The sequence below is a fragment of the Diospyros lotus genome, chromosome 2 (genome assembly GCF_014633365.1).
Source record: "Diospyros lotus cultivar Yz01 chromosome 2, ASM1463336v1, whole genome shotgun sequence".
Classification (NCBI taxonomy): Eukaryota; Viridiplantae; Streptophyta; class Magnoliopsida; order Ericales; family Ebenaceae; genus Diospyros; species Diospyros lotus.
The window spans coordinates 37,700,658-37,772,746 of NC_068339.1; the positions used below are offsets into that span (position 1 = coordinate 37,700,658).

The 72,089-nt window shown below is 38.1% G+C and overlaps 3 protein-coding genes across 6 annotated transcripts; 2 read left to right on the forward strand and 1 right to left on the reverse strand.

Annotated features, from left to right (window-relative positions):
* The first annotated feature begins 9,170 nt into the window (after positions 1 to 9,170).
* LOC127795692 (uncharacterized) lies at positions 9,171 to 20,605 on the forward strand. Of its 4 annotated transcripts, XM_052327530.1 has the most exons (6): positions 9,171 to 9,386; positions 9,476 to 9,522; positions 13,297 to 13,382; positions 14,551 to 14,737; positions 16,034 to 16,191; positions 20,133 to 20,605. In XM_052327530.1, exons 4-6 carry the CDS (start codon positions 14,566 to 14,568, stop codon positions 20,238 to 20,240), a joined length of 438 nt encoding a protein of 145 aa, XP_052183490.1. In that variant the 5' UTR covers positions 9,171 to 9,386; positions 9,476 to 9,522; positions 13,297 to 13,382; positions 14,551 to 14,565; the 3' UTR covers positions 20,241 to 20,605. The 4 variants fall into 4 exon arrangements, with proteins under 4 accessions (XP_052183490.1, XP_052183489.1, XP_052183491.1 ...); XM_052327529.1 differs by lacking the exon at positions 13,297 to 13,382 and having other exon boundaries at positions 9,172 to 9,386; XM_052327531.1 differs by lacking the exon at positions 13,297 to 13,382 and having other exon boundaries at positions 9,172 to 9,386; positions 9,480 to 9,522.
* Positions 20,606 to 23,428: 2,823 nt separating this feature from the next.
* LOC127794498 (uncharacterized) lies at positions 23,429 to 35,094 on the forward strand. The gene is made up of 4 exons (XM_052325649.1): positions 23,429 to 23,822; positions 25,794 to 26,165; positions 26,304 to 30,760; positions 34,671 to 35,094. Exons 1-3 carry the CDS (start codon positions 23,736 to 23,738, stop codon positions 30,711 to 30,713), a joined length of 4,869 nt encoding a protein of 1,622 aa, XP_052181609.1. The 5' UTR covers positions 23,429 to 23,735; the 3' UTR covers positions 30,714 to 30,760; positions 34,671 to 35,094.
* Positions 35,095 to 49,147: 14,053 nt separating this feature from the next.
* LOC127795703 (stress-response A/B barrel domain-containing protein HS1) lies at positions 49,148 to 64,185 on the reverse strand. Its single transcript, XM_052327556.1, has 2 exons — positions 63,883 to 64,185; positions 49,148 to 49,613 (listed from the first exon to the last, which is right to left on the reverse strand). Exons 1-2 carry the CDS (start codon positions 64,032 to 64,034, stop codon positions 49,424 to 49,426), a joined length of 342 nt encoding a protein of 113 aa, XP_052183516.1. The 5' UTR covers positions 64,035 to 64,185; the 3' UTR covers positions 49,148 to 49,423.
* Positions 64,186 to 72,089: the final 7,904 nt, after the last annotated feature.

Consider the following 72,089-nt stretch of genomic DNA (forward strand, 5'->3'; position numbering starts at 1 on the left):
CCTCGATATATACTAACTTCTCTGGGCTCTCGGGGTATTACATTCTCCCTCCCTTGAGCACATGACGTCCTCGTCATGCGACCTTACAACCGGTCCCAGATCTCCCCCCGATGCATGGCCGATGTGGGATTCGCCTAAGGTGCCTACACGCACCCCCCCATTGGGACTCAGCGTCCTCGCTGAGGTTTGCCCCACCACCGCACTCAGAGGCTCGGGGGTCGGCTCTGATACCACCTGTAACATCCCGCTCGAGCGATAAGAAGATCCGAAACAACTTACCCTGATGGATCTACACGAACTTCCCAGGGGGGTCACCCATCCTTGGATTACCCCAGGTCAAGCACGCTTAACTTGGGAGTTCTTTGCCAACATTCAGCCCAAAAGGTATCCAGTTGGTGTTGTTTCTTTTCTTACACTATCATCGATATATACCAACTTCTCTGGGCTCTCGGGGTATTACATTCTCCCTCCCTTAAGCACATGACGTCCCCGTCATGCAACCTTACAACCGGTCCCAGATCTCCCCCCTTGCATGGCCGATGTGGGATTTACCTAAGGTGCATACACGCATCCCCCATAGGGGCCTACACACACCCCCATCGGGACTCAGCCTCCTCGCTGAGGTTTGCCCCACCACCACGCTCAGAGGCTCGGGGGTCGGCTCTGATACCACATGTAACATCCCGATCAAGCGATAGGAAGGACCGAAACAATTTACCTTGATGGGCCTACGCGAACTTCCCAGGGGGTCACCCATCCCTGGATTACCCCAGGTTAAGCACGCTTAACTTGGGAGTTCTTTGCCAACATTCAGCCCAAAAGGTATCCAGCTGGTGTTGTTTCCTTTCTTACACTATCCTCGATATATACTAACTTCTCTGGGCTCTCGGGGTATTATATGGAGGGAGTACCCCGGACCCTAGACAGCCAAGGAAAATGGTATAGTATCCACAAGTGATTCGAATTATGATTTTTAGTGATGAAAGAAGTGGGATCGGGAACAATTTTCGGTATAACTGTCGACTAGACTGAGAAAATCGAATCAACGTAGGAGACAGTTGAAAAATCAACGGAGCGTGTATAGAACAACCCTTAAGTGATTTCGAGTTGAAACAAATGTATTTAAGGTCAAAACGGTCAATCAGGCCTAAGTGCAATTTTCTAAATTTGCCCGAGTGAGGTCAAAACGGTAATTTTTCAGAAATTTCAAGGGTAAAATGGATAATACAAATCTTGTGGGCCTTAATAGTAGTATTGGATAGTTCAGGGGTGCACGAAAAAGGCCAAAATGAGATTTGATGAAATCAGGGGTGAAAATGCAATTTAGTAAAAATTGGGGAGTGTGAACGCGAAGGAGAATTCGGCCGCTGCAAATCGCCGCACGTGGAGGTCGAATTCGGCGATGGGACGACCGAGGGAGGTTAAGGGGAGGCTGTATCCAGCGCTAAGAGGCTTAGGGACCAAGCTATGGCCGGTGATTAACTGGAAGAAGGTCGGATTTTGGGTATAAAATGAACCGAGGGTTTTGATGTTTTTGGCAACAAATCGGGCGTGATTTTGAATGTTTTTGAGTGAGTGATTAAGGGGCTTTGAATCCTTGTGTCAAGGAGAAGAGATTGAGAGCATTTGGAAGCATTTTGGGTAAGTTTTATGGTCGATTGAAGCTTGGCCGAAGTCAGGTGGCGGACCGCCATTGGCCGTTTAGGGCCTTTTCCAGTGGCCTTTCGGCCTGAGAATGGTGCCATCTAGATCAACTTGCAAAGGTCTTCAAGGGGGTGCCCTTATTTCGGTCATCGGAGAAGTCGGCGGCGGCCGGATCTAAGGAAGAAGACGATGGCGCGTGGTTACACACGCCAGCTTTCACACGCAGACATGCGCCAGGCGCGTGAGGGCGTGTGTGATAGGGGTATTAGGGTATTTTTCTTCAGTTATTTTTATTTAATTATTTTAGGATTTATTGTGTTGGAATATTTGAAAAAAATGTTTGAAGAGATAATTATTTTGGAATCATCGAGGGAAAAATTGGGAGAAAATAGAGGAAATTATGAAAAAATTGAGGAAAATGGATTTCAATGCTTCCTTAATTAAATATGGTGTTTAGGAAGTGTGGTGGCTCGAGGTTGAGTGTAAGTTTAAGTGATTGCGATTTAGCACGCAAATCGAGGTGTTACACAATGATCGAGACATTCCGAATGCGTTCGAGGTGAGTGGTCTGACTCTAGTTTTACCCTTGTTTTGGAAATGTCTTGGTGTGAGTGTAGCAAGTTCAGGTGAGCGGTCTTACCAGAACTTGGGATGCTATGCTTATGCATTTTATTCATGTATATATGGCATCATTTGCATATTGATCATGTGGTATATTGCATAAACTGTTTTTACTTATAAAAGAGTCGGTGCATGGCGTGTGATTTTCATATCATCTGGGCAATGGTTTTTCGTGTCATTGTTGGGTCCATATGGGACGGGATGGGGTCTTTTTGAGAATGGGACAAGATTAATCCAAGTGAACGAGTGACACGGTAGGGCACTCGAGAGATTAAGTATGTCGCGGCAAGATCAACCCCAACGGTGTGTGGAATGAATTTTCCACCGGAGGTTGAGTATGTCAGGGAGATTTCTCAAGTTATACGTGTTGCATGTTGTTGTTGTCTATGTATGCCATGCTCGTATGTCTTTCATGCATTATGTAAACTGTTCATGCCATCACTTAAATGTTTTATCATCTAATCTAGGTTATGCCCCTGGAACATTCAAACGTTTCAGTTAGGGACTGCTGCGAGGGCGAGGACGTGGCCAGTTGAGACCTACGATGTTTAGCTTGCTAGTTATTGTATCACTTTGAAAGCTTTAGTATGTATTCTGGTTATGTATGAACAGTTGAATGATAATGTTGTTATCATTTGGTAGTTTTGTAATAAGTGTTTCGGTGTAGAAACACCTTGTACAAACTCGTGGTAGGCTACGGTATTTTGATATTAATGTATCCGCTGCATTATAATATGTCTCCTTTAGTTGTTAAGATTATTGATTTTGTTAGTTAAACGGGCAAGATTGGGGTTCTCGAAATTCATTGTCTGCATGTGGAGATTGTTCTTGAAATCACCGCGCGTGATGAATTTGAATTTTTTCTTTCTAAAAATACCCTTATAATGACACGCCCGACGAGGCGGGGTGTTACAACTAAGATCTCTCTCTTCCTTCTATAATCCCTTGCCTTTGGAAGAAGTGCTCTCCTTAAGCTCCCAAAATTCTATCCATATTCTTCTTCTCAATTTTTTGTACTTACATGTTAGAAATTAGAAGAAAACTTTAATTTTCAAACCTTATATACCCCTTACTGTTTACCTAGTTGCCTTTACTTGAGGGCCTATTTATCCGTTTCATGGGGTTTTTTAGTTTATAAAGATTAAGTGACATCTTGCAAATTTGCCCATTTTTCTTTTGGTTTTCTCCCCTTACTTTCCTAATTTTTCTAGGCTTTGTTAGTTGGTTAATTAGGATAAACATCAGTCTTAATCCCCTAATCACCTCTTATTTTAGTTGGTTTTCATTTTCTCCTTTTTTCCCTTTCAGATTTTGCCCAAACTTTTTAGAAATAAATATTAAAAGACTTTATAGTCTCGTATTCTTGGTTGTTTTCTAATTTTTTATCAATTTAACCAAATCATGAATCATAATAATTTATCAATTTTAACCCTTAAAATTGTTTCATTGATTGGTTATCGATGCCCAAAAATCATGTAATAAAATCTCCAAGATCATAGCTCAAAATGTAGCTTTAATTCAAACTTTTTTTTTATCAATTTAACCAAATCATGAATCATAATAATTGATCAATTTTAACCATTAAAATTGTTTTATTGATTGGTTATCGATGCCCAAAAATCATGTAATAAAATCTTCAAGACCATAGCTCAAAATGTAGCTTTAATTCAGACTATTAGTAAAAATTTTCACTAGTTTAGTTGACCAATCTGTCTAGTTTAGCTGACTAAACTAGTTCACTGTGCAGAGATGAATACTTATGCCTTAGTTTTGTCAACCAAATTGATCCATTTGGTTGACCAAACTAGTCCAGCCAATTCTTTTCCTCTCAATTTAGTCAATCAAGGTTGCTAAGTTTTCATATTTGGTCAACTAAAGATGCCTCTCATGGTATTTTTTTCCCCTTCTTTCATATTTATTTGCTTTCTTGATCTCTTAACCATCTTTTATACCTAATTTAAGCATAAATTTCCCATATGATTGTCTGGTTTAAATCCCTACCAAGTCTATCTGGCTTGATTGCGTCTTGTTCAAATAGGCTCCAATGTTCAATTTGTTTCAGGATTTAATTAATTTGAGCGACAAAAACTGTCATTACAAAAAAGGGTGACTCATCAAGAGCAAGGGACTCAACAAGTAAATGAAAACATATAATGTCCAATAGGAGGGAAGATCTAGAAAACATGTGGGTCACAAAACATGTTTAGTTTTATAATAATATATAATACAAATACCAAGTATGATAGTTAATGTAGTAATATCTATCTGCATAAGTAAACTGAAAAAAACAAAACACGAAGTCAGTTTATTAAGTTTAAAAAAAAAAAAAGTGATATCAAAATAAAATTAATTACTAAATATTTCAAGGCATGTTAAGTTAAAAATTATTTATATAATTAAAGACGTTCAATTATATTAAATGATTTATACAAGTGTTCTTTATTTTTCTATGTTTGTTATTGAAAGAAAATTGAAAACTTAAATAAATTAAAAGAAATTTGTGAAGTTTTATCTCTTACAAAAATTATTTGTAACATCCTGATATTTCGGGAACAAATAATAATTACTAATTTTGGTATTTGAAGTGATTTATGATTTATTATAATTTTGTAGATTTGAATAATTTAATGGGAGAATTAATTATTGTGTTCGGGGTGATTATTAAATATTTGTGTATTTAAGAAAAAATATTAATTTATTTGTTTTAAAAGAAATTGGCAGGTAGTTGTTGAAAAATTTAGGGTATAAGAGTTATTACTAAGTGGGATGTGTAAGCTAATTCTCGAAAATTGTGGGTGTTAAGTGTAAATTTCATAAATGGGTTGTGGCTTCTTTAAAATTAATTGTGTGCATATAATGGTTAAGGGGGAAGTCGGAGGTCGGAGGTTCAAGCTAGAGGCTGTTTGTGTACGTTGGATGAATTTTACTGGAATTTTCCATCCAATGGCGCTCTAAAACTTCACCATTTCATGTGAGGCGTGGGGCAACAGCTGACTGCCATGTGGCCACGTGCAACCGCCCTATTTTTTGCCTTTTTAAGCCCGAATTTAGTGTGCAATTAACCAAATTGAACAACAAACTAAATAAGGAAATAAGGAGAGAGGAAGACACGCATAGAGGCTAGGCTAGGCTAGGAAATGGGAAAATTTGAAGAAAAAATCGGTTTAATCGAAATTTAAATAGTTAGGTAAGTGGGGGAAAATATATTAGAGATTCTTAACGGTTGGAATTTAATTTAGAATGCGATTTTAGTAATTTTCTAGTAAATTATATTATTTTCCAACGTGTGACCAAAACTATTGGTATATTCCGAGAAAAGGCAAATTCTATCCTTCTAATCTTGTTGTGACAAGCTCTTTACTTCCTTTACAAATTTCCTTCAATTTACAAATTCCATTTACTCCCTTAATTCGATTCGATTTTGAGTATTATTTATTTGAGCTATGGATTTCTTTAGTGTAATTTAAATTAAATTAAATAAGAGACTTCTGAGATTTTATTTGGTAAATGCTTACGGGGTATTATATCGCCCTTATTTCCTTGGGAATGATACCAAACCAATTTGGGACTAGGTTCCTAGAAGGTTGGTGGGATTTTGTTGTGGTTATGGATTTTCGCAGGTGTAAGTCGTGGTAATGCGGTGCAAGAGCTGTTGACTAACGAGGTAAAGTGTCGACCGTTTGGTGACATTGGAGAGAAGCATCAACCGAGCTGAGGCTGGTTGTCGACTGGTTGCCTTAGTTACTGATTGTCAACCGGTGCCTGATCACTATTGATTAGCTTTGCCGTTGTGTGACATACTGCATGGCATTGTAGTGCATGGGATTGGGCTTGCATCATTAGGGGAACATAAGTTATGTGTGCTTGGACACGTAAATCCTAGATTGATTAGGTGCACAAGCATTGCATTGGATGTGTTTTCTTATATGGGCGAAGCATGGCCTGATGCCTAACTTATAGGGGCCAATCTATCACGTTGATGCTTACTACGTTATTACATTTATTATTTGTTGTATTGCAAAGCTCCGTTATAATGTGGTATGGAGTTAACCCTCAATAGCTATAAATGGAGCTGGGCTCCGGGTAGCTACGACTCGAAAACTCTGGCATGTGGATTATGTTGTGAGGGCATTGCATGGTTTCGTTATGATGTGGTACGGAGTTGGTCCTCTATAGCTATGAGTAGAGCTGGGTTCTGGGTAGCTATGACTCGAGAACTTTGGCATGTAGATCACGTTGTGAGGGCCTCGGGCTCATGTGGATTATGCCAGCTAATTTGTGGCTACAACAGGTTTGTATGCTAAGACTTGAGTGCCATGTTGTGCATTTTTTATGTAGGCCCCAAGGACCAATATGTGCATTGGTATATATTTATGTTGAGGATTGGATAATTTGGTGCATGGCACGATGTGACATTATCAGTTGTAGCATTGCATTCTGTGAGGCATATTCTAGGTAAGTGATTTATTCCCAGTCTTATAATTATTTTTCCTATTATACTTGCTGAGACTTGTGGCTTACTTTGTTTTGTCATCATTCTAGGTGTGGAAGATAATATTGAGGATGGATCATTTGGCGTGTCGGTCTTAGGTGGTTATGTATACAGGGCAATCCAAACCAAAAAATCTCTAAGAGTGAGTTATAATTAAGGGCTCAGATGTTGTGATTTGTTAGATTTAACTGGGTGATGTTATGTTGTGTATGAGAAATCCTCTAAAATGTGTATTTTTAATTAGTTTGCTTTTGTTGTTGTATAATTGTGGATTAAAATTTCAATCCATGTATTTAAGTTATATTAGTGTTTGTAAATAAAAATTAAGGAAATTTTAGGACATCACATTATTTGAAAAATATAAAATAAAATAAAATGCTAATAAATAAAATTTAAATTAATAATCATCTCAGTTTTACCATTAGTTACATTAACGTTATTAAATTAGTATGCTCTTTTAGTTTTTATTTTTGTTTTTGAAATAACTTTTTTATTAAATTAAATTAAAGTTATTAAATGATAGAAAATGTTCAAAAAAATTATAAATTCAAAAATATTTAAATTTGTAAATAATTTCAAAGACTTCAAATTTCAAGAAATTTATAAACTCTTATAAATTCAAAAATTATTTAAAAGACTTCAAATCAATAAATAAAATGGGTTTCGTTCATTGTCTTTATATATCTTAATATTGTTATAATAATTTCAAAATCACATTGATTCACATTAAAATCACTAAAATGAATTCTTTTTCTATTATCTTATTTTTATTATAATATAATATATTTTTGTTGTGCTAGAGTAAAATTAAAAGAATTTTAAAGTTTTATGAATTATTGTTGTTAAAATATAATAATAAATTTATAGTTGCAAGATCATATTTGTCTTTAACTTATAATTTCCAGGAAACCTATAAAATAGAAGACAATCAGGAGAGCAAGATGTGTTTTCTTGCAAATCTTTTGTTACTTATAATAGTTTTAGTAAAAAAATAGAAAAATATTTAAATAACTTGTATAGGAGTTCTTACGTACCTCGATTGGAGGGATAATTCTTTATTTATAGAGATTAAGACTGACAAGTTAATGAGCATTCGCATGTTCTGGGACTTTTTGTCTTTGATATTTAAGCAAATATCTTTGAGATGAACTAATGCATTCTCGATGAGTTATAATCTAAAGGGTCTCCTAAAAATTGTATCTCTAAAGCCCGAGATAGGCACTTGGGAAGATCTCTCAGGGACTATTATGTTAGGAAAGTCTCCAAGACTACTCTCTTTAGGTTTCTTTCTCTTAGAGGTGTCTTAGGTTTGGGTCTAATTCATTTTCTTGAACACAATAACAAATATAATTAAATTTATTTAAATAAAAAAAACACTACTATTATTTTATAAGTCTTTGAACTAAGATAAAACACTAACAAATTGTTAGAAATATAAAACATTTTACTAACTACCTATTATGATTTTAAAAATTTGACTATAATTTAAAAATAATTAATTTATTAAAAATAGTATTTGAAATTATATGTTAAAATTATAAAAAATTAATATAATTTTCTATAAAAAAATAATTTATACATTTAAGCCTACACATTGTGTGAGCTTACTATCTAGTTTAATATATATATATATATATATATGTATATGTGAATATAAAATTAAACATTGTGTGAGCATAAATCAGATTGTTGGATTACTTATTTATTTATTATTCTTAATTAAAATAAAATTAAAGATGATTCTCACTAGAATTTACAATAATAAACTTCACTTAAGAAGAGTGTTCAAATTTATTATTGCTTGGCAACTATTATAAATTTAGTCAAATTTCTTATGAGAATTTTTTTTTGCAAAAGTGACTAACAAATAATATTTTCAAAATAAAGCGCAAGCTGTTATATAATTATCTAATTTTTTAAATTAAATTATAAAAATATGAAGAAAAATAAGACTAACTAACGAGTTTCTCTAACGAAAGCAAATGAATTTTGAACGATTTGAATTATTGGTCACATACACAATCACGGGACAAAAAATGTGTAAAATCCACAGCCTAAATGCCCTTTATTGATGTCAATGTGCAGAGAGAGATTTTTGTTTTATCTCTTTAAAATATTGGGAGTGATAAAAAAAAAAAGAAAATAAAAGAAAAGAATGGTAACTGCTCAGCAGTTAGTTTTGGCTCTGTGAGTTCTTTATGGGTAGGTCGGGTCTGATTAGAATCCAAATCCAGATTTAGATCTAATTTCTTACATAAATGACACTAACAATCAGGGGCGGATCTAACCCCTGGGCAGATCCACCCCTGATTTGAAGCCCAACCATTTTTTTTTAAATGGATTTTTTGACCTAAAAAAATAATCCAAGCCCACCCCCAATCAGGGCCCAACCCCAAATCTATTGCCGCCCCCCCGGGGAAACCCTTCCAAACAACCCCTTCTGCAAACCCTTCTCCCTCTCTCGCGCTCTCGCTCGCTCGCCCTCGCTGCCTCTCTCTCTCTCTCTCTCTCTCTCTCTCTCTCGCTCTCGCTCGGTAGCTGGGGAGGTCGCATCTGTGGCTCTCTTGCTCTGGCTGGGTCGCTCGCCTCTCTGCATTGCCATTGGGGCACTTTGGTTCAATCTTTTGAGGTTTGGTTCAATCTTTGGTGTTGTGTTCGGGTTCAATACCAGTGGAAAAAAATCTTTTGGTTCAATCTTTGGTGTTGTGTTCTTGGCAGGCAGGCAGTGGGCATCCCTTCATACTCTAGAGACTAAGAGACTAGAGGTAAGTTAATTTATTTGATTATGTTATATTTAATGTGTATTTCTGTTTTGTTTTGGCTAATTTAACACCTATGATGGGTTTAGGAATTAAGACTTTAGGGTTTAACAACTGCATTTGGCTTTTTGCTAATTGTTATTTGACTACTGCATTTAGTTAGGAATTGCCCTGGCTGGGATTTCTTAATTGTGATTGAATATTTGAATTGTCCTGGCTGAGATTGTTAATTGTGATTGAATATTTGAATTTCCCTGGCTTGGGATTTTGTTAGCTGTGATATACGGGTCTATTTATTGTGTCATTTTATAAGGGATTTGTATTGCACATTTTTTTGTATTTTGTTGTTTTTTGCTTTCTCCTTTTAAGTTAATGAATTATATTAAATATGCATGTAAAGCTCGTTAAACTCTCATTTTGTCTTTTTGTTTTTCTCCTATTGGTGAAGCTTAAGGTTGGAAATTTTTTTTGAAGCCCCCCCAAGTAAAAAATCCTAGCTCCACCCTTGCTAACAATGATTAACTACCTTGTTTGTATTTCTAACTTCACTACACTTACGTCATAATGTAGTAACATGCATAACAATTATACTTAAGGGATCCTAATAATATATCGAATGTGGTTAAGGGTGTGCAAATAGTCGGTTTAGTTATCGAACTGATCGAAATCCAATAACCAAAAAAATCGAATTGCTATAAAATATTGAACTGACCCAATCAAACAAATAAAAAAACTGAACTAACTGAAAACCGAAAAAATCGAACAAAAATTGTAAAAACCAAACTGACTGAATAAACCAAACAAACTCAAAAAAAGGAACAAATCAAAATAATTTTCAGCCTTATTGTTGCTGCCGGCCACTAAGTCAGCCGATGATTCTAATGATCGGAATTGGTCATTGAATTTCCCCAATCGTGGCGGTTCATATATCAAAAAATAAATTTGATCCAACGGTTGATTTTCTGTAGATCTAAAATTAATTTTATTGTCAAAACTTGCGTTTCTAAAAAAAGGTCACTAGACACTATACACGGTGGATTTCGACGATCGGAACTGATCATTAGATTAACGTTGGCTTAGCGATTCACATACCCAAAAATTAAAAGGATATAATGATCGGATTTAGTAGATCTAGGTTTTAATGTCTATAATACCTACCTTATTCATGTGTGTATGTACTAGAAAACTAAGAAGGTCACTGGAAACCTTACTGAATGGGTCGAATCCCATATGCCGTAAATCGCTAAAGGAAACAAAGGCGGCGTTTGAGGCAATGGTGGTTGTCGAGGTGGCATCAATGGGAAAGCATGGTGGTGTGACTTGTTCGATGAAGTCAGCGGCTTGTAGTGGGAGGAAATAGTCGAATGGAGAAAGAAATGTTAGTAGCGATAGGAATAGGACTTGCCGCGGTCGGTGTCGGAGGTAGAAAAGAAGGGTCAGTTGTTAGGAACTCGGGATTAGTTGGAGACGATGAAGGGAGATGAAGAGGAAGAGGAAGGCGGGAAGGTTAAAGGATCGGTTCGGTTCTTCCATTGTTCGGTTCTTCTTCTTTTATTTTGGGCCAAAAATGACGTCATTTTGTAACTTTGGTCAGTTCGGTTATTTCAGTTATTTTCAACACAAAAACTGAAGTGAAACCGATTAATCGAAATTTCTAAAAAGAAAAACGAATTGAACCAAATTTTATCAAAAACCAAACCGAACTGACAATTTCGGTCGGTTCGGTTATTTCGGTTAAACCAAAATTTTGCACATCCTTAAAGGTGGCTAAGTAATTTTCAAATAAATTAGGTAAATACAATAGTATAGGTAGGCTTGGTTAAGGATGTAATTGAACTTAAAGAGTTTCATTAGTCAAGATGTGTTGGGCTTTTGTTAAGACAAATGTGGGCTAAAAAAATTATAAATCATGGGCTTAAATAATTTTAATAAATAGTAAGTTAAGGTTGGGCTTTTGCGCCCAAAAATTGTATTTACAAATATGGGCTCACGATCCAAAATGTTCATTTCAAGGAACAAGGCCCAAGTAGATGCAATTATTCAACTAATCTTTTTCCTTCATAAATATATATATATATATAAAGTAACTAAAATAAAATAACACAATAACCAAATTTCTACATTCAAATAATTATAATATTAGAATGTGGTAAGGCTATATCTATAACGAAACACCCTGTTACACCTATACCCAAATTGTTTAGAACACCTATAGCCAAACACCTTAACACAAGGGTTAAGGTTTTAAACTAGTGTGTTTGTGTTTGTACGTGTATTAGGCCATCTCCAATGCATTTTCCTATCCCAATCCCTATTATATTATAAACAATTCACTCCCTATTTTGATTTTGTCTCGAAAACTATGCGTGCTCCAACCACACTCCCTATTCTTTTCTATATTTCACTCCGTATTTTATTTAGTTATTAATAAACTTTTATTCTATTTATTTTACCTTATTTATAATTTTCACTACTATAAAAATTAATAATTCTCACTACATATAATCAATAATCAAATACACGTATATACAAAATTATTAATCAAATACACAAAATAATTAGATACATACATACACATAATCAATACTCAAATATACAAAATAATCAAATACACGTATATACAAAATAATCAAATATACAAAATAATCAAATAAATAAAACATTTTGGAAAAAATCATAAGCCTTTTTGTTGGAGGATGATGAATAGCAAGCCGATTTGCTCGTCAATAGCCAAGTCGCTCAAGCACCCGCCACCAATTGTTCACCACATCACCGCCATTGGCTTTCGTCGATCATTATTCTATAGGTTGCTGCCATCGCTTCCGTCAATTGTTTAGCACATCTTCTCCGGATCTACTCTCATTGCGTCTGCAACTTCTGCCGACGGTCAATTTCATCTTCACCAAGCCAAATCGGCCATCTTGCAGTGTTGATAGCCGTTGTTGTGGGGAGAGATGGTGAATGTGGCTGGGCAGATTTGAATCGCCACATGAGGTGATGGTTTTGAGCTTCACCAATTTTTTGGTGATGGCGAGCAGTGTTGGAGGCAAGGATTTGGGTTTGGATCGCTACATTTGGCTTGGTGATCAGAAATGGCAATCTCGTTGGAGATGGCCTCAGTGTATTTCTTTCAAATTTATTGCTATCATTACTATAGGAACTACTGTAATACTCCTTGGATATTGTTACCCACAAGTTGCTTTGTTAAAACAAAGAGGTCGTCATAACAATAAAGGTTGTGGCATAAAACTAAAGGAAAATTGTGTAATGTAACACGGAAAAGTATTATATAATTTATAAAGGGAGTATAATATACTTTGAATGATAAGTATTATACTGTACGAGTACATTATAATTACTCAACTATTCTCGGGTCTTGTTTGGATTGAAGTGGGGTAAGACTGAAAACATGAAAAGTGTTTGATAAGTTGATCAAATTGACTTAAGTTTTAATCATAATTATTTAGTAAATCACATAAATCAAGTGGAGTGGAGTTTTGATTATAATTATTTTAGTCATCTAATAGGCCTAAACTAAGTTAAGTTAAATTGAATTAAAATTTAACAAAAACACTAATACCCTATTTAGTAATGAACTATACTCAACGGCCCTAAACTCAAACTGAAACAGTGAAACCCCAAAACCCCTAATTGTATACCCTCCTTTTTGTCTCTCTCTGCTCTCCAGTAACCTAACTCTATTCTTTCGATTTCTCTCCCTCTCTCTGAATCTCGCACTGGTTCTGTCAACCGAATGCCGCTGCTGCCATCCCTTTCAAGTGTCTTCGACGCCTCTCCCATTTTGTATCCTAAGGCATCTTTCTCATTTCAGTCCTCTCGTCTCGATCTTGCATGGACATGGTCAGGTATGATACATCAATGCATTTGATTTGAGATTCTGATTCTGAGCATGATTGTATGATACAACATAAATTGATACTATGATTTAGGTTTTTAATCCTTAGGTTCTTTTGAACGTCTACTCACAAAATTTGAGGCCATACTTGTGATGTTCGTTGGTGAATGTCAAAACGTTTGTGCTGTTCGGCCAAAAGGCGAGTAACCTAATGTGATGTTTGTTTGGTGATGGCAGAGAATGAATTAAGAAAAAAAAAAACCAAATATGTTTTGAGACAGTATCTGCATTAGCACACAAAGATAGGCAATCCACAGGACAGAGTTAAATGTGTTCTGTCTCCACAAAGTTGTTTTACTTTTGCAGTGAATATTAAGAATTTTGAGCATGTTCGAAAAATAAACCTGTTTTTATTGTTGTTGATGTTACTGCTGTTGTTAAGCATGTTTAAAAATATGCTAGTTTTGACGTTATTGCTGTTTGTTTTTAACAAGCGACCTAGTTGGCATGAAGTAATTTGGTAAGCTTTGTATAGGTTGTTGAAGAGGGTCTTTAGATGGTAATTTTCTGAAATAGCTCTCTTTGCATTTCCACATGATGTTATGGAGCATTACTTTTCTGTATTGTCCTATTAGTAAACTCTGCAAGTTAGTTACATTGGTTTTTACCCCTATTTTCCAGCATAGTGTCAAGAGACTAATGATTTTCTAAATGTTGTTCTGCGACCTATATTTTCAACACTAATTCTAGACAAAAGTTCATCTGCTAAACCTAGGACCTAACATGTTTGATTTTGCAGTATACCTATACCATAAAGGATATGCCACGTAATGTTGTTTACTTAATCAGGGAATGAGTTGAACGGTCACTCCTTTTCCAAATGCCTGTAGCCCAAAAAAGCAAGGGAACTGAATCTAGAGAAGTAAGAGAATCACGGGTCCTTCCTATGCCCCCCCCCCCCCCCCCCGCAACCCCCAAAAAAAAGAAGCAAGCCTTAGCAAGGCATGTTGACCGAGGCTAAGTGATAAAGAAAACCTTCTAATCCTTTTGGTAGTGAAAACCTTATATTTTTATATTACTTCTACTTTATTTTGGGATGACATGTCATTTGATCTTTAAATTCTCTATTTCCAATTTGTTCTTTTTCACAAGTTTCATTAACAATTTGTATTACACAGAAACCATTCATTGTGATGTTCCTTTCAAGAGTTTTTGGAAGGACACTCCTTGCTGCAGCCAAGTCAGAAACTTCTGCCGCTGCCGCTGCCACTGCCGCTTCTTCTACTGCTAGGACAGGTTACAACCCTCTTGAAGAGTTTTTTGAGGCAGATAGAAGCCCGGATGATGACAAACCAGTTGTATATGGTAGACCCTTTCCCCTTATTACTAATTTTTCTCTGCTTATGAGTATTATATAAGTTTTTTGCACATATTCAGGTAATATGATTTCAATTCTCTGAATTCAAGAACAACAATAATAATCACAAGCCTTAATAACATTAGATGGGGTCAATTGTCCAAAGAAGCCCTCAAAAAAGAAAGTTCTCTACTTCTTAATCATCATCATCATCATCATCACAAGCCTTAATCTCGTTATTGGAGTTGGCTCTGTGAATTCTAGATCTCAATTTGTGTCTATAATCATGTTGAAGGATGTGATGATAGTTGTGTAGGTGGATGCAACTCTACTTTTTTATTTGGGCTACAACTCTGATGAGGAGGAATACACTCAGGTCGGAAGGAGTAATACTCTATCCCCACAGGCAGAGTTAAAGTGCTCTATTTCCTACGAGAAAAAATCAACGGGACAACATACTGATTAATTAAATGGCTACTCCTATTCAGTTTTTAAGCAGGATTGGAAGTTTGAAGGTGCTGCCATTGTTTCATATTCCAAAAGGTATAATAATTCAAAGGTTATCGGTGGCACTCATGAAAGATTCAATCAAAAAAACGAAATAAAGGAGACAATTAGTCTCAAGCCAAGACAAAAGGAAAAAAGAAAAAAGAAAAAATAATAAGTGATGTAAAATAGGATATAACTAACTTAGGAAGCCTTTGTTGTGGTTGACTACATGCAAAAACCCAACATTGTGCTATTCTCAAATGCATTATTATAATGAATTTTATGTTTCTTTTTATAATGTGGAAACAAGTGATTATATTTGAGTGCTTTGTATTGTTTCAAAACAAGTTTCATGTTGTTCTCCAAGGGAATGGAAACATTTCAGCAGTTTTGCTGCAAAAAAGCAAATTTTATTCCTTGCTTTAAGGCAGTTTTCTTCAATACATTAGTCCTTATAAAATAATTCATTGGCTCTTTCTATAAATGTATTATTGACAAAATATCAAAAATATATAGAAGGACAACAGTTATTGAAATTTAAATACTAATTCTGTTTGAGTTATCCATTTAAATATTATTAATTATATAAGAATAATTTTATATCCTAAAATCTTATTCCATTTTACTACAAATATAGAAAACATTCTGATTTATGCTTTTGGTATGTCTTCTCAAAATTCATGCATATTGTTATTACTCACACATGCTTCAGATTGCTTTTACGATGTGAGAACACTGTCCTAAAACTTTTTTGAACATATTTTTAGGGTGTGATTCTGTCTATGCACATAGCATTTATGCTTTATTTATTTCAGGACGAAGTTGGAAGGCTTCTGAGCTCCGTCTTAAATCATGGGACGATCTCCATAAGCTGTGGTATGTTCTATTGAAGGAAAAGAACATGCTGATGACTCAACGCCAGATGCTTTATGCACAGAACCTGAAGTTTTCTAATCCAGAGCGTATCCCCAAGGTATAACTCTCTTTTGTTGTTACCTTTTGGTACAGTCATTACAATTTTTTTTCATATCCTCAATACATTAAAATTTCTTGTGATTCACTGGTTATTGAATTGATTGACCTTATGATTTTCCTCCCAATGTCCTTCTGTGTGTTGTTATTCTGGCTTTCGTTAATTTTGTGAAATTGTCACCTAGAAACGGGTAGGAACTTTAACAACATATTAACAGATTAGAATTACTTACTGTTGCATGCAAATAATTCCTGATTTTCTTTGCTTTTATACAGGAGATCAATTCTAAAAGCTTTTTACACAGAAAATACTAAGAAATCTAATTTTAGTAAAAATACATTAATTGAGTATATAAATCCTATTTCTTCCAGCTCTGTTGGATGCATTTGTTTGATGTTTTTCAAACCTCTGTTACCATTATTATCATCCTCTGTTCTGTCTGTGCTTGCTTTTCTCTTTTTGAGAAGTGAGCCATCTCCTTGTAGTTCTTTTTTTTATTGTCTAATTATATTTGGTGCCTTTTTATTTTTAAATTGAATAAAGATAAAGATATTGGTTGAAGAACAAAATTCCGAAGTATGCTCAATGTCATGAGCTTGAGGGCATTCCTAAATAAACTCTATACTATAGATGCATTAGACAGTGTACTTAGCGGTTACCACTTTAGATGCTTGTATCTCCTATTTGGTTACGCCTAACAAACCGAGCGTGATAGCCTATAAAAGGCATTGTAAAGAGGATGGGAACTATCAATGAAGTATTTGGTTCTCTTTCTCTCTTCTTTCAAATTCTCCCTCCAATTCTTCCTAATCTACGACTTTCCAGAATTATCCAAGTCTTTGATCCGAGGCTTAACATTATGGTATCAGAGTCAGCGATCCCCAGTGACGCAACCGTAACTGAGACAAGGTGAATTGTGATTGGAAGTGCGGTCAGTGTGATCTAATCGAGCGATGGCGGAAGGGACGAGGCTCAAGCAATTGGAGTCTAAGATGGAAGCACTAGAGTTTGGGATGACGCAGACACATGAGGCTATCACCCAAAGTAGGGAAGATGTAGCTGCAATTAAAGGAGGAATGTGGGAGGAATTGACAGCCTTTCGAGAGAATATGCAACGAGAGTTGGAAAGATGTAGAGAGGCTATGGACCAGTATGGCTAGAGGATCAACTACATGTTCAACATGATGTCGTCCCTATCACAATTCCGACTGTCATCGGAAGTTCCTCTACGCAATAGCTAATTCGGATTTGGCTGGTCCAGGCATATTGCCAAGGCCTCAAGGAGGATTGGATATCGAGGAGTTGCAAGATATGGGGCTGGGTGTCCAGGTAAGAGATCTAAACCCCCGAGTCAGTAATCACACCCTAATGCCAAGGTTAGTGATACCATGGTTTGACGGATCCAGACCAAGGTGGTGGATCTGACGGTGTGAGCATTTCTTTCAATTCTACAATGTGACTGAAACTCAGAGAATTACCTTGGCAACTGCCTATCTCAATGATACGGTTGACTCATGGTTCCAAGGATGGTTTAGATCTAGAGGAATCACGATGGATTGATTTTGCGGAGGAATTGTGTAAGAGGTTTGGAGAGAAGACATGGTGAACGTGATAGAAGAATTCAATAAACTCAAGCAACATGGGACTGTCATGGAGTATTTAGAGAAGCTTGAAGAGTAAGGAGCCTTGATGTGGAATGCTCAACCAACCCTCACTAAGCAATACTTTGTGTCCAGCTTTCTTAGTGGACGTAAGGACGAGTTGAGATCAATGGTTAAGATGATGTTGCCTGCTACTGTTAGGCAAGCAACAGAGAAGGCCAGGCTATAGGAATTAACTTTGGAAGCTATTTATAGGAAGAACAAGGTCCAAACCTGGATGGTTCCCCAGGTTAGCCTACCCATTGGTGGAAATTCTAAGTCTATGGGAACAGGGATGGCTTCAGGCCTGCCAAAAGGGAACCAACAGGCCTTGATAGTTAGGAATCCAACTATGGAGTAGGGGAGGCAGCTTGGGTTGTGTTACAAGTGTGGGGATCGTTACACCATCAATGCCGAAGACAACTGTTGAACATGGAAGGGGCCGATGAAGAGATGGAAGCAGAGGATGAGGAAGAGGTTAGTGGGGAGGTTGTAGAGGAAACCCCTGAGGAGGACCATGGAGATGAGGGAGGGGGGAGAAATCTCATTTCATGCACTCAAGGAGGGACTTGTAGGAAAAATCATTAAAGTGAAGGGACAAGTACGGAAGAGGAAGATCATGGTGCTGATTGATAGTGGCAGTACTCAACTTCTTGAATGAAGCAACTGCCATTGAATTGGGATGCAAACTCACGGCCACTACCCCTCTATCAGTAACAATGGCTAACGGAAGTAAGATGCATAGCCACTATAAGGAAGTGGGGTTCAAATGGATGATGCAAGGGCAGGAATTCTCTATTGACCTGAGAATTTTGGAGTGATGTGGTCCTCGGGGTGGATTGGATGAGGACAGTGAGCCCCCTGACCTTTGACTTCAACAAATTGGAAGTCACCTTGGACGTTGAAGGAAGGAAACTAACATTGAGTGGCAGCTTGGAAGCAGGCGAGTGTAAAGTGATCACTGGCAAAAGGCTTCAGAAACTCATATCTAAAGGGAAGGGACAGATATCGCAAATGTTTTCCATCCAAGCTATGGGGGTGGATGAGGAAGAACAGGGGAACCGTACTGCCAATGACCTCTTTGAAAAGGTAACATACCCCACTGCTCTACACTCCTTACTTTTTGAATTCAAAGATTTGTTTGCTGAACCCCAAAGGCTGCCCCCAAACAGACCCTTTGACCATTCAATCCTTTGAAACCCAAGTCAGAACCAGTTAACATTCATGCCTACTGTTACCCACCTATCCAGAAGGCTGAAATTGAGAAACAAGTAAAAAGCAATGCTTAACGATTCCGTAATTCAGCCTAGCCAGAGCCCTTTTGCATCCCCCGTGCTTCTTGTTAAAAAGGACTGCTCCTAGCATTTTTGTATAGACTACAGGCAACTTAATGACCCCACCATGAAAAACAAATTCCCTATCCCCTTGATTGAGGACCTGCTAGATGAACTAAAAGGGGCTGCCATTTTTTCTAAGCTAAACCTATGTGTAGGGTACCACTAAATTAGGATGAACCCTGCAGATATCCCAAAAACAGCTTTCAGAACCCACCAGAGCTTATATGAGTTCAAGTTGATGCCCTTTGGGCTCACCAATGCTCCAGCCACTTTCTAGGCCTGATGAACCACTTGTTTGCCCCTTTACCTATGGAAATTCGTACTTGTTTTCTTTGATGACATCTTGGTCTATAGCTTTGATTTGAAACAACACTTGTCCCACCTTAAGACTACCTTTGAAATCCTTAAAACCAACCAGCTATATGTGAAACTTTCAAAGTGTACCTTTGCAAAGAAAGAGATGGAATATTTAGGGCGTATAATCTCGGGTTAGGGAGTCAGCATAGACCCAAAGAAAATTTCAGCCATGTTGGAATGGCCTAGGCCCTCATCTATCAGGGAATTAAGGGGATTCCTAGGGCTAACCGGGTATTAGTCATTATCAATGTGGGGGTGAAATTTTCGTCTAAATGGTTGCCAAATTTCTATTCTGATTAATTTGGAAAAGTAGCCATTTTCCATGCAACTGCCTTGACCTTGTTAAGCTATGCGTTTTATATTTTTTAACTGCTGACTTGTTCCAATCTTTGTAGTTCAATTTGCCATGTCCAGTACAAATTTAAAACTTCACGTGAATGAATTATGCCGTATGATTGTCTGGAATGTGGGTGTGGAAAGGGATATTTAGTGTGTGTTTTAACCATCTGGCTTCAATTTCTTCAATTTCCTCTCTCTTTCTCTCTCTCACGCGCGAGCGCAATATGATTGTTGATTCTGCTGTGGTTGCTGATGGAATGAAATCCAGGTGAGGAAATCTATGTGCCGGATCAAACAAGTGCTTACTGAAAGAGCTATTGTGGAACCGGATTCAAGGAGGTCCGCCGAGATGAAGAGGATGATAAATGCTCTATGATCACTTACAATTTTTGTCTCTTTGTTAATTAGCCCTGACCAGGATTTGATGGTTGAGCGTGATAATGTCTTCTACTTTCTTCTTCTTGTCAAGGTGTAGGATCTAAATCTGTACACACTTGTGATTTGGCCACAGGAATGGATTACTGTTGTGAACTTCGTTTATATTTTTGAGAGATCAGTAGACCCGAGTGCTGGTGAGTGTTGATTCGACTGATATAATAATGCCTAGGCAAGAAATAATGCTTCATAGGATTGGAAACGATTGAAAGAACTTTTTTTGGGGGGGCGTGGATGTATTCCATTTGTTTCATCTTTTTTTTTTTCTTCTTTTTAATAGCATGTACCCTGTTTTGTTTTGATCGACGTGCGATCAATCTCCATCAATCAGTATCCTCTTTTGTGCTGCTTCTTTCAAATACTCACTGAAAACATGCATTAGGATCTGCATATTATGGCACCAATTTCTTCCATCCAGCTGGAAAAATTTAGCTAAGTGCACAGAGGAAGGCTACCCGAGTTGGGATTGACTCTCATGGAAGGCCCTCGATTGTTTGGTCTGAAAACTCGGTTTCAAACGGAATCATAGCCAGATGGGGGCCTTGCATTTCACACTCACTTTCGGATATCCGAATATCAGTAGTCTCTTTGTAAATGCTGTATTGCCTCTGTTTAGGCGGTATTCTGGCGGGCGGCGCTTGTTGTTTGGTACCTTTTCTCTTGTTTACAATTTTTAGTTTTGTCTGAATGTGATGGAAAACAGATCAAGCTGAATGGTTCCTTCTCTGAAAACAATTTGAAAAAATAAAATAAAATAAAATAGACGTTGTTTTTACATTTAGCATTTACTTAAAAGATGAGGAAATGGCACAATTAGGTTGGAGGGCCAATATGGTGACAAAGGACAGAGAATAATGATCTGTTTCCTAACTCCCACTAACTTCTTCTTCTAATTATCTGTTTCATTACTATGACAAGATAATTAATAAAGAGCGTTGTTTGGTGCACTTGTAGTAGTAGATGTTACACTGAAAGCAGGTCAAAATTGAAGCATGTTCTTTCGTTTTGAAGTAATGGGTGGAGGGAGACACCTGACTCTACTTGTGACTAACTGCCTTCCTCTTCTCTATGCTGTGCCCCTCGTTACTTCACTATCTCAATGCTCCTTCACTTTATATTAACATTAATTTCTAACTACTTAAGTTGTTGCCATGGTAAAGTGTTTCTATACAAGATATACAAAGACTGTTCAAGAAAATGATTCTCTTTTAGTTCTCCTGAAGCATTGAGTTCAAGATAATAATAATAATAAAAAAACACACACACAATAAATTAGACTTGTGATATGTTAGGCCTTTTACAGAACAAACCCAGCATGTGACACCATTAACTATTTTCAAAGATGGCAATGGTAGATGGGTTCTTGGAATTGGTAGGATTACACAAATTTGACACGATCATATTTAGAGTCCTCAAAATGTAGGTCAAGCAATTGGATGAACAATATGTCGATATTAATTCGGTGGGTTACGAATTCGATTTTCACTTTGTGTAAGGACAAAGACTCAATTTGTCGATGTTAATTCAGTGGGTTGTGAGTTCGATCCTTATTTTGAACAAGGACAAGGGCTCAACCTGCAATTTATCTCTCCTGTTGTAATTAAGAACACGAGCATTAGAAGCTTTACAAGGGTCATTCATGGAAACAAATGAAATAAATAATTAAAAACAAATTGAAAAACAAAAGCACATGTTGAATGTGTTAATTGAGCTCCTTGCCTTTGCTGTTTTGTGATTGGCCAATGCCCACTGACACACACAAAACAAAACTGGAATTTTGTTTTAAACAAAAAAAAAGAGAGAAAAAGAAGCAATATTTTAGAGGGTTTTTGTATGGTAGGGCCACAAGCACCAAGGTTGATGGGAGTGTTGGAACTACTACTACGTTGCTCATTCCCAAAAGAAAGAGACACGGACTGACACCTCGGCACGAATTCACTCACACCTCCGCCCATGCCGCTGGGGTTGAACTAATCACCGCCCAGCAGATAAAAGAGTCCAAAAGCCCAAGTTTGAGATGTCGGATCAGACCCACAAAATTCGATTCAATACCCACACACACAAAAAAAAAAAAAAAAAAAATTGAAGAATTGAAGTCAAAAAAGACAAACCCACACGGCACACTCAGCCCGCCCTCAGCATCCATCTCACCGGCGGGTGTCTCTATCGCCAGTTTCTGCCAAAAATTGTCAAATTTTCAAAACTAATTCCCTTTTCACCTTTTCCAAATATATATTTACTAAGATACCACTCACATGTAACGCTACACCTAACATCCAGCCTGCGTCTCGCCAAACAAAACCACTTGTGATACATACTTAGTAACTTTAGTTAGTATAGAACCACTCACTTTTCTTACTCTTTATGTTCTATAAAAGCATTTATGACTAATTACTTAAATAAAATTATCTAAATTTTCATGTATATAACACAAGGCTACAAATAGCTCTCGCACAATGTGTAATTTCTTTAGGTACCCTTAATTGTGTGCAAGTTACTTCACTTTATGTAATATGTTTTTTTTTTGTCTATAAATATATTTTGAGGAGTCAAGATTTTATTTCTTTAAATGACTGAAGGTGGTCTAATATAATAAATATCGATTTTGATGTCTTTGGTGATAGAAGACGACAAGTTTGAAGCAATGGACATGGCAATTGCTTGCTTTAAAATGATGTAGAAAGTTGAACATACGTGACTACGATATCAAGTTGATGGAGGAAGCTAATGGTTCAAAAAATGTGATTTTTGACGATCAAATTGTGTATTACTTGAGAAAAAGAGAAGAAGAAGGAAAATAAAAAAAGAGATAGAGAAGAGACATTTATTTGAATATAAATTTAATTTTTAAGAATATGTGTATTTATTTAAACGTTATAAATATTATTTATATTTATCTTAACTTTTAATAGTACCAGATGCATTTTTAAAAAAAAAAAATTAATTTTCATAAATATGTCAAAATTATTTGAGGAGGGGAAGAAAGAAATTGGTTCCTTTTTTAAAAGTGATAATTTTGAGAAATATTTTGAAAATGTGGTAAATTGAAAATTACTTTTTTAAAAGGGATAATTTTGCCAAATACTCGTGTATAAGCCTCCTCTCCCGCTGCCCGATCTGCCCGCTCTGCCCATTGCCAAGTACACCTCTCCTTTTGCCGTCTGGCCTGCCCTCGCGACCCGTCATTTCTCTCTCTCTCTCTCTCTCTCTCTCTATCTACATCGACGCCAATCGGAGCGAATTGCACCGCGACGAGTTGAATTCGATTGGGTTTTTTTGTGTGGTTTCGATCTAGGGTGCGGCGATTTGTGAATTGGTGGATTTTGGGTTTTTATTTGTTGTTGTCGTTGTCGGGTGGGGGTGGGGGGAATTAGGGTTTGGGATTGATGTTTCAGGTTGCGGGCGAAGCTCAATTGGGGGAAGATGCAAGGTTATTATGCATGGGCGGGAAGGTGAGAACGGGAAACGGAGTCGGCACATGCGGTCGCTCCCCTCGCCTGTAGCCGCTGATTCCTTCTTGAAGGTATTGCCTCGGTGGGTTTTTCAATTTTTTTTTTCCAGTTCTTGTACTGTTCCCTTGGCTGTCCTTCGTTGACGACTTTGGTTTCTTTGTTTTTACTTATTCTCTGAGCTTTCTCTGAAGTTCCTTCAATTCGTGTGTTATCTCGAACTATTTAGCTTCGTGTTGGTTGTTTAATTGATTAGGCGGCACTTGTCTTGTGTGGTTGAATTACCAGTTGCGAACCAATGATGCGAGAATGCGGATTAGCCTTTATATAAGAGGGGTGCTGTAGAATTAATTGTAGCAAGGACAATGATTTTCAAGCTTTTCATACAGGCCGATTGGGGTGAACTGTCCAAATTACTCTCGCTTTTATTTTCACGATCACTCCGATTTTGAAATTCAAAGCGAGGGTAATTTGTACACCAGTTTATTCAGCCTGTATTCTCGGATTGAAAGTCATTATTCTTGTAATAACTGCTTTTACTTTTCTTCTCGTTGCCCTTTCCTGTAGAACATAATATTAGCAGTGAACATGTTACTGTAGAAAACACGGTTTATTAGCAGTGAACATATTACAGTAGAAAATACAGGTTATCTTGCCTAACACGATTCATTTTCGAGACTGCATTGGACGGGACATGAAGTTGGAATTGTTCATTGGTGATGGGAACTTTTTATTCTGTGTTGTTTTCCTGGTTTGAGTTCATTTTCTATTTGGTTAACTGTTCTTGTGGAGATATAGTATTCCGAGTCCTGATGATGCCTTGTCATCCTGGTCGAAACTCACAATATTAAGAAATTTAATTGGATATTTTGGGGATCTACAGAAGATCTCTAGGAGTCAAATTCACAGGGAAAGAAAGATGGGGAAAAAGTCCCTAGCAACAAAATGAGGGGAAAAATAAGATATCTAAGAGGTCAATCTTAAAGTACATGTGTAATGTGTGTTGACTGTTGAGAACACAGCTAAGAGGTTGTGAGTATAAACCACACCCATTCCCATCACACGTGGTTTGAGAAACACTACTAATTACAGTAATAGTTCCCTTCCTAGATATCTCAGGAGGTGCATCTAGTCCACTTGTATTCCTCAGCTGGGGTAAGGTCTGGGTCCCTCTCAGGCCTATTAGTTATTGGATAATAAGAGTTATTTAGATCATGTCTTGGTGGAGAGCTGTCTTGATGCTCTCACCTTACTCTTTCATCAAGCAAAGAGAGAGAAAGAGAGAAAAAAAAAAAAATCCTCTTCATATGCATGGAGATACTTCAGGATGGAATGTGAACCAATTGTTTAGAGAAGAGTTTTGCCATCCTTGAAAGAGTGAATTTTCTTAGAGAATTCAGGTGACATTAAAGTTTTTCATATAATTGAACTAAATTTTTAATTTGTTTATTCTATCTTGAAAAATGTTGGAAATATAGCAGTGGGAGGCATTAAGGTCTTGTCAACTTCTTTGCTTTGTTGTTTTCTTTTTTTATATCATTTTAAAGTGTTTGTACAAACCTAGATGCATAGTTGTATAATTTTGTCGGACAACAGAGGTTTTAGTTTGTGTACGTGTGTGGATATATGTATATGGGAAACATTTGCGTAGGGTGCCATCATCTGGCTCTTGGTGTTTGATTAGCTTTGGTGCTGTGTTTTCCAATGAGTGGATGGTTTTACCCGGTGCTATTTTTAAGTTGAAACTGCCAAAAGCCTTTTGCTTATTTAGCCCTCTCCAATAAATAAAAGAAAAGAAAAGAAAAGAAATTACAAAGACTCTTCCATTGGATTGCAGGAGCAAATCTGCCAATAGACATCTTGAGAACCAAGGGCTAGATTTTGAAGTAGTGTTTATTACTGAATATAGCTGATAACACAGCAATATTATTTGGAGGAATCTCAAGTCTTTTCTGGCTCTTTATTAGAATAAATTATTATTAACTGTTTATTACTGTATTTTATAGCTTGTTTCATGTTCAACTGTTTTGTATTTTCTTTTACAGGATGGTCGCAAGATTTATGTTGGTGACTGTGCCCTTTTCAAGCCTCCGGGAGATTCTCGACCTTTCATTGGAATAATCCGTTGGTTGACACTAAACAAAGAGAACATTGTGCAATTGGGTGTGAATTGGCTTTACCGGCCTGCTGAAGTGAAGCTTGGCAAGGGCCTCCTTTTGGACGCCGAGCCAAACGAAGTCTTATATTCCTTTCATAAGGATGAGATTCCTGCTGCATCATTACTCCATCCGTGCAAAGTTGCATTCCTTCCTAAAGGTGTTGAACTTCCTTCAGGGATTTCCTCATTCGTCTGCCGTCGAGTTTATGACATTGCAAACAAGTGTTTATGGTGGCTAACTGATCAAGACTATATTGATGTGAGTTTAGTTGCCTTTTTATTTCAGTTGTTTGTCCTGTTCTTCATTTTTCTTTTGTCCCCCTCCTCACCTGGAGGTCAGGTAGCTTTTGTGGATCTTCTTCCTGGCTTTCTTCTAATGTTTAGTTTCTTTCTATAGGAGCGACAGGAAGAAGTAGATCAACTGCTACAGAAAACACAAATAGAGATGCATGCAACCATGCAACCAGGTGGGCGCTCTCCAAAACCAACAAATGGTCCAACATCATCTCAATTAAAACCTGTTTCTGAGAATGTGCAAAGTGTCACTTCCTTCCCTCCTCAATCCAAGGGAAAGAAAAGGGAGCGTGCAGATCACAGTTCTGAGCCTGTCAAGCGAGAACGTCTCTCAAAAACAGATGATTCTGATTCCAATCAGTTTAAACCTGAAAGCATATTGAAATCTGAGATTTCTAAGATAACAGAAAAGGGAGGGCTTGTAGATTCAGAAGGGGTTGAGAAGCTGATTCAACTCATGCAGCCTGATAAAGCGGAAAGGAAGTTGGAGTTAATTAACCGGTCAGTGCTTGCAGCTGTAATAGCTGCTACTGAAAAGTTTGATTTCCTTACTCAGTTTGTGCAGCTCAAGGGTTTGCTTGTGTTAGACGAATGGCTTCAAGATGCCCATAAAGGGAAGATTGGCGATGGTAGCCCCAAAGATGGTGATAGATCTGTAGAGGAGTTTCTCTTGGTTTTGCTTCGTGCACTTGATAAACTGCCAGTGAATCTTCAAGCCCTACAGATGTGTAACATTGGAAAATCCGTGAACCACCTCCGGTCGCACAAAAACCCAGAAATTCAAAAGAAAGCAAGAACTTTGGTTGACACATGGAAGAAACGTGTTGAGGCTGAAATGAAGGAAATTGAAGCAAAATCTGGTTCAGCTCAGGCTGTTTCGTGGCCGAGATCACGCCTTCCTGAAGTGTCTCATGGTGGAAACCGACATTCTGGAGTTTCCTCTGAAGTTGCCATTAAAAGCTCAGCTGCACAACTTTCTGCATCCAAAAATGCTTCAGTTAAATCTGTCAATGTGGAAGTTGCTGGAAAATCCGCTTCAATGTCACCTGGACCAATGAAATCAGCACTATCTCCTGCTTCAGGAAAAGATGGTCAGCCTAGATTAGTATTTGGGAGCATTTCTGATCTTCCATCAACTACTGCAAAAGAGGAGAAAAGTAGCAGTTCAAGTCAGTCGCAGAACAACAGTCAATCTTGTTCAAGCGAACATGCAAAAATTCCAGTTGTGTCGGGAAAAGAAGATGCAAGGAGTTCTACTGCAGGATCGATTAGTGTGAATAAGATGTCTGGTGGTTCTTCTCGACATCGGAGGTCAGTCAATGGCTTCCCTGGGCCTGCTGCTTCTGTAGGGCAAAGAGAAACAGGGTCAGGCAGGAGTTCTTTACATAGGAATTCAGCATTAGAAAAATTATCTCAGTCTGGGTTAACATATGAAAAGGCAATTGATGTACCTATAGTCGAGGGAAATAGTCACAAACTGATTGTTAAGATACCAAATCGGACTCGTAGTCCTGCTCAAAGTCCCAGTGGAGGATCTATTGATGACCCTTCCATCATGAACAGTAGAGCTTCTTCTCCTGTGCTTTCAGAGAAGCTTGATCAGACTGATCGCAATTTAAAGGAAAAGAGTGATACTAATCGAACTACTAATGCCTCTGATATGCATACGGAATCATGGCAGAGCAACGATTTCAAAGATATATTGACTGGGTCTGACGAAGCTAATGGGTCACCTGCTGCCATTCCTGAAGACCAGTGCAGTATTGATGATTCTAAAAAATTAGCTGAAGTCTCAAAAGCTGCTGCTTCATCATCTGGAAAACTGTACGAGGGTTCTTTCAGCTCAATCAATGCTTTGATTGAAAGCTGCGTCAAATACTCTGAAGCAAATGCATCTATGTCAGTAGAAGACAATGTTGGAATGAAGCTGCTTGCTAGTGTTGCAACTGGAGAAATGTCCAAGTCTGATTTGATATCACCAACTGTTTCTCCACGGAGAAACATCCCTGTTGTTGAGTACCCCTGCATTTGCAATGATACATGTGCAAAATTGGCAAATCAAAATAACCTTTCTCAAGAGCAGGTTCAGTCGCCCGATCGTGGAGTTGTTGCTGATATAGAGAAGCAGGGTGTTGTTGCAGGTATGTGGTCTAGGGATGCTCCTCAACGGGGCTCTGTCAATTTTTCTGAGGATGAAAAAACTAGTTCCTCTGTGCATGAACAGACAAAGACAAGAGATATTGATGAATGTAATCCTTCCAATTTGGGATGGCAACTAGCTGCAGAACCATGCGTTGAGATCAATGAAAGGTTGGATGAAGTTAGAGGTGCTGTTTCTGTGGCCGTCTCCCCATCCCATGCAGCAGAGAAGGCATTGGATGGTGATGAAATTAAACAACTTGATGAGAAGGTGGCAGCTGGTAACAGTGAAAGTGTTGTTCAAGATACAAAACCAAAGGGAGGTAGTTCACTGATAACTGATGATAAAGTCAATGAAGCCCATCCTTGTCTCGAAGTTCAGAAGGAAATTTGTGAAGTTTCAAAGCATGCATCATTAGAAACCTATGTTGAGAAAACTCTGGAGACAGGACTTAATGTTGGTGACCAGACGGAGCAAAAACGATCTGACCATTTAGATAAAAGTGAAGAGAAACTATTGAATTGTTTTGATTCTAGTAAAAATCTGTCTTCAGATGCTGTTGAGATCACTAGTGAGAAAGTTGATGAAATGGACACTGGAAAACAAAGTTATCATGTTGGAAAAAGAACGAATGATCAGGGTATCAAGAGTTCTGTTGGTGAAATTCAAGTTTTAGCCAGTCTGGGTTCAACTGTTAGTGAGCAGGATAGTGAGTGTTTGGAGGCAAAAGTTGAAAGTAAAGAAGTCCTTTCTTGTGGTGTAGTTCCTCAGAAGGAGTCACCTGCATTGCCTGCCCAAGAAGTTGAGCAGCAGATGAGGTCAAGGGGTTCCAAGATAGCTGCCGTCGAGGTAGATGGAACAGACAGAAGTCCATCTTCCCATGCTTGTGGGAGATCTGATACGGATGGAAAGTTGAAGTTTGATTTGAATGAAGGATTTATTGCAGATGAAGGAAAACACGGGGAGACCCTCAACTTGGCAGGCCATGCATATTCAGCTCCCCTTTGTTTTGTTAACCCTATGCCTTTCCCTGTATCTTCAACATCTATTGGCCTTCCTGCTTCCATTACAGTAGCTGCTGCTGCAAAAGGTCCCGTTGTTCCTCCAGAAGTTCTATTGAGGAGTAAAGGGGAACTTGGATGGAGAGGATCTGCTGCAACAAGTGCATTTAAGCCTGCTGAACCGAGGAAGTTTCTGGAGATGCCACTGAGTACAGCTAATAACCTTCCTGATGCTACTGCTGGCAAACATGGCCGCACTTTGTTGGATATTGATCTTAATGTGCCTGATGAAAGAATTCTTGAGGACATCTCTCGAAGCTCTGCTGAGGGAGCTGCTTCAACTTCTGACCGTGTGAGAAATCGTGAGTTTGCAAAAATTGATCCAATGGTCTCTGCACCTCTTCGTGGTACTGGATGTCTTGACTTTGATTTGAACCGAGTAGATGAATCTATCGATACTGGGCACTACTCAGCAAGCGGCAGTCATAGACTAGCGGCCCCATTTATGCCATCTAAGTCATCATCATCAGGTGGATTTCCAAATTGTGAGGTAAGGAGGGACTTTGATCTAAACAATGGTCCTATCCTTGATGAAGCAAGTGCCGAGCCATCGTCATATGCTCCTCATGGCAGAGGCAGCATGCTGCCCCACCCTTCTGTCGCTGGCCTTAGAGTGAATAATATAGAAAATGGGACCTTCTCATCATGGCTTCCAACTGGTAACTCATATCCACCTGTCACAATTCCATCGTTGTTGTCTGATAGAGGGGATCAACCTGTGCCCATGGTTGCAACTGGTGGACCACCAAGAACTTTGGGGCCCTTTCCTGGTGGGACCCCGTTTAATGCAGTTGTTTACCGGGGCTCAGTTTTATCTTCTTCTCCTGCAGTGTCCTTCCCATCTGCTCCCTTCCAGTATCCTCTGTTTCCTTTTGGGAGTAGTTACCCGTTGCCCTCAGCCAATTTCTCAGGTGGATCTACAACCTATACAGAATCCTCTGGTGGTAGGCCATCCTTCCCTGCGGTCAATTCACAGGTCTTGGTGCCTGCTGCTGCAGTTTCCTCTCATTACTCTAGGCCGTATGTTGTTAGCCTTCCAGATGGTAGCAATAATATTGGCATTGACAACAGTAGAAAATGGGCAAGGCAGGGTCTGGACCTTAATGCTGGGCCTGGAAGTGTTGAGACAGAAGTTAGAGATGAAACCTCATCACTTTTATCAAGGCAACTTTCTGTTGCTAGTTCACAAGCACTAGCAGAGGAACAAACAAGGATGTACCAGCAGGTAGCAGGAAGCATTCTGAGGAGAAAGGAACCTGAGGGAGGTTGGGATTCTGAGACCTTTAGGTACAAACAATCCTCATGGCAGTGAGGATATGTTGCACTCAGTCCGTTACCTGTCCAACGCGTTGAGGCCTGGTGAGTTCTTGCACATCTCGTTTACATGTAAATCTTGACCTGCTTATGCATACTGGTTCATTTTCAATGGTTTTTCTGCAATCTGTTTGATGCTACAGAAAATGAGCATTCAAGTTCTTACATGTTCAGTTCTCTGATTTAGTATAACAGAGTTGCGTTGGCAGAAAAGCTCTTTTGAGTAGATAAAAGCACTTTTTTGCAATTGTGCTGTTTAGTCAATAGCAAAAGTTGATTTGAGCAGGAACTTGGAACTTCTGCTGAGGAGAAATAGAAAGCAACATTATTTTCAGATAAATTAAAATTATTCCCACAAAAGTGCTTTTTAACAAAGTATCCATGGGAATAGAAATTTTAGAGTAAAATTCCTGTTAGACAGTCTTAACAATTGATGATGCCTGGATTCTGTGGTTAGATATCACATTTACTTTTCTCCTTTGGAGTGATCAAATTGAAGGAGGCAGATTATATTCCTTGATGCGAGACAGTCAAGATTTGTAGAAAGAAGATAAAATCAATCTGATTTTTCTGAATTTTATTCAAATAATATAGCTGCCTTTTCTGAATTCATATGCCTTAATCCCATTCAACTATGATCATCTCAAAACGATAAACCTATATATCAACTATATCTCTAAAGTAAGACAAAAGATAAACTAAAACAATATAAATATAAATCATATGATATCCTTATTGTTCTCCCCCGGTGGGAGAAAAACTTGTCCTCGAGTTTTGTGAATCTGCATTGCTCAATCAGCAGGATTCATCTAATAAACAATAAAGCATTGAATTTGTTCATATCTGGCAAAAATATTCTGCTTCCATAAAATAATGTCAAATTTATAGTTGTGTGCATATCAGAAACGTAATTGTGGTGGGAATGGAGTTTGTTGGGAGGGACAGAATTGGTTAACACTGAGGAATAGAATGATGTAGTTTGGTAAGAGCTTTATGTAACTGAACCTGTTCAATGAGTTTCGTCTTGGGACATGGCAGAGATTTGAGAATCTCAGGTGAAACATCAATGGAAGGCTGATGAATTGACAAAGAGAAAAGAGTAGGAAGGAACATGTGTGTAACAACAATACAGGCAGCTGGAAAAGATGCAAAAGGGAAAGACGTTTTTGGGAATTCCTCAGGAAAACATCAGGGGATTTTCCAATTACTAGACATGCTTCTTTTGGAGGTTCCTGTCAGGACCCTAGTCCTAACTAATGTTTCCTTATAAAATAGAATTGGAATTGAGGGAGAAATAGAAAAAAAAAATGTGGGAGAGACAGACAGAATAATAGGGGGAAACCGAGAGAAATAAGGGAGAAATAGGCGGAAAGTAGGGAGAAATAGAGAAAGAGGAGGGAGAAACTAGAATTCTGAAATATTTATTCAAATTCTGATATGATGAAAATCGGTACTGTGGGTTATAGCTTTATATATAAAGCTATCCAACAGTTTTATAGTGTGGTTACCACTATTTTCACTACTTCTCCACTACTTCATAACTGCTCCACTACAACTAAGTGCTCCTAACTGTAAATAATAACTGCAATTAAATTGCAATTACTATTATATCCTTGGGGTCATGACAGCTCCTAGGGAATTTCCAGAACTTCCACATCAGTTTCTTTTGTTACCTTATGTTTAGGCTCTTCATGGTTAATAACCTGAAGTTCCTGTTCTTCTACTACCTCCTTTTTTTTTTTAAATAAAAATCTTCTTTTGAGCCTCTTAGTTCATCAATCTTGGGTTCTTCTGGGTGTTCAGCCTGAGTTACTCTTCTTTTTTCCATATATTGGGATATATGAATCCACAATTTTCAGTTAAATGACCAAAATAGCTACAGTTAGAACACTAGGGTGGCTTACTAGGCAAAAGATTTCCTGTAAAATACTGGTAGTTCATTGCCAATTGAGCTCTTATGTCTTCAATAGTTTGTAGTATTTGGCAATGTAGTTGTGAGTCATGCTGGCATGTTTGATTCCATGGCTATAGGGTACAACTTACTTGACGAAAATCTTAGCATACCAAAATAAATAAACATTAATTTAGCAAACAGAAAATTAAGGCAGATAAGTAAAGGAACAACCTGTTCTGATTTGGTCTGTGGCTGAAGTTTGGGCTTGGAGCAACCTGGGCTCAGTTTAATTAGTGGCTTGGCTAAAACAAATTGGGCTCATGAAAGAACACAAAACAAAAGGCTTCTTGTTTCTAGGCTTGGGTTGGGTTGACCAATCCTCGGTTTGAAATTGGGTTGGATCAATTGAAATTGGGTTAAGTCTGAAGTGGGTGAATCCTAGGAATTGGTTCATGGACTGGAGTCATAGCAAGGAACTGCAGCAGGGGAAAACTTCCGACTCTGGCGAAGGCACTGACTAGCTGGTCTGATGTCTGTAAAGGCTTCCGGTGAAGAGGGGAGGTGTCAGCAATGCTGGTGGTTGCTTCTGTGAGTTTCACGATGGAGATGACTGTGAGAAACTGCAACAAGTCTCCTTTCCTGATTTCTTTAACAGCTTCTGCAAGAATTTCTTCTTCGGCAATGGTTATTGACTTGAGTGAAGTGTTTGGTGAGGCTGTTCTGGAGCTTCTGCATGGGCTTCACTCCCTGTGGGGACTTTGGTGAAGTTTTCACTTGGCCCAAGATTGTTGCCCAGGGGTTAGACTTGCTCGCAATAGGTTGGCGAGTGTCTCCAATGATAATTGCTTGTGCCGTATGAGTTGATGTTCATGAGAGCTGATGAGTGAAGTTATTGTTGATTGAATTTGTTGCTGTTGTGATTTGTTGGATGACGAAATGTAATATGAATTTTTATAACATTCCCAGAACATTACCATGTTAAAAAAAATTACTAATTTAGTATTGGCCAACAAACTTAAGAATTATCTGATGGGGAAACCAATAAACGCGCATGCCAAGAGCGCTTATTGCTTTCGTCTAAATGCATTTATATATTTGGCCTTCACAATACTAAATTGGTAATTAATATTAACCTAATACCATGTCAGTAATTTTATTAAAAATAATATTATTTTAAATAAAATCTCAAATATGAGGAACTCTGTTCTTGATGTTGGCTGGTTATGTTGATTTTCTGCTGTTGGTTTTGTGTTATTGTGGGATTTTCTGAAATTTTTGGCCCCCCCGGGGGGGACTGAAACAGTTTAGGGTCTCTGTTGGAAATTCCCAGCTCCCCAAAACTTTTAAGAAAGTTCATAGATGCTGGAGTTGCTGGGAAAACTCAATTGAATTTGATCTGATACCAAATGTGATGTGAGACCATAAGGATTTGCAGAAAGATAGATGAAGGAAATTAGGGAGAAGAAGCAGATTTTAGGAGAAGCAAAGCTAGAAGCCTCAAGAGAGGAATCTCTAAAGTGGTTCTGGGTATGAAGCAACTTCGAGATGGTCTTCATGGTAAAGATCTAAAGTGGTGGAATCTGAGAGATTTTTCATCCTTTATTTTGGGAAGAGGAAACTGTCTTGACATTTTTTAGTACAGGCTGCCGCTCTTGCATTTTCTAGAAAGCTGTTTCTGATGGTAAAAATACCAAAACTGTTTCTGCATACAATCATTTTGTAATATTGAACACGTACAGTTACGCTAAAAAATGAAGCTCATTGGGGTTTCAAAGGATATTCTGTCTTGCTTTGTTTCCCATTTTTCTCCTTGGAGAAAGCAATGAGAATGGGGGGTTTTTGCTATACATACATACATACATACATACATACATACATATATATATCCACTTTCCATGTTTTGTCAACAATTGAGAGAAAAATACTTTGTGATTCCTGTTTCTTTAAAGAATCTGGCATTTCGACTGGGCACGTGTTTTGGTGCCTTTAATTGCTGCCTGTGGTATTGTGGGTTAGATGTTTATTGACTTTGCTTGTTTTGTTTTTTTGGTTTTACTGCAGTTATTGATGGGCGGGCAGTGGCACAGTGCTGGAATATCAGTCCAGTGTCTTCAAGAGGGTGGGGGGGTAAGTGAGTTAAACTCTCTGTTCATGGGCTCCGACCACCACCACCACCACCACCACCTCCACCACCTCTTGCAATCAATCAATCAATCACATATATTATATTATATTATATTATATATGCCAGAAAGGGAAGGTGCTCTGCCCTGCAAACTATTTGTTGATGCTGGCGAGGGATCGGATCAGGGGGGTGTTGGGCAGTGGCAGGCTGCAGATGATTTTCGTTTTTCTGTAGATATTTTAAACTAACTGTTAGACAGCAAGCGCCAGACCATCGGGAATTGGTGGTGTCTATATGGCCCTGAGACTTTCCTTGAAGCAGATTGATAAAAAAAAAAATGTCCTTTTTGTGCCTTTTTAAGGTTTTAGTTGCCCAGTCCTCGTTTCTACTTTGGGGTGGGTTGATCTGTCGGTTTTCCATTTCCTTTTCTCCTTTGCATTTGTGGGGGGGTACTTACTTGATCTGGGCGGGCATGGGCAATGGGCAATGGGCAATGGGCAATGGGATTATATATATTGTGTGCTCATCTATCTAATCTGATGATACACTACATCGCATGCCAACACTGGTCTGTCGGTCTGGTGAGCTTCAGAATTATGGTTTTTGTTAAAAGTAGCAGTGCTGATACATACATACATACATCTAGGATCTAAGTGAAGTGTTGAAAACACAAACACGCGCGCGCAGGCAGATGGAGCAAGCACGTATCAGTGAAACGTGTATCAGTCAGTAACATGAAAGCAAAAGGAGAGCTGCAGGAAAAGAATAATATACTATGAAAGCATGCTAATATATGTATGTATGCCTGCCTGCCAATCAACCTTCCTTAGCTACCTGTACCACACGGTCAAATACTACAGCAAATGGAAGAACAATTAAAAGAATTTGGTGACCGTGCCTAGGGTAGGGTCGGCCGGCTCAAGGGTTAGTGGGGGCTCTGGACGATAATTAGTTTAGTGATTTTTTTTAAAAAATAATAAAAATTATTAATAATTTGTTTTTTTTTTGAGATGTAAAATCACTAATTAAAATTTTATATTCTAGTTTAATTAAAAATATGATTTTGTAAAAGTTTTTATCTTTTGTAGAAGAAGAAAATAATGACTATATACAATTCGAACTAAGGGCGGATTTTTGGAGTTAGCTCACCCTTGCGGGTCGTGACCCTTTGTCCCGTCCATTGTAGCACGTGTGTCGCCCAGGACATAGGGGGCACGATGACTTGACGTCATCCTCACGACTTATCATTGGTAGTCTGTTCAAGATTTCAAACTCAACGATGGCAATTAAACACGAGGGTTGCGCTCGTTGCGGGACTTAACCCAACACCTTACGGCACGAGCTGACGACAGTCATACACCACCTGTAACATCAGTAAATGAATTAGTCATATCACAAAGAATTAAATTAAGATTGTCACAATTATATGGTATATAAAATGTTTTAGAATTTATATCTAATAATTTGTTTGTGCACTTTGTTGTTTATTTTTTATAGTAGATCTATTATCATATCTTTATCTTCCCACATAAGTTCAAGATTTTTTATTTTATTTGTGCGTACATTAAAAATATATTGGTTTACTTTTAAAAAAAATTATAAAATACTCTTCTATTTTTATCAGATTTATTAAAATATCTGCACATTTTAATATAAAAGACATTTGTTTTTCATGACTTGCATCTGGGTACAATAAAGTATAATTAAAAAATATTTTGATTATTTAATATTTTTTTATTATTAATCTTAAAATATTTATGAACTCATTTTGTATATTATGACTAGAATAATGAGTATGAATTTTTCTATTTTGAATGCATTTAATGTGTTCTTGCATTATTGGATCAAAATCGGCAATCATTTAAATTAACCTCAAAAAATTTATATTATTATCTTGATAAATATTTTTTTTTATCACGAAATGTTAAATTATTTTTTAAAAGATTTTTTACAATACTAATATTGTGTGTTGAGAGAGAGAGAAGTTAAGTCTTACAAGAAAATAAGGTAATAAAGGTCAAAATACATTGACCTACTCTTACCTTTTGAAGCTGCTGGTTTGAGTGTAGTGAATAATTAGTGAAAATCGAAAACCCTTGCACATCTCGTGCAATGTGACTCTGTTTATCTAACATTTTTTTGCACTTAATTCATGAGTTTTTAAATTAATCTTCTCTCTCTCTCTCTCTCGCTTATTTTCTTTCACCGTCCTGAAATAGTGAAGCTACTGGTGGTTCTACAATTCCCCCCCCCCCCCTCTTTTTTGAGGACCCTAGACATGGGCCTTAGTGGCCTATGCCTTACAGCCAACCCTATATGTGTTATGAAGCCTCTGCCTACAACCTTTGTCGTTTTTAGCAATGGTGAGTATACAATATAAACACAAACTAGCAACAAACTCATATTATGCTCAGTCACACAAATTTCAAGCTAAACAGTGACTGCCATATTACAACAAATCTTTGAATTTACTCATCCAATCATCTCCGCGGATGCGATGTGATTTTGGTATATCTTCACGCATGCAGTAATCTCTGAATTTACTCATATGACGAGTCCACACCCTTTCATTTTAGTACACCTAAACTTACCTGCATAAAGGCCATTCTTGCATTTTAAGTTTTCTTTCATGCTGATTAGTATGGAAAATTTTATGCTTCTTATGGACTTTAGTATTCTGTGTAATGTAAAAAAGTGTGTTGTATAACACGAATGTTGTGTTACACAACATAAATGCGTACATGAAGAGTTTCTACATAATAGTATACAATATACCTTTTGCACATATAATAAACCATTCACATTGTATATCACACACCCCTTACATTGTATATGGTACCATTACTCACAAGAAGTAAAGAATTTTCCTAAATTATTGTATCTATTCAATATGACTAGTCATGCCTATTGATCCAAGAGGACAAGTAGTTCGCTAGCTGAATGGGAATTGGACAACTTGGTTGGGATGGAATTCGAGTCAGTGGATAAGACTAAGAAATTATACTCCACCTACTCATTGACCATGAGATTTAGTAAATGGAGGGATGGGAAAAGCAATACCATCACAATAAGGAAGTGGGTATGCTCTCTGAAAGGGTAAAGTTTCAAGAAAAACCCTAAAAGGGAAGCTCAAAAGAAGGAACCCAAGCCACTTTTGTATTGTGGTTGCTTAGCTGATTTTTGCATGCATTATAATGGCAGTACACATTGTCAATGAATTCGTTTCGACGCACAACTATCCATTGGTAGGGTCTACCAAAGTCTAATACCTTTGCTTCCATAGGAGGATCAAATCGCCCTACAATATTCACATGGCTAGCATGCATGAGGTCGGGATGAGGACATGCTAAATTATGGGCTACACGATTAATCTAGCATGAGGGTATGTGAATGTCAGATACATGATGAAAGATTTGTACAATTTCTTTGATGTAAACTATAAGCAACATTGGAGACTAATTTGGAGGTTGCACATTAGCACAATTATGTACGCCAAGGCTTATCCTAGGTTTTATTGCAAATACATTGTTGATGGTAAGGATAAGCTCAACAACTTGTTTTGTGCTAACTTGGTGTCATATTATGATTATGCGTGCTATGAGGATGTCTTGGTGTTTGACTCCACCTACAAGAGCGATGCTCACAACATGCTACTGGTTGTCTTCGTCGTTGCCAACCATCATAGTTTAATAGTAATCTTTGGTTGTGCCATACTTACTGATTCTTACAAGGGGGTCCTCAGGGCATTACTTCATGTGATAGGTGGGAGATCATTACGATTCATTATTGAAAAGAATGTTAGATTAAGAGGGGAGATGAATTAAGTTCATTCAAAAATTTTAAGCATTAAACAATAAGCAAGCAAATGAAATGCAACAGAGTGAAAAAGAGTGTACACAATGATTTTAGAATGGTTTGGCCCCAATTGCTTACATCCATTACCTTTACTTATTGTCAAAGATTTGAACACTTACTGTTGAGTGCCTGATTAGAGAGGCGAGCATTATGCTTTATTACACGATAGTTTTTTCTTGGCTTAGCTATAACAACATATGACTTTTTCTAAGGCTTAAGCACTAATCTTTACAACAAACAATTGGAGAATAAAAATGGTTTGGAGACTAAGCTCACAATACAATCACACCTCTCAATAAAGAACAAACACTACTCTTATTATCCTCATTGCCCAATTCTTATAGGCCCTAGGTACAGATGGTGTTGGTGGGTAGAACTACTTTGAAGTTGGATGAGATAATTGCCATTTAAAGAGAGAATGAGAAGATGATGATGAGGAGCGATAGCTTGTCCATAAAGACTGTGTACTAGTTGTAGAGAGTTTTAAGCAAGGGATGACTTAATCTAAGGGCGACTCAAGAGAAAGATCAAAATCTCAGGTGATAGACACAAAGAGATATATAAGCAATGTAGAGTGCTACTATTGTAACCAATTGTGCCATATCCAAACCCGTTGTAAAAAATTAAAAGAAGAATAGTTTGAAATTGCTGTAGGTGAAGATGACGGGCAAAGCAAAAATTGAATATGAGGATGAGAATAATGCAGTCAATAGTGAAGATGGAGATTTCTATTTAGCAAAAAGGGCCAACAATGATGTTATTGTTAATGATTTTGTTGATTCGAGATGGGTGTTGGATTCTGCTACTTCCATGCACATATGTAAGGATTAAGGTATATTTGAGACTTTGCACACCAATGGAGATTTTGACTCTATTAATGTGGGGAACAATCAAAAATTGAAGATTGAGGGCATGGGAAGTGTTCACTTGAAACTCTACAATGATAAAGCCATGACATTCAATAACGTGGGACACGTAGCTACAACAAATGTCAACATGTCACTACAAGAATTTGGGAGATTTACCCACACATATATTACCCACAAATATTATAGGTGGGTAATTTCCCACACATAATGTTAATATGTGTGGGTGATTAAATTAGACAAACTCATTAAATTATTCATATTTATTATGTGTGGGTAAATTGATATACCCACACTTATTTTGGCGAAAAAAATTTCCTCAATTTTCAGAGGTTGGTGGGATAATTCTCAATAAAATTTTATCTGATGTGGCATTTATTTTGGATTATATTACCCACACATATTAATAAATGTTACGCATGTGTGAGTAATTATTTAAAAATTTACCCACACATAAGTACAAATGTTATATATGTGTGGGTATTCACGTATTAAGAGATGTGGCAGTTTTTTTTAGATTATATTGCCCACACATTAATAACTGTTACGTATATGTGAGTAATTATTTTTAAACTTATCCACACATAAATTAACCACACATATTATGCGTAGATATTTTACCCACACATAATGGTAATAGGTGGGTGATTAAATTAGACAAACTTGTTACATTATCCACATTTATTATGTGTGGGTAAATTGATATACCTACACTTATTTTAGCGGAAAAAATTTCCTCTACTTTCAAAGATTGGTAGGATAATTTTCCAATGAAATTTTAGCTAATGTGGCATTTATTTTGGATTATATTACCCACACATATTAAAAAATGTTACGCATGTGTGGGTAATTGTTTATAAGCTTACCCACACATGATTACAAATGACTAATAAGGATATCTTAGAAAAGGTTCTTGGACGACAATCTGTTCGCTTGTTTGGTTGGGGGCGATCTCCTAGTACTTCCGGGACAACATGCACTAGTGAGGAGTCTAGTCGTCCAACTTACAAATAATTGGTTGATGATTTGAACTAATACAAGTCTTTTTTTCAAGAGCTCTAGGGAGACGTGAACATGTTGCGACAAGTATTGATTGAAAAGAATATTATGCCTCATTCGTCTACTGCACATGTACCATCGGATCATAGTTCAAGACGATGTCGCCTCAATCCATCCCGCCTCGACCCATCCAACTCTAGCCCTTCCCTCCATTCTACTGAAGAGGAGTTTGACAACGAGATTTAATAATTTGTTTTATGCTTTTTTTCAATAATGTTTGAACTTTTTAGGTGACTTTATGATTTTATGCTTATTTTGTGACTTTATGACTTTTTATGTGCGTATATGTTTGATCTAAATTGTAATAGATGAATTTTTATTTTGTGACTTTTTATGTGCAACAATTGAAATTTTAAATATAATATTTTAGCTTTGTCCACTCATTATATTTTTTTTAGCCACACATATTCAAAATCTTTTTAAATTATTATCCTCACATAATATTTTTTTTACCTACACATAACGTTTTTACCCACACATAAAAAAATTATTTTTAATATTATTACCCACACATAATCCTAATTTTACTTACACATAAACAAATACATGTGTCATGCCACATCATCATCCAATTAAGCCCACATCATTAGCCACATCATCAGCCACGTCACAATTACAATTTCCTGACATAAAATTACCTACACATGTAGAAATATTTACCTACACATATATGTGTGGGTAATATATTAAGATTTATCCACACATGAATATATGTGTGGGTAAAAGTTATTTTCTAACTCCCCTTTACCCACACATCTTGACATTTGCATTATATGTGAAGAAAAATTATAATTGACACATAAGGTGATTTTTACCCACATTTACATGTGTGGGTAAATCTCTCAATTTCTTGTAGTGTGTTTCATAGGGTGAGTTGACATCACATGGTTACAAGTATATTGGAGTTGGAAAATAGTGTAAAGTATACAAGGGTAACAACTTGATTCTTTGTGGAAAAAGAGATGGAAATAATATTTGCTACTTGGATGGCAACCATGTGAAAGGAAGAGCCAAGGGTGATAAGATTGATAAAGTGAAGAAAAAAGTTTCCTTTTGTGATGTTATGGTGTTTGGAGATTTGGGTCGAGGGAGGAATTGTTGTGGAACTCTCTAAATCCCATATATAAATGGAATTAATAAAATCTCACATCGAGTAGGAATAAAAAATAGAAAGGTGGATTTTCTTATAATTAAGTCCTATCCTACTCTATTTTACATGAGAAAGAGACATCATTTTAGAGAGAGGTTTGGGTCACAAAGGGGTGTACTTGAGTATTGAGGTGGTGTGTGAGAGGGAGGGTTTTGTCAAGTTTGTTCATCAAAACTTATATTTCTTTGTGAATCTAATAAAATATCCCATGGAGTTTGAGACCATGGGCGTAGGCTTGTCATGAAGCCAAACCACATAAAATCTTGTATTTGTTTTTATTGAGTGATCGATCTATTTTGCTTCTATTTTCCCAACAAATCTCTCTTGGCCATCTTTATCTATTTCTTCTCATCATTTTAACACAGTTTGAAGGGATATTTCCATAGATTGTCCTAACTCATGAAAGGTTAGAATTGTGATTGGTAGCAGTATCAAGTTTTATGTTAGAAATGGGGGTTGAGTGTGGTTTTAGGAAGATAATTAGTTGGGATTGTCTATGTTAAATGAGAGAGTTCTAAGACTATTTTGATTTTGAAGGATGACGGTCATTGTCTTCCTAATATGGGTTCTTGATTAAGTTTAACATGGGTTTGAAATCTACGTTGGAGATGCTCTTTATTCCTATGGGATGACTGTCATTGTCTTCCTAATATGGATTCTTGATTAAGTTTAACGTGGGTTTGGAATCTACATTGGAGATGCTCTTTGTTCCTATGGGAGTTTATGCACTTGGAAGATCTTATGTAGATAATTTTTTCTCAATCTTTTAGTATTAATTCTGAAGATAGAATCTCTTGGTTTTTCACAAGAAGCGACACCTTCTTTGTCATATTTTTATGCCTACTATTGGAAGCTAATGTTGTTTTCTATAGGGGTATTCAATCATTAGGACCTACTAGGTATATTTAGATTACTCTTACTTTGCCTAAAGTGGAAATCTTTTATTTGGCTACTTCTGCTAAATAAGAACAACACAAAGGTGAATCTAGCATGGAAAAGAATGACATTTTTATTAGATATGAGCCCTAAAGATTAATTTTAGTGACATAAAAGAGACTTGATCTTATAATTCTTTAAATATTATTTAAATGACAAGTTTATGTTTTTATTTAAATTACAATATGATTTAAATTAAAAACATATATCTATTAATATAATAAGGAGTTGATACCATTTTTAAGAGTTAAGAATAAGAGTTACAGATAATCCACAATTCATTATACTATAAACATATTCCTAGTCGTAGAGTTCATAATCTGGATAATAACAACTCGTAAATGCCAGTACATCATCTTCCTCTTTGTTCAGTATGAGATACTAAAAGATAAGATTGGTGAATTTTATGCCATTCTGTATGAGATATGGAAGGAAGATGAATGAGAGCTTGTTACAAGAACAAGTTCACTGAACAAGACTATTAATATTGAATCACATGAGTTTTATCTCATGGGTCAATGTTTCGATGTTAACTACAGATGTGCAACTAGCCCTTAGACCTGAGATAACATGGATATCTATGTATTGGTGGATTAGAATATCAACAATCTTATATGATTGTTCTAATCACGAACGACTACAAATATCTATGTGGCTAGTTTAGTGATGCATAAGATATGTGTGCATCAGATATGGAATCTATCACCTCGAGATATATGAAGAAAATATCTTATACGATCCAATACTTACTTGACGATAAATCATTGGCTAAGGTAATATGACGATGAAATGTATTCCATAAGGTTATGTCACATTTGTCAAGATTGATTTTAGATTTGGTCATATGACGAGATTGAGAGATTTGACTTGCTAACCATGATCTCATATTTTGTCGGGATATAAGATGATAAAAGAACCGTATTACATAATAATGTAGTAAAAGGTTCACAATACCCATTTCATAATAAATTAAGTAATCATGACATATTGCTTGATGTCACTCATGATTTACGAGAATTAATAGTTGATTATTCTCGTTGCCAATTTATTTGTGAACCCAGAAAATCCCACCCAAAAGAAATCACTTTAAAAAAGAAGAAGGATAAATTAGTAATTTTAGAATTACTAATAATAGTGTATTTATTTATTGAATAAATAAGAATAATTAAATAATTAGATTGACAATATAATTATTTAATTATTAATTAGATTGAGTTTTTTGTTGGCACATTAAGATTGGTCCAATGACACTATTGGATTGGACTTAACACAATTAAACTCCATTGGATTGAGCTTAGCCCAATTGCATTAAATGGAATAAGTTTAAAAAGCCCAACCCATTAAATGAATATAGTTATGTTGGAACTCTATAAATAACTTCATTAACCCTTCATTTACATATTTTTTGGAACACTTGAGAGTTGAGATAACTCTTGGAGAAGTGTGTGTGTGAATCCAAAAGTGATCTAGAAATTTTGAGAAAATTTCTATTTTCTCTTCTCTTGAGATTCTTGGATGTAAGTGATTTCGGGTAGATCGATTCGGTATTCTATATTTGGAGGATTATACGGCGGGGACCCTAACGGTGAAATCTAATTTCATCAAGAGGTATTCTTTCGTTTTTGCCTTCATTTTAGTAAATCATAATTTTTGAAAAGCGTAATATCTACAAATTTAAATTTTATTCTACTGCGCATATGATGAGATCTATGTAAATCAACAATTTTATGGTTTGTTTAAAGAATTGTTGGGTCCCTTATTCCTGTATGTGAGGTACGTTGGAATTTTTAATGTGAGATTTTTAGGTGTCGGGGTTTATGTTCAATTGATCCAAGTCTATTTTAGACTTGTTTAATTTGTGAGGAAGTTTTGTCAATGGGAAAATAATTAAAAAGTTGTGCAGTTCTCCAGTTTGTTTAGTATTTTGTGGACCATATGATTGGAAAGGAACATGGTGGTGTTTGATAATTGTTTAGTTCTTGCCTCTACTTAGATTTGTTCAAGCTTGCCAATACACACCTCTTCTATTAGACACAAGCTTAGGATGACTAATTTCCATATTCCTACTCACTGTTTCTTAGATTGTCTCCAAGGTAGCCAAATTTCTCTCGTTAAGCCAAAATTTTAGCGAGAGAGATGGAAGAAGCTGCCCTAATGAAGCTCGCCATCCTCAAAATCACAGTCTTTGCCATCCTTTTCCACAATGGTCATCGTTAGAGGTATCACCATCGCCGTCATCACTGCAGTTATAATCATTATCGTTAGAAAAGGAGACAAACAGAGGCGACAGAGACGAATAGAAGAAGGAGGAGACAAACAGACGAGACAGAGACAAATAGATGACTAGATATGGCGAAGTTGTGACAAAGGAAGACACGAACATACGCGATGAAACCCAAGGAAAGATGAAGAAGAACAGACATGTTTGAAACCTTCTTGACGGAGACGAACATGCATGGCAAAACTCAAGGAACAACAGAGACAAATAGGGAAAAAAGGAGATGAAAAGTAGTATTTATTATTAAATTAAAAAATAAATATTAAATTTTTATAGTAGTAAAAATTATAGTTAAGGTAAAAAAAATTAGAATTGAAGTTTATTAATAAATAAATGAAATAGAAAATCAAATAGAGAGTAGAATAGAAAGTGTGGTTAGAGTGCATAGAATTTTTAAGGTAAAAAAAATAGGGAGTAAATTATTTATAATATAATAAAGAATAGAATATAGAGATTGGTTGAAGGCAGTCTTATATATGCAGATTTGTATTTTTTAAAATAGCAATAGATCAAATTTAGTTTCACAGGATAAATTTTGGATTTAGCTTCAGAAAGGTTTTGGTTTAGCTTCTAATTCCCACCTGTCTGTCCGCCTCACCCACATCTCTTTGACACCAACCAGAGTTTTTCAAGATACACCCTCAGCTTCAAAGGGAGTGGATCCACCCTTCACATTACCCATCAACTTCCCGCCACCTAGAATGTCAAGAATTGGAAACTCTGCATGGGCATGTGGAGACTTCACCGAAAAGCCCAACAGATGATGATTGATTTTGTCCCAATCATTCCACACGGTAGATTCCTCCTCACAATGCACAATAAATTCCTGCCATCCACAAATATCGACACCCGTTCGTCCTTAATCATTGAATGCCTTGTTGCAACCAAGAACTGAGCAACATCCAAAAGCCTTTTTTCTTTGGAGTCCGAGTGCATTATAATGAAATCCCCCCACAAGTCAGCCAGTGACTTGAGGTTTTCCTCTGTTCAGGTAGCCATTGAAGGTCCCGACATTTTATCCACGAGAGCTTCTCATCGATCACACAGAGCTTATCACAATCAAAAACTCGTTCAAACTAATGCTCGAACCACTTAGAATTCTTCGATAGGTAGGACCTCTTAGCTTCAGGGCTCGGAAATACAATAAGGAAACTCTTCCCCCCTATTAGCCTAAGGCCACATGGAATGTCCTAGCATTGGTGCCTTCCACATAAGAAATCAGCAAGTACCCTGGACTGAATGTGCCCAACAGAGCAAGATTGCAACTAGTCCTCCAAACCAACATCGATAGACAAATTAAGGGAAGTATGCGTGAGACACCCCCCATCCCGAATGCACACTTCAGATTGAATCACCACCCCTTTGCCTAACCACGTATGCAAAAGATCGGTTAATGGAATTTGAGTGACGAACTAGTGAGGATGACCCCATTCTCAGGCCCATGCCTCTACCCTTTCCGCTATTATCTTGGACATAGTTTGCCCATTTGATGAACAACCTTTTTCCATGCAACAACCTACCATTTTTGGCCTTAACTGCCCTTTTAGCCTCTGAATCTGACTTGTACTGCACAAATCCAAACCGGTGGTCTATTCCTGGCCTTACTTTACTAGGAATGAACATGTCCATAACGTAGCCAAAATCTGAGAACAACTTGTATAGGGATCCCCTTGAGGAATTCAAACCAATGTTGTCCACAAACAATGTCTTTAGTTTGCTCATCCACTCGACTAATTGCAGAACTGCCCTCCCCATTGAAACTGAGAGGCCTCCTGATGGCAGGAGAATGAATGACAAACACGATAAAAGAAGACAGACATGATGAAAGAGATGGACGACGGATGAGAAGATGGTAAACTGGCCCTGAGAGAGATGGACAATGGATGCGTGAGAGATGACCGACGAATGCAAGGGAGATGACCGTCGGACGCGAGAGAGGATGGCCAACGCACGCGAGAAGGGATGGTCATTGAATGCGAAGAAATATCGACCAACGGAAAATGATGGTGGCAGCAACGAGAGATATGGTCGATGGACACGAGAAAGATGACTGTCGGCCGACGAACGCGAGATGGCCGATGGTCACGAGAGGGTGGTTGACGGCCATGAGAGAGGCATCTGCGAGAGAGACTTAGGGTTTTCCAGCTTAGGGACATCCGCGAGAGAGCAGTGCATTTATTTGTTAGATAAATAAGAATAATTAAATAATTATATTATGAATATAATTCTTTAATTATTAATTGAATTGGACTTTTTGCTAGCACATTAAACTTGACCGAATGATATCATTGGATTGGAAACACAATTAAACTCCATTGGATTGAGTTTAACCCAATAGCATTAAATGGAATGGGCTTAAGCAGTCCAACCCATTAAAGGAATAAAGTTATATTGGAACTCTATAAATAGCTCAATTAACCCTTCATTTACATCTTCTTGGAACACTTGACCATTGAGAGAACTCTTGGAGAAATGTGTGTGTGAATTCAAAAGTGAGTTAGAAATTTTTAGAAAATTTCTACTTTCTCTTTTCTTGAGATTCTTGGATCTAAATGATTTTGGGTGAACTGACTCGACACACTACACTTGAAGGATTATATGACAAGAAACCTCACAGTGAAATCGAATTTCATCAAGAGGTATTATTTCGTTTTTATCTTCATTTTTGTAAACTATAATTTCTAAAAAAACGTGATACCTGTAAATTTAAATTTTATTCTGCTGCACATATGATAGATGTATGTAAACCAACAATTTTATGATTTGTTTAAAGAATTATTGGATCACTTATTCCCTCTGTGTGAGGTACGTTGGAATTTCTAATGCAAGATTTTTAGGTGTTAGAGGTTATGTTCAATTGCTCCAAGTCTATTTTAGACTTGTTTAATTAGTGAGGAAGTTTTGTTTATGGGAAAATAATTAAAAAGTTGTGTGGTTCTCCAGTTTCTTTAGTATTTTATGGACCATATGATTGGAAAGGAACATGGTGGTGTTCGATAATTGTTCAGTTCCTGCCTCTACTTAGATTTGTTCAAGCTTGCCAATACACACCTGTCTACTAGACACAAGCTTAGGATGACTCATTTCCATATTCCTACTCACTGTTTCTTAGATTGTCTCCAACCTAGTCAAATTTCTATCGCTAAGCCAAAATTTTAGTGAAGGGGACAAAAAAAGCTGCTTCAATGCAGTTCATCATCCTCAAAATCACAGTCCTTGCCATCCCTTTCTATAATGGTCATCGCTAGAGGTATTGCCATCATCATCGTTATTACAGTTGCAACTATCATTGTCAAAAAAGGAAACGAATAGATGCTGCGAAGACGGACAAACAAAGAAGGAGACAAACAGACGAGATAGAGATAAACAAATGAACAGACGTGGCGAAGTCATGACAAAGAAGGAGACGAACATACGCGATGAAACCCAAGGAACGACGAAGATGAATAGACACGTTTGAAACCCTCTCGATTGAGATAAACATGCGTGACAAAACCCAACGAACAACAGAGATGAACAGGGAACGAAGGAGATATAAAGTAGTATTTATTATTAAATTAGAAAGTAAATATTAAATTTTTATAGCAATAAAAATTATAGGCAAGGTAAAAAAAATTAAATTTGAACTTTATTAATAAATAAATAAAATAGAGAATGAAATAGAGAATAGAATAGAAAATGTGGCTGGACTACATATAGTTTTTAAGGTAAAAAAAATGAGTAAATTATTTATAATATAATAAAGAGTAGAAAAGAAAGATTGATTGAAGACAATCTTATATGCGGATCTTCATTTTTGGAAATAGCATTCATCTGATTTAGTTTCACATGACAAATTTTGGATTTAGCTTCAGAAAGGTTTTGGTTTAGCTTCTAATTCTTTAGTTCGGTTGTGGCTGTGGTTGTGGGATTCATAGTTTGGTCTTGTTTGGTGATTTTGTTGTTAGTTTACCGGTTATAATGTTCCTAATATTATTTACATTAATAAAATTCTACCTTCTAAAAAAAAAAAAAAGATAAATAAAAACATCCTCACTTGAGAACTTATTCGCTGATACTATTTTATTTTACAGACACGATGATTCAAATAGACTTGAAAAGAATGCCAAATTAAGCCCTTAACTTTTCAATTTTAATCAGCTTAGCCTTTTAAGTTTTTTTTTTTTTAGACTCAAATTTACCAATGGACTTCATGAAATAGTTCACCTTGCCCTTGGAATGCTTTACTCAAAGTTGCCCCTGATTTAAACCATTCAAAAAATTCAGAAGTTGAAGAAGTAAATTGGCTTTTTTTTCCCAATAGACTTTAAGAGACTTATCAAGCACAAATAAAGGCAACAAACACACTGGGGTCTAACTTGGGAGCTATCATCAATCACACCCTATAATGGATCATCAAAAGGAAATACACAAAACATTCATTATAAGACATCACCAAGAGGGTCGTTCATAGTCCTCCAAGAGAGGTAAAAGTTGAGACAATGCCGCTTAATTATAGAGACTTAGCTGTGCCAATTCACTCCAGATCCGCAATACCTGTGTTGCTTAGAGCTGGACAGGTACGGGTTTATAGTCGACAACAATGATCTTCTCCAAAGAAGGAACAAATATGCTTGCGAATTCAACATGGGCTGGATGAGCAACGTACTCTGCAATGCCTTCCTCGCTCTCGAAGGTCGACTCAAAAACATGAGTGAAACCTTGATGTAAGTTCTCAATGCTGATGTCCGTTCCCCTGTTATAAGACACAAAAGAAAATGTGTTTTAGTCAGAAGAACATGACGCGAGCATGTATTTTTCATATACTCAGCATTATCCACAGCCAGCAAAGGAAAGTTCTGAAATTTAAATTTTTGAGATTGAACATAAACGCATTGCATGAAGAACTTCTACTAAGCAAGAAAAAACACAGTTTTGTCCATTGTGCAAAGAGCCAGATGATCCACTCGAACAGTGATACACTAGAACAATGAATGATGTTCTTTTCTGCCTTTTTAAGGAATAAGTGGGGAACTCATCTTCTTCTTTGTTCTGTTTCTTATTCTTTGAGAAATATATTGGAATAGAAATTTCTTTCTTTGCTTCTTTTTCTTTTTTGAATAAGTTATAATGTAAAAATATCTATTTTTTCAACAAAAATTTAATATCCAAGAGGGAAAGCCCTAGTAGCAATTATAAGGTTACTTCTTTGTAACTAGGGGGACACAAGTTCAACTTGTAGAAACAGGCTCCTTAGAAAGGAAGGGTTAAGCTGCATAGAAAAAATGTCCCTCCCTTGAATCTCACTAAGCAGAGAGTGCCCTTTTACAAACTTAAAATCTAAAATTCAATTGCTGCAGTCTCCTAGAGAAATAAACCAAATTTGTATAACAGGATTAATGTCAAAAATGATGTCCTGGCTCAATGAAAACTTGAATCATAATTTACCCTCTTACTGCTAGAAAGGTTACAGGGAATTATATTGCAGTAAGAGGGTACTTCCCTGGCATATGTCTTGGGCTGGCATATGTCTTGGGAATTCCCTGTAACCTTTCTAGCAGTAAGAGGGTAAATTATAACAAGATATTACATGCCAAGAATTTGTTCGGAACAAGGCAATCATGATCCGAGCCAACCCAAGACATATGCCAGGGAAGTACAGTCCTCACAACCCAAATCTAGGTTTGCCAAACCCAGATCTGGTTTTTTCATTTGAGATATGTCAAACGGAGCCAACCATGTCAATCGGAGAGATGTCAGCTCCAATGCGTATTCCGTACAAGTACTAGTGTCATGTCGTGTCAACACCGCTACAATGCCTCATGGTGCCATGTCCATGTAACATAGCAAGAAGTATGTTGTTTTGGAAGTTTGATCCTCCCAAGTCCCAAAGTAGAGTTCAAATGTTATTGTTACCTCTTGATAATTATCATCATGATTTTGTCCTCAGATTTTTTACATCTAGACACTATTAACCCCATTTTTTTATAATAAAAATCTGGAATGAATGTATCTTTGGTCTGTGGGTAACCAAACGGCTCATAAACTATATGCTAGGAATTTAATAAAGGGATATAGGATTCTCAACTGATCATTAATCAATTTTCTTCTGATTTAATGTTAAATCCCTCTAGTTCTTGTATATCCTAAACATATGTCTACCTATTGTCTTCGGCTCACATTCAAAAAGCAATTTCTATTAGGTGTGGCTCACCCAAGACCCTTATGTCACGACCCTAGGATACGGGAAGGGTAATTGTGTAATTGGGGCTGCTTATTGTTGTGGGTTGGTTAGAAGCATTTGGCTGTTGCTCTGTTGTTGTGAATTAGTTAGAGACACTGGTTGTTGCCCTGTTTGCTGGGTTTTAAGTTACAATAACTGAAGAGCAGCTAGGAACACCTATAAAGGGTTAGCTGTAAGAGGATGGGGATTCAGGAAATGAAAGATTGAATCTTTCCCCTCACTTTCTGCTTTCTCTCTCTCTCTCCCTGAATTCTCCCCCAAATTCTTACTTCTCCTAATTTCTCTCGGATTTACCCAAATTAGCCTTGTCAAATCTTAGGATCTAACAATTGGTATCAGAGCTGGTCGTCTTGGCAAGAATGTGGCAACTAGACACACATGATAACGACAGTGGAGAAGAACGTGAAGGTTGAGATTATTAGCGTTTGTGAAGATGATTCTAATCTCAGGGAGGAGTTTTCCGGTTTTGGCCAGTGGCTGAGTACTATTTTGAATATGTTTTCGAGGTTGCCCAATGCGAGTTTATCGATGGATTTTCCCCTGAAAGCTGCCACAGCTCCGATCTTAGCAGGACCAGGGAACCACAATCGTGTTCCGAATCCTTTGGAAATAGAGGACTGATCAGAATTTACAGTGGGGCCTTCAACCAGAGGGGGTTATTTGAGTCAGGCCAATACCTCGATGTCGAGGCTAGAGATACCGGTGTTCGAAGGAGGCAAGCCGCGATGGCGGATCCGGTGTTGTAAAAGGTTCTTTCACTACTACTGTGTGGTCAAAAGCCAGGAGGTAAATCTGGCAACAACATAAACGATGTGGCGGACGCATGGTTAGGGTGGAGCAGTGGAAGATCAGAACTGAATTGGTATGAATTTGCGGGAGAATTTTGTGCTCGCTTCAGTGAAAGAGCAATGAAAGACGTGGTGAAGAAGTTCAACAAGTTGAAATAGGAAGGTGTAGTAGACGACTACCTAATCAGGTTTGGAGAATTGAGGTCACTGCCCATTCTTTCTCACCTGACTCTAGAAGAACCTTACTTTGTGTCTAGTTTCATTAGTGGCTTGAATGATGAACTGCGACCGATGGTGAAGCTTGTCACTACCCTAGGGGTAAAATGGGATTTTTTTTTTTTTTTAGGATAAATAATCACTTGTATAGTTAGTTGGGGAAAAAACTAACTACTTGTATTAGGTAGCTGGAAGTTGTTAAGTGGTTAGGCAGTTGGGTGGTTAAGTGGTTAGGGAGTTGAAGAGCTAACTATACAAACAGTCCAACCTCTTCTGTTATATCAGTTAGGAGGTGGGCTTTATATGTAGCTGATGGGTATGAGGAAGGGATCATTGAATGACACAGAATTCTTCTTTCCATATCCTCTCTCTCTCTCTCTCATTCTATTATGTCTAACCATCTGATTTCCTTAATTGTCAATCCCCAATTCTTGGGGCTTGACATTTGTGGTATCAAAGCTAGACAAACTGACTGTGGAGTAATCGGCGGGAGCCATCACAGTGAGGACAGACATCGAAATTTGCTAGCGATAGCAAGTCTGACGCAATCAAGGGAGTGCAAACGATCAACATGGTGAATTGTGATTGTGGGCAAAGGCAGATGGCGGAGGGCAGTAGGATGAAGCAATTGGAGGTTAGGATGGAAGAATTGAAGTTTGGAATGTCACAAACCCAAGAGGTGATGATTCAAAGCAAGGAAGATATGGCGGTTGTAAGGGAAACAATGCGGGGGGGAGTCAGAGAAGAATCAAGAGACATTGGAGCAGAATAAGGAGTCCATGGAGCAGTACGGGCAAAGACTCAATAGCGTGCTCAACATGTTGTTCTCATTGCCCCAGTTCCGGTTGTCTCCGGATTTCCCTCCACGACAGGCTTCTGATCCAATTTTGTGACACCAAGCCAGTGTTCCAAGAACTTAGGGAGTTAAAGCAAAGGATCAACCGGCGGAGCAAGAGGTGTAGGTTAGGAACTTCTGACCCTTCTTTAATAATCACCCACCTATGCCAAGATTGGAAACTCCGATGTTTGATGGGATGAAACCAAGATGGTGGATTCGGAGGTGCAAAAGGTTCTTCCAATTCTATAAGGTGTTGGAGGAACATAAGGTAAATTTGGTTGCGGCCTACTTAAATGATACAACTGATTCTTGGAATCAAGGGTGGATCCAAGATGAGGGGAATAGTGGGAATTGGGCAGAATTTGCAGAGGGGTTGTGTGAACGGTTTGGATAAAGAAGCATGACTGATGTAATTGAGGAGTTTAGTAAATTAAAACAAGAAGGATCAGTGGTGGAGTATCAAGCACAGTTTGAGGAGTTAAGATCAATTATATGTACTGTGCAATCGAGATTAACGAAACAGTACTTGGTCTAATTTTATTAGTGGATTGAGGGAGGAATTGAGATCAATGGTGAAGTTGATGATGCATACATATGTGAGGTAGGCGGCTGAAAAGGCGCGGTTACAAGAACTAACACTGAAAGCCATTTTCAAACACAAGATCCCATATAGGACGGGCTTGACGACAGGACAACAAGCAGGAGGGAACTTTACAATAGCAGCAGCTGGGCTTGGTTAGGCCCATGCTTACAGGGCCTAATCAAGCAGCAACTAAAGTAGCATACAATAGCAGTGGTACTAAGAACAACCTTATGGAGCATAGGAGACAATTAGGGCTATGTTACAAATGTGGGGATAAATACAATTCCAGGCACAATTGTAAGAGACAATTGATGAACATGGAGGGATCGAATGGGGAGAAGGAAGTGGAAGAGGAAGACGTGGTTGCAGAGGAAGATGGCATCCAAGAGGAAGTTCAAGGGGAGGAAGGAGGAGAAATATCCTTCCACGCTTTAAAAGGAAGTCCTATGGGTCAAATCATTAAGGTGAAGTTCCACGTTGGGAAAAAGAGATTGATGGTGTTGATTGATAGTGGGAGCACTCACAACTTCCTTAGTGAAGCTACTGCTACAAGCCTTAAGTGTCCAATGACAAAAACCACCCCCCTATCGGTGACGGTAGCAAATGGGAGCAAAATGTATAGCCATTACAAATGTATGAGATTCAAATGGGTAATGCAAGAGCAGGAGTTTACAACAGATATTAGTGTTATAAATTGGGAGCACTGGCAGCCTTAAAACCCTCCAAGTAACCGATCAAACAACCCTTCAAACACTCCTAACTCACTGGCAACACACAACCAACACAACAGTCTATAAAAGAATAGAATTTAAGTGCAAGAACAAAACAAGAAAGAAAATATTCAAACCATATAAGAAGATAGAATTTATCCTAGTTCATGCCAATTGAATTGGCACTACATCCAGCCTTCAAACCACCACCGAGCACAACCTTCTTTATTGATGAAAACAGTATAAGACTTATCTCTTCTCTCTCTCACGATACAAGCCTCCCAAAAGAGTACAAAACAGATTTCTCACTCTCAAAGCTCTCGTGAAATCAGAAGAGAACATGTGGTTCACTTTCCCTCAGCCCCCCCTGCCCTATTTATAGAGAATAGGGTGATATTTCTTAGGGCTGGACATGATATTACCAGTTTTGCCCTTCATTAATAACTAATTATTACAAGAAAGCCCCCAGCCTATCAACTAATCAGAACCGCATACAAGACTGCATATTTAACCTATCACTAACTCTAGACAACAATTCTTAACAATTCTCCACCATTGTCTTGAGTGTGATACCTTCCATCTTCATCCATCAAAACCTTTGGCTTGCTCTTCTTTTGGTTTCCCGCATGATAACCTGATCATCAAATCAATCAACAAACATTAAGAAAATAAAAAAAAAACAATGCTGTAAATTTCACCAATGGATCACCTAGGACAATACTTTCAGCTGCACTTGACTAAACCTGTAACTCATTAGAATTATCTACCTCCTCAAGGGTCTTCCAAATGAATATATTCCTAACATCAATATGATTGGTTTCTCCATAGTGTCTAAGTACACTCCACCATAAACCAAATCCATACTCAATGATACTCATTAATCCAAAAGTGTCCAAACATTTATACAGCATCACAACACAGTGAACCTTACCCGGATTGGCCTTAACTTTACTAGACTTCCTCCTAGCTCCCAAAACCGGCCTTTAGGATTTACCACTGACTTTCTTTAATGTTTGCTTCAAACAAACAGGACTGCTCATCTCTACCTATCAGTCTACCAAGATATGCTTAAGATTTGGGTAACCTAGGCTGCCATAAGCTGTCCTATTCTTATTCCAACCTCTATGCCTTATCATTCCAGCTTCTTCTCCTTCCAACAATCTCAAACACTGAATTACCACCTCAGCTACACCTTGAGATTCCCATTGGATAGCTATCAATGAAGCTGCCTTACTCTTCCTAGGCATACCTTTGAAATTGACACAACTACTCCTATGCACTCAATTTTAACCCCTTGGACCATCATAAGAGACTCCAATTCTTATAATATTTTGGCTTAGGAATTACTTAACTCATAGAGAGACCTTCTAAGCAATAAACCTTGCTTACCTTTCCCTCTAACCTCTAATCCCTTGGGCTACTCTATAAGATCACTTTTCTCTTAGTTTTCCATGGATACTAGCTGATTAGTGACACCTATTTGATCCAAATTAAGCCTTCATGTGCTGCTACAACCAATGGCCATGTCTAGCCATTTCCCTAGACTTTTCCCATTTCCCAGCACTACCTTAATTTACAAATGGACACTACAACAGCACTCCACCCCTTTAACCTAAGGGATATTCCATTTAAGTCCAAGATTCTCCCCAAATTTACATGGCTCCATGCCATTCATTTGGACAAGAGTGCATTACCTCTTCTTATACAAGAGGTTCTATTTTACCAGCCTGCACCTTAGCACTCAAAACCTGAGCCTAAGCATCCTTCAAACCCAACATTCCATACCTCACTGGTAGATTACTGGAGGTTCTGTTTTTTACCTATCCTAGGCAACACTAGACCTTCTATTCCCTTGCTCATTATCTACAAGATAATTCTCCTTCCCTCTCGTTGCTTAATCCAGATTTTGATCAACCATGGGCTTCACCATACAAGACAACCCTTGCACACACCCTTTTCCCCTCACTGAACACAAGGACCCTCAATGCAAGAGCCAAAGCTATACTAGATTCCTCCCTCTCACAATCTAGCCCAAGCTTACACAATGAGAATGACCAAAAAATTCCAGATTTTCCAATTGCTCTACCCTGGATAATAGGCTAGTCTAGGACACTCCCAAGAGATTCTCCTTGCTGTTTTATTTACACAGCATACCAGATTTCATCCCTTGGCCTTGGAATCAACTAATTCCATGTCCTATTATTAGAGTTTTCCCTATAGGTAAGAACCCTAGCTTTAGGAGACCTAGGTATACCTATTACACAACTCCACACACCTAACCCTTCACACCAGAAGCAATTTCCAGCAAGCTTCCTGTATTCCAGCAAGCTCATATACACTTGGGAATTCCTTAGGGACACATCATCACCACTAGGTTCACTTCACCTAGCTCCACCATGAGACAAGGCCTAGATAGGTTCCCAAAACATCCTAGAAACTGATTTCGAATGGGATTTACTGATTTTGGAGACTTCTACATCTGGAGACCTAGCCAAAACTATATGGATTCTATTCCTATACACCTGCAAATTTTCCCCTCCCCTAATATCCCTAGCCTTAGATACCTTTCCTAGTCCTTGCTCACCATTGTGAGCCATCCTCAACAAATGACACAGCCTAACCTTATCATAGGCTATCCTTTAGTGGCTGCAGCTTATCCACATATAAATGCAAGCATGCACCACATAACCTTCATTCTTGAGGGTTGCTACCATCTCTCTAAGAGATCCTTGCAACTTCTTAGGACTCCAATTCTCACTATCTAATTATTCCTAAGGACATTAGGCTTTCTATTAAAACAGGGACATATTTTACAGCTTCTAATATTCTGGAATAGCTCCACCATGCTTCCTAATTTCTCCCATCTCCAAATCCGTTAACCTTACTTTGATGCCTAGACAAACCATTCCCCCCTCCACCATGACTCTATGGGTAAATACCCTTTCCTATGAGAATTACACCCTAACCCTAGGACCTATGCTATTTTTACTGCATACCTAGAAAGACTATAGGACATCCGCACTCTCATAACCAAAACCACACATGGTGTTTGAACATTCGGGGCTGGTTCTTTCTTGGGATTCTTTCTTCCTATTTGGGCAATTCTTCTTCATATGCCCTTCTTCATGGCAATGAAAGCATTTAATCACTTTCTTGCCACTCTTAGACTTAGACCGAGACCTACCTTTTAAACTAGGGTCTCCTTTTTCTGTTCTAGAGTTCACTGCCAAAGCCTCTATGGCAGATTTCTGGGACTCTACTTTGTGCTGCAAATCCTTGGAATTCAAAGCTTCTATCACATCATCTAGGGTCAGCTTATCTCTTCCATGTTTCAAGATATCCACAGAGGTCTCATGGGACTTAGGAAGAGAGTGCAATAAGACCAAAGCCTTATCCTCATCTTCATATTTAATATTTATATTCTCAAGATCCAAACACAGTTTATTAAAACTGTCCATATGATCTTGGAACCTTTGATTTTCACTCATCTTGAAAGAAAATAATTTGGTTTTCAAGAACAGCCGGTTTGAGAGGATTTTAGTCATATAAAGAGCATCTAACCTATTCCAAAGCTCCTCCGCGGTTGACATCTTTGACACCTCCCGCAAGACTTTGTCTCCTAGGCTTAGAATAAGGGTGTTAAAGGCTCTTTTGTTGGTTTCTTTTCTCCTATCCCTGATTTCCTTTTTCTGGACTTCAGTTAGGGTTTCAGGCAAAGGCTTTTCGGCCTCTAAGGCTTCCTTCAGTCCAAGATTCCCAAAAGGGCTCTCATCTTCATCTTCCATAGGCCAAAATCATTTTGGCCATCGATTTTGGCCATCAAATTTCTCAACATCATACCGTGCGGCACAGGCTATAGAAGCCATTCCTGCGAGTATGTGATGAAATTCTAAGTTCTTGATGGTTCTTGATGAGAGGCCGGGCTCTGATACCAATTTGTTATAAATTGGGAGCACTGGCAGCCTTAAAACCCACCAAGTAACCGATCAAACAACCCTTCAAACACTCCTAACTCACCGGCAACACACAACCAACACAACAGTCTATAAAAGAACAGAATTTAAGTGCAAGAACAAAACAAGAAAGAAAATATTCAAACCATATAAGAAGACAGAATTTATCCTAGTTCATGCCAATTGAATTGGCACTACATCCAGCCTTCAAACCACCACCGAACACAGCCTTCTTTATTGATGAAAACAGTACAAGACTTATCTCTTCTCTCTCTCACGATACAAGCCTCCCAAAAGAGTACAAAACAGATTTCTCACTCTCAAAGCTCTCGTGAAATCAGAAAAGAACATGTGGTTCACTTTCCCTCAGCCCCCCTGCCCTATTTATAGAGAATAGAGTGATATTTCTTAGGGCTAGACATGATATTACCGGTTTTGCCCTTCATTAATAACTAATTATTACAAGAAAGCCCCCAGCCTATCAACTAATCAGAACCGCATACAAGACTGCATATTTAACCTATCACTAACTCTAGACAACAATTCTTAACAATCAAGATTCTTGAATTGGGTGGCTGTGATATTGTCCTTGGGGTAGATTGGATGAGGACCATTAGCCCTTTGACTTTTGACTTTAACAAGCTGGAAGTCACAGTGGAGATTGAGGGCAGAAGGTTGACCTTGATGGGTAGCCTTGAGAAAGGAGAATGCAAGATGATAGAAGGGAAGAAGCTATAGAAGATTATTGTAACGACCTGCCTCCTGGAGCCCCCGCTAGCATAGAGGATCCGTGAGAGGGTTATTACTAAAATGATATCGAACAACAACACAACTACATCTCTTACTAAATCTTAATTTTTCTTTTATCATAACATCTCATAATCATCTTTACAAAACCATTCATCACTTGGGCCCACCTAGGCTAACATAGCATACGAAAATCTCAAGAACATAAACATTAATCTTAACATAAGCACAGCGACACCCAGGACCTAGTCTCGGGAGGACTTTGCACTTACTATCCTGTATGGACGATCTGGACTCAATTTTGCTGAAAGCACCTGCGATCTCGAGATACTCTTACCTGAAATGATGGAAAGCAAATGTGAGTCGCGAGACTCAACAAGCTCATGAAAGAAAGGCTATAGGTTTAGGATAGGACTCTTCCCATGACACCCCATGCAAATCATACCAATGCAACGCCATATCATGCCATGCCCAATATCTGCCTTATTTCTAGATGCACCAACATATAATAAACTTCACATAAACGGTCCTTGGGGCTCACATATAACACACACTGGCGCACAAGTCCCACATACATACCTATTGGCAGCCTTCTATAGGCTACCATTCCATTTCTCTTACACGTCCATTTCTCTGTCATTTTCGTCTTATCCTGCCGTTGCCGTGGGACTCTAACCCCCGGTCTTGCCGTGGACCACGCCGCCGTGGGACTCTAGCCTCCAGTCTTACCGTGGCCACATCCACCACCCATACTCAACATTTAAAATCGCACATTCTCACCATGTAGTGCAACAAATAAGAAATGCAACGACTTTTGTAGCATAAACATGATGACAAGGCCCCCCATAAACCAAGCATCAGGTCATCCTATGCCCACACATAAGAATTCACACATGCGATATGCTTCTAAATGCACCGGCTCACCTAAAGAACCCAAGTTAGCTCTTAGACCAACCGGATCATGCAGATGCTCACACATCCCATCACACACAAAGCATGTCCCCAAGTGAATGCAACTCAATCCCTATGCAGCACACACATCATGATATGCACAAGCCAAGGTGGGAATCTGGTAGTATCAGCTCTTCTGGCCCGTCTAGCGCTTATCGTAACAGTCGATAACTAGTGCCCATACATCCAGCCATCCACTGCCACGACCAACGATCGACAGTCAGTGATTCTATATCCCATACCCTTAAGACACACATTAAACTTAGTCACTTAAACTCATCATTTCGCTCACTTTATCCATAACAACATAGACACCATTATGTCATTCATGTTCTCGTCTCTTCTCATGCATAGAAAACCATCTCCACATTCATAACAAATTATTAACATATCCCTATTAAACCATAATCAACTCTTCTAAGAACCTAGCCCCAATGGGTTCGGCATCATTCTCAAGGGAAAGCGGGGCGATACAAAACCCCGTGACGGACGAACTAAATGACTCCAAATCATCATTTGCTTAATGCGTGGAACCGAATCACGGTGAGAGGGGGAATAAAATACTAGAAACCACGGAGATTTTTACGGGAATTAAAAAACACGAGGAGAGGGTTAGGAGCTTGCCTGTAGATAGCCGATCCTAGTTTTTCTTGTACTTTCGCTGCGAAGTAAAACGTTTAACATAAGATAATAAGTTTACAGCGTATTTCAATCAAATCTAACCGTATAAAATTCGTGATTTAAACGTATAATACTTCTGATAATTTTACCCACTTACCTGACTAATTAAATCGCGATTAAACCTCATTTAATCTTCAATTTTTCTCCCAAATTTTCACCATTTTCAGCCTCGCGCTTGCTCCTCCTCCTTCAATTTTTCCTTCCTCAATTGCTCTTTATTTCTACTTCAAAAATGGCCAAAATTGGCTTTAAATTGCTTGCGTGAAGGCTGCCCAGCAGCCTCAAAAAGAATGGCCTAGCGTGCGCCACGTGGCAACCGTGGCGCACGCTAGGCCGCGCGGAAGGCCACCGCCTCAGGGCTGAAACGATGTCATTTCGGCCCTGCCTCTTGGCCAAATTAATTGGCCATTTCTCTCGCACGCGCTGCCTCCGCTCAGCCTCGAACCCACTCTTGCTCCCTGGGCCCCTCAAGAGCATGCCACCCGACCAGCCCACCTCTTCATACATATATACACATATCATTATATTTAAAATGATTCCCTGCCTCTTCTTAAAATTTGCACCAGCACCCCAAAGTTTCCGAAAATGCCACTCACACCCCCACACTTCTTTTATTCCTTATTTCACTTTCACCTCATAATTTTCAAAAATTTCACTAAATTAATTTATTTACCATTTCCATAAATACCTTACCATTTCCATAAATACCTCCAATTAATTTAATTAATTACCCTTAATTTCCTATTGTCTCAAACAATATTAATCATTATTTTCTCTTAATTCTTCAAATATTTCTTAATGAATTCAAACACCAAAATTAATAATCAATATTTATCTCCAAATTTCGGGATATTACAATTATGCTGAAAAAAGGCGGCCAAATAGCACAATCATATTCTATACAAGCTGTGGGAGTAGAAGAAGATGACAGTTTGAAGGAAGAGCATCAGTCTACATCTAATTCTATTGATTCCCAACTCTCTAATAAGGTACAATTCTCAGATGACTTGTGGTTACTTTTGATTGAGTTTAAGGACCTATTTGATGAGCCAAATTCTTTGCCACCCCAACGACCTGTCGATCATTCCATACACTTGAAGCCGAATTCAGCTCCTATTAATATAAGAGCTTATAGATACTCTCCAATTTAGAAATCAGGGATTGAAAAACAAGTTAAATCCATGATAAGCACAACCATAATTCAACCTAGCCAAAGTCCTTATACATCTCCAGTCCTTCTTGTCAAAAAGAAAGATGGAACATGGAGATTTTGCATTGATTATCGAAAACTCAATTATAACACCATCAAAAACAAATTTCCCATATCCCTAATTGAAGACTTGATGAATTGTTTGGTGCTAGAATCCTCTCTAAGCTGATCTTAGGTTTGGTTACCACCAAATTTGCATGAAGCCATCTGATATTCCTAAAACAGCCTTTAGAACCCACCAGGGGCTATATGAATTTACTGTCATGCCCTTTGAACTAACCAATGCTCCGGCTACTTTCCAAACATTGATGAACCAAATCTTCCAACCCTACTTGAGGAAGTTCATCCTTGTTTTTTTTTATGACATCCTCATTTATAATCCTAATTTTGAACAACATCTATCACACCTTCGTACTACCTTTGAGGTCCTTAAATCTCATCAATTGTATGTCAGCAAACTAGTTACTACTACTATGGATCCTAATCACAGATTGTCACAAGCTTCTGAAGGGTTTCTTGCTGATGCTACACATTGCAGGCAGCTGGTTGGGAAGTTGATCTTCTCACGTTTACCAGACCTAATCTTGTCTATGCTGTTCAAGTTTTATCCCAATTTATGGACAAACCATCAGAGGTCCATTTAAAGGTTGCATATAGAGTTTTAAAGTACTTAAAAAGGGCACTAACAAGGCTTGTTATTTCCAGCTCAATCTTCTCTGCGGTTGGAAACCAATTCTGATAGTGATTGGCTAGGTTGCGCAGATACCAGAAGATCTATTGCAGGGTTCTGCATTTTTCTTGGAGGTTCTATGGTGAGCTGGAAGTCTAAAAAGCAGACCATAGTGGCAAGAAGTTCTACAGAGGCCGAATACAGGGCCCTTGCAGCTACATGTTGTAAATTGATTTGGATTTTGTCCCTGTTAAAGGATTTGAAGGCTGATTGCCATTTACCTGTGCTTATACATTGTGACAGTCAATCAGCTTTGCATTTGTATAAAAATCCTGTCTTCCATGAGAGAACAAAACATATAGAGATTGATTGCCATTTTCCCAGAGACAATATTGTTGATGGGGTGATTTTGCCACAATACATTTCTACTACCAAGCAAATAGCAGACATTTTTACCAAGGCTCCGCAGTCAGGGCAATATAATTTTCTACTGTCCAAGATGAGCATTCTTGACATCCATGCTCATATTGAGGGGGAGTATCAAGGCAATACACGTGGTAGCTAGAATATTAGGGAGTTAGTTTGTAACATCCCGCATCGAACGATAGGAAGGACTGGATCAACTTACTTTGATAGGCCTATGCGAACTTCCCAGGGGTCACCCGTCTTTGAGCTACTCTAGGTCAAGCACACTTAATATGGGAGTTCTTTATCTACATTCAACCCAAAAGGTATCTAAGTGGTGTTTCCTTTTTTACTATTCTCGATATATATACTAACTTCTCTAAAATCCTTTCTTGGACCTGACCTTGGGCTCTCGGGGTATTATATAGTTGTTTGTTTTGGTTGTTAGAATCTGTTAGCTTGTTAATAGGGGCAGTTACAGAAGCTTTGTATATATTCTTCTTCTTCTTTGGTTTCTAATTAATGAACGAGAACATCTCAATTTCACAGAAACCTCTAGATTTCTTTTTCTCTGCAATTCTTGTCAGACCCAACTCTTGTCATGACATTGAAAAATTCCAATGAAAAGACATTCTTTGAAATGGGAAGACAGGGCATTCTCTTCAGCAGTAATTAGCATGGTAACAGCAGTCGTCAAACAAAAATCCCTAAATTTCCAAGTAGCAGATCATGACATTGGAAAATTCCACCGAATAAAGAAAGATTCATCGAAATGGGAAGACTCAACAGTTTCTTCAGCAGCAATAATCAGGGCAACAACAGCCGCACAGTTTGTCATAACCATACACAGTATGGCGTTGGTTATCGAATTGGCAGCAAAACTAATACATCAAACCGAGCGCAATTAATGGCGATCAAACAACGAAATTTGTACAACTCGAAAGAAAATCCACCAAAAGCCCTCAACGTCGCCCAATTGATGGAAAAAGCAAGAAAATCGATGAAATGACGAAGAGAAAAAGAGTATACCAGTGGAAAGCCTTCATAGGTTCGATGAGATGGACGAGTTTCGCGTAGCCTTTGATGAGCTGAGCGATCTGATCTTGCGAGACGCCATCTTTGAACTTGGCTAGCAAGACGTGCTTCACCACTCCCTTTGGTTTGGCCGCCGGGTCCTCCATCGCTGCTGCCCTTCCCTATGCTCAGGCTCGCTGCCACTGGTTTGGGTTATCACTTGCTGGAGCGTAGTAGACAACTCGCCAACTCTGATTTTGACGGTTCCACCAATCTTCTTCATACAGCGAAAATAGGTCAAATTATCTTCTCCTTCCCTATCTCTAATACCATTTTCCTCCTTTTCTTTCTTTCATGTTTTTTTCTCTGCACGTCACTCCTAATCTGTGTTTTTTTTTTATATTATTTTTATAACTTAGGTGTCCAGACTTCATTCACCTAATTTTGAGAGAGACTAGCATTTCTTTCTAGTTCGATCTTAAGTAAATTAGATACGATTACAATCTTATACACTTCCAAGCTAGTATGCAATTAATTCCACTAAATAAGATATTTTTGTATGTACCAAGAATTGATCCCCTGTCACTACCAAAGAAACTTGGAAACTTTATCACTTGTGCTATATCCTGGGGGCCACTCTTACGCTGTGTTGACGATAGAGAAACAATACCTACCAATAATAACAAGAGTTGTGCTACTTGCAAAGGGAGAACTTGATAGATATGTTTGCAGGTGAGTTTTTTTGTGATAAATTGGAGGAATTATCATAATAAATTGGTGATATTTTGGATCTAAATTGATGATATTCTCTTATCTCCTTCCTCTTCAGCAACTACCTCTTGCTTACTTCCTCTCTTTGCCAGTGCATCCTCTCTCTCTGCAATGGTTAGTGAGGCGACAAGGTAGTGGAGATGTAGTAGTGAGGCGACAACAGTGACGAGACGAAGGCAGTGAGAGGCAATTGCTGAAAAGGAAGGGAAGAGAGAGGAAAGATAAAAGGGGAGATAAATGGGCAAAATGATCATTCAATTTATTTGTAAAATTACTCGTAAAACCCCCTACACAAATAACATAACACATAATAACAAAAACAAATGCAAAAATGATAATGCCATCGTCACAACTTATTGCCCCGGGACACTTTAGTCCTTGATATAATATAAAATATAAAATATCAATTCAAAATATTATTAAAAACATTAAATTTGAATATATAAATAATATTTTGTATATAATACGACTTAATACACAAAGCATGCAGATTATAAAGTACTTGTATTCAAGGTTATATATCACTAAAATCAAAGAAAGAAATATGAAGACTACTCTTACCATTAGGTTGGTGGTGGATGTCTGTTTACGTATTCTTTCCCGCAAGTGAACGGAATCGTAACAAGTAATATAATGATGAATAGAATATCATTCCCACGAGGATTAGCTGTTGATCCCTACTTTAACTACTATTAACTTTAATAAGCCACACACAATTAAAAGAATACTCAATGACAGTTTTATATTAACTAAAACTAACTCACTAAATGGAAAACACAAAATAATTCTTTAGGTTTTTGAATATAGAAATCTAATGTACTAGGGTTCATAAATCCACCGTAGTTTTTAATTGGTTTAATCTTTCAGTGATCGGGTTTTATAATTCTTGCTTTGAGCTGAAATCGATGATCCTAAGTTAATCAAAAGCCTCTCTCGATAGTCAATCGAATCTATGCTTACATATGAGATTAATTATCTCTAATTAATCTGCAAATATACAAACATGCATTTATCCACAATGATCATCAAAATAGGATTTCACAAGGTATAATGGTATCTCTACCTATTATTAAACATTACGTCGTTTATTACCAAGTGCTAATCTATATTGAATATCTTGAAAGTAATATAAATCACAAACACGTTCAAATGGCGGCTAAGCATCAAAATAGAATTAGTGCATAACAAATGATCAACCCGAAAGACAAGAATATAATAAAACCCAAATACTTTTAATTAAACCATCATTGAATTAGGTTTCATTAATCACCCTAGCCACAAAGTACTTAGCCTAACATAGTTTCAACCAATGAAAGAATAATAAAAATAGAGTTCATGATGTTGGAGAGAAGAAAGAATAGAAAAATACAACCAAAATCGAAGATCTTCAAGAAAATCCCCCTCTTCTTCCTCAACTTGCCGTCTTCTCCTTCTCCAAAAGCTCCAAAATCTCTCAAGAATCATTCTTTATATAGTGCTTTTTAAGTCTTCAAAGTTGTGCCCCTTGAAAGAGCCCATCTCCACTTGATTTGAAAGGAAACGGGCTCAAAATGGCCTTTTCGTGAAGCCTAAAGCCTTACTGCGGCCTTACCACGGAATGCTTTCCGCGGTAAGGTCGTGAGCCACAGAATGAAAATCTTGTCACGGGCTTACCACAGAATGCTATTCGCGGTAAGGTCGTGAGCCACAGAATTAAAATCTTGTCACGGGCTTACCATAGAATGCTTTCTGCGGTAAGATCGTGAGCCACATAATACTTCTTCAACCACAGCTTCATCACGGAATGCTTTCTACAATAAGGCTGTGAGCCACATAAAACAATTCTTACCACGACCCTATCACACAATGCTTTGCGTGACAGCACCGTTAGCCGTTTCTCTTTGATTTTCAACACTTCACCAATGAGATCATTTTTCTGGTGCTTTGTGACATCATCATCCTCGACCCTGAATGGATCTTTGACCTTGCCTTTACTGCCATTTTAGCTCCAAAAATGCGACATCATCATCACTTTTTGCTCCAATTGTCTTCAACACATGCTCCACATCTACATAACCATATATAGAACCAAATCAAGTAGAAATCATGCTCATTGAATGTATAAAGAGTTTCACGGTCGTGGACCACCCCCAAGCCAATGGATAGGTCGAGGCTGTCAAGAAGATAATTAAGCAAATCTTGAAGATGAAGCTGGAGGCCAGAAATGGGGCCTGCGTGGATGAACGGTAAACAATACTCTGGGCCTATCGAACGACATCTCGGAGTAGGATGGGGGAGACCCTATTCTCAATGGTGTACGGGTCTGAGGCTATGAGCCCAGCAAAGAACGAGGTGACCAACCAGCGGAGGGCCACCTTCAATTCAAATGACAATGACGAGTTACTAGCGGTGAGCCTAGACCTACTTGAGGAGGCGAGAGATATAGCTTGCATGAGGGTCATTATCTATCAAAAAATGGTGGTGTGGTACTATAATAGAAAGGTTCGGATTTGACGCTATAATGTTGGAGATCTAGTATTGCGCCTAGTACTTCCCGGAGCTCGCAAGGCGAGTGATGGCATACTAGGTCCTAACTGGGAAGAACCCTTTATCATCAAGGAAAACTTGGAAAATGGAGCGTATCATTTAGAAAATGTGGATGGACCTATTCTCCCACGAGCTTGGAATGCGGAGCACCTCCTTCCGTACTTCCAATGAATGTAATGGTTCTCATATATGCTCCAACTTTTTATTGCAATTAATTTTCATAATTCTGATTGGAATTTATGAATTTTCATTCATTACACTGGTATTCGATTGAACATCTTTAACATTGGGGGTTGAGAAACCATGGTTTTCGAGCTGGGGCCCATTCATCTTAGGCACCGTGCTATGATTTGCGGCTTAACTGAGCATTCATCTTGGTCCCCCCCTAGGTCGTGGTTTGCGAGCTAAGAACCATTCATCTTGACCTAATGTCATGGTTTGGTACTTACTGAGCAACCACTTCCAAAAATGATTTCGAGCTAAGGGTTTGCTAGTTAGGGTCTTTTCCTCTTGACTCAAGTCATGGTCTGCAACCTACCTGGGTGTTCCCTCTTGGCTTATTTTAAATTTGTAAAAAACTGTGGTTTGTAAGTTGAGAATCATTCATCTGGACCTAATGTCATGGTTTGGTACCTACTAAGCAACCATTTCCGTAAACAATTTCAAGCTAAGGGTTCGCTAACCGGGGTCCTTTCATCTCGACTTAAGTCATGGTCTGCGACCTACCCGAGTGTTCCCTCTCGACCTGTTAAACTTGCAAAAAAGCCATGGTATGTTAGTTGGGGTTAGCCTATGATCCACCTGGACATATAGCTTGGTGATGCAAGTTAGAATTTTACGAGCTGAGAACCATTCATGTTGACCTAATGTTATGATTTGATACCTATTGAGCAACCACTTCCATAAATAATTTCAAGCTAAGGGTTCGCTAGTTGGGGTCCTTTCATCTTGACTCAAGTCATAGTTTGCGACCTACCAGGGTGTTTCCCTCTCGACCTGTTAAACTTGCAAAAAGCAATGGTATGTTAGTTGGGGTTAGCCTATGATCCACCTGGACATATAGCTTGGCAATGCAAGTTAGAATTTTACGAGTTGAGAACCATTAATCTTGACCTAATGTCATGGTTTGGTACCTACTGAGCAACCACTTCCGTAAATAATTTCGTGCTAGGGGTTTACTAGCCAGGGTCCTTTCATCTTGACTCAAGTCATGGTTGCGACCTACCTGGGTGTTCCCTCTCGACCTGTTAAACTTGCAAAATGGTATGTTAGCTGAGGTCAGCCTATGATCCACATGGACATATAGCTTGGCAATGAAAGTTAGAATTTTATGAGCTGAGAACCATTCATCTTGACCTAATGTCATGGTTTGGTACCTACTGAGCAACCACTTCTGTAAATAATTTTGAGCTAAGGGTTCGCTAGCTGGGGTCCTTTCATCTTGGCTTAAATCATGGTCTGCGACCTCCCTGGGTGTTCCTTCTCGGCTTATTTAAACTTGTAAAAAGCTATGGGATGTTAGCTGAGATCACAGTGCGATCTACCTGGACATATAGCTTGGCAATGCAAGTCATTTTAAATTTGTAAAAAGCCATGGTATGTTAGTTGGAATCAGCCTACGATCTACTTGGACATATAGCTTGGCGATGCAAGTTATTTTAAATATGTAAAAAGCCATGGTATATTAGTTGGAATCAGCTTATGATCTACCTGGACATATAGCTTGGCAATGCAAGTCAAACACATGGGAGCCATGGTATGTCAACTGAGATCGCAGTGCGATCTACCTAGACATATATCTTGGCAAGGTTTTCATTATGACCCATATATCATTTCATTAGGGTGTGTTAATTAAGGTTTGCTTTGATTTGCCTAAGTATGGCTGTTCGCGACCTACTGGACACATATCTTGATTATAAATTATTACGTTCATCAATGATGAGCTATTACGAGTTTGCTAATTTGCGAGCTCGAAATTGTTTGGGTCTATCTTAACTTATATTCGGAACAACCATTCCGAGTTTATATTCTGAAGATTTTTCCAAGTTTTACTCTTGAGCTTATCTCGATATAAAAATGCTTCCTGGAGCTCGTTTTAAGTTATGAAGATGGGTTCAAGGGTTATCCTGTCAAGACTCTAAGTTCGATTGGCTTAAGTTCATGGCAAAATTAAATTGAAAGACACTTGTTCAGAAAATGATGAATTTCATTAAGCAAGTACTTGTATTACAAAGTATAAAAAAAAAAAATACTTGTATTACAAAGCAAAAAAGATGAAAAAAGAAATCAAAAGAAGCCCTAGCTAGGAGGAGCTGTTGCTTCAGCTGGCTGGCCCTCGATATTAGCAGCTGGTGGAGCGGCCCCGCCTTAATCTTGCAAGGTGGGAGCTTCGGCGTCCTTGGTAGCTTGAGTCACGAACTTCTACACCTCCTCGATGACCTCTTCACCAAAGAAGGAGAAGTTAATTTCTGGATGATTCACCCACAAGGTGTCAGACTCGATTTCTTCACGTGCCTTGTCTATCTGAGCCTCCACACCCACCTTGATTTCGTTGATGGTCATGTCCGCCATCTGCTCACACTTTTCAGCTCGGTCCTCGGCCAGCTTCAGCTTGTCTTTCGCCTTCTGCAGCTCCTCCCTGGCCTTATTTAGCTTGTTGGTGAGATCGGAGTTTGAAGTCTCCTGTAAGATCTTCTCTCAGCGAAGCTTTTCCTCGAGGTCCTTATTTCATTGATGCACATCTCGTAGCTGCATCTCTTGGCCATCGAGATTCTTTCAGGCCTCAAAGAGCTCAGCGAGATGAGACTCATTCTGTTTCTCAAGCTTCACCAGCTCCTCCTTGAAGGCCACGATCGCTGCCTTGAGCGGTCCTTCAAAATTCACCTGCTGGCTCTTAAGTTTCATGGCAAGAAAGAAGGTCTACAAAACAAAAAGGGTTAGCTCGTGAGAGAAGACAAAAGTAAGGAAGAGAAGGATAAAAGCAGAGCTTACCAGGAGGTTGTGGCGAGCTAAGTAGTCGTGGAGCCCCGTCCTAGTCATTCCTTCTTGCTCCAAGGTCTTGGTGGACGAGCCTAGGAGTGTGGGCATGCCATCCAGAAGGGCGTTGAAGTAGGCCCTCCCAGTCATGGCCTCGAGAGTGGCCTCTGTAGCGCCTCATATTTTTAATCCACAAGGTGGCTATGTTTAACGTTTACAATACCTGGGTGATATTGGAAATCCTTTATCAACAGAAGCAAGGACCGAACCTAAGAGCTTAAATAGTTAAGATTTCCATGAGTTATTAAGGATGCATACATATGCTTAGGTGACTTCCAAGTATCTTAGCAACTGTTCACAATAGACCACTACGACATAATTGCGACATCACGAACACATGTATACACACACACAAGTAGAAGTAACACCAAATACAACCCTTTAATTTTAAGACGTACCCATCCAAACAACAGTTATTCCCCAACCACAACATAACCTTCTCAAAATCAAAGAAATAAGTACAACATACAACTTCCACACTCTTATAGGATTTAATAGTACATCACTTGAGACATATGTTTACAGTACTTTTCCGGTTCTTTTGCTTGTCTCCCCAATACTTGGCATAGTTATCATACCTGGAACGTGGAATGCTTCAGGGGTATCGAACACCCAAGTTAGATATTGACATCTAAATGAGATGGTTCAAAGGTAGTAATGCGTGCAGATGTAAAATACAACGTGAGAATGAAGTCTCCTCAAACACCTTAGTCCACTGAGGCACGTGATTAGAGTTAGATGTCCTTAGCCTCACCGAGGGCACCAGATTCCTTCCCCAAATCACCACACCCACCTCATCAACCATCCACAACACCGAAAATGCATGCAAGAACGAAGAAATATGCTTTAACAAAGAGAAGCATGAAGTGTAAGCCACAATCATCACACAAATGAACCAACATATGACCAATATGGAGTTTATTGGATGAAAGAATCACTCACCTTGCCAGTTTACCTTTCGGAATTACTGTTCACAGGGTATCGGCCTTGGTTTTGCTGCAGTTACAGAAGTTTCATGTCACCAAATCAAAATATTTTTATACAGTGTTCTAGGGAATTAAAAGGGGAGTATTGCATAAAAATTTTAGGAAAAAAGGGCTTGTCATGCTCTCGCATGAGCCCCTAGAAGGGTGGCCACACATGGCCAATCTCAGCAGTCTACGTCGCGTGCGTTACACGCGTCGCTGCCTCTTCCATCGGATTTTCGGGCTGCCGTTTAAAATGGCCATATCTCCCTCATCCAAGCTCCTTTTCGCCTCTCGTTTGAACCTACGGACTCCTCATTTAGTTCTCTACAAGATTATGTAGAGAAATCAAACTTACCTCTTGATTTTTTCTGGCAGTTGTAGGTGTTTTCCTGCTGCTAGCCATTTTTTGACAACCTTTTTGTTCTCCTCCGTCTTTCACCCTTTTTCTCTTCCACTTCTTCTAGAATTTCCCCCTCTACAATTCTCACCTTCACACCCCTCAATTTTGCCAAAGGTTGGCTCAGACTTGGCTTGGAATGAATTTTGGTTGAGTAGCTATGGTTTATATAAAGTTTCAGCCAATAGGATGCTTCCACACCTTAGGGACACTTGGAAGCCTTTGATTGGTTGCTTCCCAATATTTTTGAGAGATATTTTTAGCTAGTTTCCCAATATTGCAGTTCTGGCCCCAAGGTTTCCACAAATTTACACTTTTACCCCTAGATTTCTAAAAACTCACTTTGTCCCCTTGAAATGTCATTCTTTTGTTTCTCAAAAATATTTTAAGGCCTCTTCTAGGATCTTTTACCCTTGAGTGTCGACCAATGACTCAAAACAATTCTTCAAATATTTTTAGAAAATCACATTTTGTCCCTCATTTCCAAGAATTACCCCTTTTGCTCTCAGGATTTTCCTTCTTTC

What these genes read in the sequence shown, in the direction of transcription:
- LOC127795692 (XM_052327530.1), top strand. Translation starts at nt 14,566, where the DNA reads ATGTTCCTTTCAAGAGTTTTTGGAAGGACACTCCTTGCTGCAGCCAAG. An exon ending in TGACAAACCAGTTGTATATG is followed by an intron (nt 14,738 to 16,033) that starts GTAGACCCTTTC and finishes TATTTATTTCAG; the next exon opens with GACGAAGTTGGAAGGCTTCT. An exon ending in ATCCAGAGCGTATCCCCAAG is followed by an intron (nt 16,192 to 20,132) that starts GTATAACTCTCT and finishes AATGAAATCCAG; the next exon opens with GTGAGGAAATCTATGTGCCG.
- LOC127794498 (XM_052325649.1), top strand. Translation starts at nt 23,736, where the DNA reads ATGCATGGGCGGGAAGGTGAGAACGGGAAACGGAGTCGGCACATGCGG. An exon ending in CCGCTGATTCCTTCTTGAAG is followed by an intron (nt 23,823 to 25,793) that starts GTATTGCCTCGG and finishes TTTCTTTTACAG; the next exon opens with GATGGTCGCAAGATTTATGT. An exon ending in CTGATCAAGACTATATTGAT is followed by an intron (nt 26,166 to 26,303) that starts GTGAGTTTAGTT and finishes TTCTTTCTATAG; the next exon opens with GAGCGACAGGAAGAAGTAGA.
- LOC127795703 (XM_052327556.1), bottom strand. Translation starts at nt 64,034, where the DNA reads ATGGAGGACCCGGCGGCCAAACCAAAGGGAGTGGTGAAGCACGTCTTG. An exon ending in CCTATGAAGGCTTTCCACTG is followed by an intron (nt 49,614 to 63,882) that starts GTATACTCTTTT and finishes GTCTTATAACAG; the next exon opens with GGGAACGGACATCAGCATTG.